Source organism: Perna viridis, chromosome 8 (genome assembly GCF_037379345.1).
Source record: "Perna viridis isolate PV_CMFRI_1.1 ecotype Kerala chromosome 8, ASM3737934v1, whole genome shotgun sequence".
NCBI lineage: Eukaryota > Metazoa > Mollusca > Bivalvia > Mytilida > Mytilidae > Perna > Perna viridis.
The window spans coordinates 20176198-20248286 of NC_142452.1; the positions used below are offsets into that span (position 1 = coordinate 20176198).

General features: G+C 32.8%; 4 protein-coding genes across 4 annotated transcripts; 3 read left to right on the forward strand and 1 right to left on the reverse strand.

Annotated features, from left to right (window-relative positions):
- Positions 1-2805: 2805 nt before the first annotated feature.
- On the forward strand, positions 2806-3964 carry LOC148609696 (interleukin 17-like protein). The gene is made up of 2 exons (XM_088543145.1): positions 2806-2826; positions 3303-3964. Exons 1-2 carry the CDS (start codon positions 2806-2808, stop codon positions 3855-3857), a joined length of 576 nt encoding a protein of 191 aa, XP_088399271.1. The 3' UTR covers positions 3858-3964.
- A 12080-nt stretch (positions 3965-16044) lies between these two features.
- Positions 16045-18295, forward strand: LOC148609697 (heavy metal-binding protein HIP-like). The gene is made up of 2 exons (XM_088540628.1): positions 16045-16529; positions 17587-18295. Exons 1-2 carry the CDS (start codon positions 16283-16285, stop codon positions 18018-18020), a joined length of 681 nt encoding a protein of 226 aa, XP_088396754.1. The 5' UTR covers positions 16045-16282; the 3' UTR covers positions 18021-18295.
- A 6874-nt stretch (positions 18296-25169) lies between these two features.
- Positions 25170-29083, forward strand: LOC148609698 (heavy metal-binding protein HIP-like). The gene is made up of 2 exons (XM_088540870.1): positions 25170-25511; positions 28322-29083. Exons 1-2 carry the CDS (start codon positions 25262-25264, stop codon positions 28759-28761), a joined length of 690 nt encoding a protein of 229 aa, XP_088396996.1. The 5' UTR covers positions 25170-25261; the 3' UTR covers positions 28762-29083.
- A 6161-nt stretch (positions 29084-35244) lies between these two features.
- On the reverse strand, positions 35245-37443 carry LOC148609699 (uncharacterized). The gene is made up of 3 exons (XM_088540871.1): positions 37349-37443; positions 37035-37095; positions 35245-36036 (listed from the first exon to the last, which is right to left on the reverse strand). The coding sequence occupies exons 1-3, from the start codon at positions 37383-37385 to the stop codon at positions 35802-35804; spliced, it is 333 nt and encodes a 110-aa protein (XP_088396997.1). The 5' UTR covers positions 37386-37443; the 3' UTR covers positions 35245-35801.
- Positions 37444-72089: the final 34646 nt, after the last annotated feature.

Genomic DNA, 72089 nt, shown 5'->3' on the forward strand with positions numbered 1-72089 from the left:
TAAATGAATATCCAAATGACTGTCCCATTTGTTTGCTTATTTTCCCGGACTGTCCTTGATTTTATATTTTGTTATCCAGCATAGGATTTTGATATACTGTCATTCTAATAATACGATTTTAATTGTACACGGACGAACAAAAAATGATAACAAAAAAAGATTTGATGAGGAAGTACATGTATGCTCATACTTTTCAATCTGATCTATTGATCACAGAGGTGCAGATCCAGAGCATTTGAAAATGTATTTGTGTGTGTGTTGGGCAAAGATATTAATTACTCATTCTTGCACAAAACTAGCACAACCTACCACATAAAAATTGAATGAAGGCAAATGTCGATTCAACATGCACTGCTCGGTAGATCTAGAAAATTAATTTTTGTTGGCTCCATTCTGTATGATGATCTTCTCTATTTCCTGTTTTCACATTTTGAACTTAGTACATATGAAAAAAAAAATAAAACAAAAATAGAAACATACATTGTCATTGGGTTTTAACAAAAACAGATTTCTTGAAAAACATGTTAATAAAAAATCATTCAGTAATCTGTGTACCGTACGTGTATTTCGTTTAAAATTCTTAAATATAGTTTTGAATAATACAATTCATGTGTATTTATAGGCCAAAAGTCGTGTCCATGTTCATGTATATTTCAATACATTTCTTTACAATATGTTTCCGTATAACTGTTGATATTATTATGCAAAAAGATGATGTTTTTTATGTAGCATTTTTTCCCACTGAAGAGAGCTACATGCATGTATAAATGTCTTGATTTCTCCCCAAAGCTTGGATAGAAATGTTCATTAAAGCGATTTTGAATTATACAGTTAATATATTTTCTGAATTCCTTATAGGACTTTGTGTTTGATCGGGAATTTTACTGCTGAAAGCATTCAAAACAAAAGAATCCTTTTAATGCAGTTTTCCCTTTTCGGGTACATCAAAATATAATGCACAGTCATAGAAATCTTCAGTCTTATTTTACCACAAAACTTGTTATAATACAGAATTAGACATTGCAATACATTTTTCTCATCGTCTTTTTGCAAGATAGATTTACGTTGATAACTCTTTAAATATTTACATCACATGCTTTAAATGGGAGCTGGTGACCGATTCTCATGAATTCACAGGATCATTCATGTCACGTGACTTACTAATAGCAAGCCCTTTTCCATTTTTATGCCGTCGTGCAAATAACTCAGTTTATTGTGAACACAAGGTATTTGCGAATAAATCAGTAAAGGACAAGCATTGTAAGGAGATTCCATTGACTCCAAATTTCGATCTTTGCATATATTGCGCTAATGCATAACTAAACAATGCCAAATCATAATTATTAGATTAATGTCGGATAACAAATTTAAAGTAAAACAGATATGTTTTTGCAGAGTTGTGAATACCTAAATTACAAACAAGTGAATTATTTTCAGTCCAATATCTTTAAATATTGCAGTAAATTTCTGTGAAAAACAACTTGCTTGGGTATGTGTGGTAGATAGTGTGTCATGAAAATTAAAGTATCTTCAAATATTGCAATAAATTACTGACAAAACAGCTGAGGCGGGTATTGATAGTAGTGTTTAATGCTATTTTATCTTTATAAACTGCGAATTAAAAGCTGCACACAAATGTTTAGTGCAACCTCGGCTGTTTGGTTTCAACCCTAAATAATCTGAGGCCTGATTATAAAAACAAAACAAAACAAAAACAAAACAAGACAAGACAAAAAAAAACAAAAAAACAAAAAAAAAAACAACAACAACAACAAAACAAAACAACCGGACTTTCTCTGGAAAGAGGTTATGACCATTTTGATGCACTTTGACTGACGATTATGAAAACAAATGCTGCAACTTTACCAACAATACATTCGGCTACAATGCACAAAGTCAATGTCTACATGTTAAACACATTAACTTTATTTCCTCACTTTTTCTTACAGGACAAACGATATACATTGTATCAGGGCCTCAGTCAATCGCAGTGTCATTTGATAGCTTCGTAATGGTGACGTTAAAGAAGTACGCAACACCTCATTGGCGGCAAAATATACAAATTGACACGTCATATAAGAGGTACATGTAACATCTACACTGCCTGTACGACAAGTATTTTCCCCATCACATTTGACCTCGGTCTCGCATTACAACAATGGGAAAGTTAAGCATTCAATTTAAGGGTGCAATAAAAGGCCATAAAATTTGATATACCATATTTTGTTGTAAATTGCCCCGTCATTTTATCACACATCAATGTATATTCAACACCCACTTATAGGTTTCATGCGGGTATTCTTACAAGATATCCGTATTTGATGACAGCATGCTCTTATGCTGTGAGAGCTGAAAGTGCTAACGGATGAAGTAATTAGACTGTGTGTTTTTTCTGAAATAAAAATGTATCAAAGAGGTAATTTTATCAAATCGTTTCGACTTGGTCGCTTTTAGAGTTTAGGTCCCTGCATGACTGCTGTAAGGGTTGTAAGTCTCTTCCTCCATAAGAAGAAGTTGTAAATTCTCGATTTCATATGTTTCCCTTGTCAGAAACACGGAAAGAACCATTTCTCAGTTTGATCTTTGATATACGATAACCAAACACAACCAATTGGCTTTTCGAATTAGTACCTAGTTCCGATTTTGGGAAAAAGGTGAAAATTTTTGCCTGACCAGGATGCTAGCCTGGTTTATTGGTATAAAATGCAAAGCAAAATAGATTACTTCCATTCAAAGGGTAAGCAACAGCAAGAAATGTACAAAGACATCAGTAAGAATAGCTACGATTAGAATCAAAATAGAAAAATGATCAGCAATTTTAGAACAGTAAGTTGAAAATATCAATTTTCTCCATTTTGTATCTAATGTTGATCAAATGCGTGTAAAACATGCATTTTGTCTTAATTCAACTGGAATAACTCGAGTCTGATGGCTGACCTTACGGAATCCATATAATTTAAGTACCATCTGCAAAATTATACATACATGTATATATTATCTAACAAACAAAAATTAAAATCGTCATGATTAGACAACAAAGTTTACTAACATTTAACTATACTAGTATATATACTTCCCTTCAGTATTGAGTAGTTTAAATTATTTCTCCACTGGAGCTTTAGTGAGTTTGTTAGAATCTTTATATTACCATAAGAATAGGCTGAAGGTGAATCAATCTAAAAACAAAAATGGCGGAAAGCTCTTACCTCCGGTGATTTAAAAAGATAAGTGCTTTTCTAATCTCTTAATTTTTACTTAGAATAGAAGAAAGAAGTATTAAGCTGGATGTGTATATTTTGCAGGTTTTAACGCATGCAGCAATTCTCTGCTGTCTCTTTATTTTCACCGAGAGTACCGCCATCAAATGTCAAGAGCCGAAAGATCTGCACAGACGCTGGTTAAGACTAAACAATGGAATATCTATTAAACAACTACTCATACCACATGGCTGGAACAACTTAGACGAAGAGTACAACTTTCTTTTTACGATCACAAACACTCATGCAATTAGAAATAAGTGTCCGGAAACGTTTGTCAAGGGGAATTATCCAGTAATGATTAGAACTTCCTGTCCTTGGTTTCTGGATGTCGATTTCAGCGATCAGAGATACCCCCAAACCATCGAATTTGCAAATTCTAGGTGTAAATACTGCGTCGGTTCCACAGGACACCAAGAATGCGAAAGATTTCATCAACAAATTATAATTTTGAAGAAAAAAAGATGTGTAAACGGCACATATAAGTACGAAGAGGGAAACTTTGCATTGCCTATTGCATATTCATGTGCACAAGCGAAAGAAATTGAGAGCAGCAATCCCGTTAACCCACCTCCCGCGGATTTGCCACCACCAGTGTAACTTTCCGCTGAACTATTTCCACATTTTCAGGGTAGAATGATGTTGTTTTATGTTGCATAATTGCCATTTGCGATATTGATGTATGTTGTTTTTATTGACATTGTTATGTTTACATGCTTCACATTTTAATTTTTTTAGGTATTTATAAATATTAAATATTTTAGATAGAAAAGGCACCATTCTTTATACATTCTTTTTGCCCAGGAAGACATTTTGCAATTGACTACAAGTACGCTTCCACTCACTGCTTGATTTTTAGACATGCTTATACTTCAACGTTCTATCATATAAAGAGGGATAACTCATTTTTAAACTAATTGCTTAAAAATTATATATTAAGACCTACCGGAAATAAATGAAAAATAAATGTAATTCCTATCATGGGTACATTGTAAAAATTACTTCCTTAACTCATTTGGGTTATTTTTAAAACGTATGTCTCGTAAATAAAAAAAATCAAGCAGACACGAGAATGCCAACGCTTATGTTATTGGTAAAACACATTTAACACTCCCCCAAAACACTCAAGTAACAAATACTATATAATGGTTGGAATAATGTGGAGAAAAGTAATGCGAATATGTAATCGTTATATTCGAATACAGAGACGGACTGAATTATTCGTGGAAGCTAGCATTAATTTTCTTGAAAAAAAAAATGCTATTTCTTCAAATTTAGATGAATTGGGATATTTTATGCCGTGATCCAACTAAATACCAACACCAAGAAACATCAAATATTAAAATTTTCATCCAAATCAGGTAATTTGTCACAAATTATTGCTAGCTTACACTGCACTGGATATTTAGATCACAGCATATTTGCATTTCCAAACAAAACCGTTCTGGTAAAAATACATTCATTTTAAAATTTGATGTTTACATTTATGGCTGTAGTAACATGTTTTGTGAAGGAAAGAAACATGTATATATACAGAGTACTGTATAAAGAAGCATTGAGCAAAGTTTTCAGTAACATAATTGCATACTTAATATCTTGACAATTCATGTCCTTGATTTTGACTTCCACATAACCGTAGCTCACTAATTCGTTAAGAACTTCTTTACTTGAGGCAGCTAGATGTGATTGGCTGCCCGAGAATTAAAATGAAAAATAAAATAATCCGCCTCTGGATCACGATGTTTCATGTTGAACTAATAATACTGGATACGTAGGATACATTTTGAATCATTATTCATTCCACTGAAGTGACTTACTGGATACACAATTTTAATATTTTTTATGTACTATATTTTTTTTCAGTCAATGATTAAACCAGGTTATATTCTAAACTGTCTGAGTACAATCTTTTAAAAAAAGTTAATTATAGCTGTCTTTCAGATGGGACGTATTATAGGGGCGATCCAGACACTTAGAGGTGTGCTAGCAGGGGTTCCTCAGAAAAAGGGGTGCTAGGACATTATTTACCATTTTTTGTCCATTTTATACATGAAAATCACAAAACTTCCTATAAAAAGCAGGGTGCCAATCCCCTGTAGCCCATCTAGATCCGCTACTGTATTACAATTAGTTGTTACATCGCCGTCTTTCGTTCACATTTAATACAGTAACTAAAACAAAGAATAAATTCCGGCCGTTTTCATGACTTTTATGATTTGTTTTTCCTTATATCATATATTTAGAATAGAATATACCTTTTCATCTATACATTAGAAGAGATCGTTTAAACCTTGTAACGTTTGCCCTATATATCACAACCCTAGACCTATATCTAATACTCTATATCACATCCCTAGACCTATATATAATACTCTATATCACACCGTAGACCTATATCTAATACTCTATATCACATCCCTAGACCTATATCTAATACTCTATATCACATCCCTAGACCTATATCACACCCCTAGACCTATATCTAATACTCTATATCACATCCCTAGACCTATATCACATCCCTAGACCTATATCTAATACTCTATATCACATCCCTAGACCTATATCTAATACTCTATATCACATCCCTAGACCTATATCACATCCCTAGACCTATATCTAATACTCTATATCACATCCCTAGACCTATATCTAATACTCTATATCACACCCTAAGACCTATATCTAATACTCTATATCACATCCCTAGACCTATATCTAATACACCGTAGACCTATATCTAATACTCTATAACACATCCCTAGACCTATATCTAATACACCGTAGACCTATATCTAATACACCGTAGACCTATATCGAATACTCTATATCACACCCCTAGACCTATATCTTATACTCTATATCACACCGTAGACCTATATCTAATACTCTATATCACACCGTAGACCTATATCTAATACTCTATATCACACCGTAGACCTATATCTAATACTCTATATCACATCCCGAGACCTATATCACACCCCTAGACCTATATCTAATACTCTATATCACACCTCTAGACCTATATCACATCCCTAGACCTATATCTAATACTATATATCACACCCCTAGACCTATATCTAATACTCTATATCACACCTCTAGACCTATATCACATCCCTAGACCTATATCTAATACTATATATCACACCCCTAGACCTATATCTAATACTCTATATCACACCCTTAGACCTATATCACGCCCCTAGACCTATATCTAATACTCTATATCACACCCCTAGACCTATATCTAATACTCTATATCACACCCCTAGACCTATATCTAATACTCTATATCACACCCCTAGACCTATATCTAATACTCTATATCACATCCCTAGACCTATATCACACCCCTAGACCTATATCTAATACTCTATATCACGCCCCTAGACCTATATCTAATACTCTATATCACACCCTAGACCTATATCACGCCCCTAGACCTATATCTAATACTCTATATCACATCCCTAGACCTATATCACACCCTAGACCTATATCACACCTCTAGACCTATATCTAATACTCTATATCACATCCCTAGACCTATATCTAATACTCTATATCACACCCCTAGACCTATATCTAATACTCTATATCACATCCCTAGACCTATATCTAATACTCTATATCACGCCCCTATACCTATATCTAATACTCTATATCACACCCTAGACCTATATCACACCCTAGACCTATATCTAATACTCTATATCACATCCCTAGACCTATATCACACCCTAGACCTATATCACACCCTAGACCCATATCACACCTCTAAACCTATATCTAATACTCTATATCACACCCCTAGACCTATATCTAATACTCTATATCACGCCCCCAGACCTATATCTAATACTCTATATCACATCTCTAGACCTATATCTAATACTCTATATCACACCCCTAGACCTACATCGCACCCCTACACTGAATACATTTTAAGTATGAATAATATATGCCTTGATATAATGAACATTTCCGGTGAAAATCTGTATCACATGCGGTAATAACCCTTGACCTATATAACCCTACGGCCGGTGGCCCTTGGGATGAAATAGGGGTCTCGTGTTAATACGGCATGTAATACATTTTTTTTTACGACCGCAAATATTGCGGTCGTATAATGTTATGGCATAGTCGTCATCGTCGTCGTAGTCTGGGGACACTTCGTTTCCATGTATGCGATTACTTAAGTTGTGAATGACAATTTGTTCTGATATTTTGATGCACCACTAAAGGAAGGTTCCTATTTAATTTGGACTGTGTGGCCCCTAGCTACGGTTGTAGAAAAAGGGGCCAAAAATGTAAAAAATAGGTGTTTTATTAAAACCCACGTAGAATGTTCTTTTTTTTCGATTTTGATTATTCTTTTTATTGTCTTCTTTATTTAATTTTGGTAATTATACACAAACGTATCAGCAGTTTTTTTTTTGTGTTTTGGACCGTTTTAAAGTTAAATGGGTTCAAAGTTGCACAACGTCGAAAAAATCAACCTTTTAATTTAGTCTGATTTCGATTTTTTTTCATTTCCTCATAAAATCCCTGCATGCATTTTTTAATCAGATTTCAGATATCTCTTTCGGTTGTCGAAGGGGTCAAAGGGGCTACACTAAAAAAGATCGACTTTTTATTTTTGGCCTGATTTTGAAAATTTTTAATTTAATTTTGTAAATTTTGTGCAAATAAAGGTAACAAAAAAATACCGAACGCTAATCCGTTTCATAACCAAGTCAAGTCAAACACAAATCTGACAAAATATATATTACACCACCGCTTATAGTATGCATGAAGGTGGACCAAGTTTAAGAAAAGCCCACAGAACAAACGATGCTTTTTTCATCTACATGCACCATATAGTCCTCTGTAGTTCATTTATCTCCCTCTTAAATCAACCAAAACAAGAACAATAACGCTTGCAAAGTACAAATTTCAAACAAAATATGGAGTCAGACTGGTTATGTGGTCTATACATAACTTTCTGAAATAAAAGTGAAGTTAGTGAGTTTTTGACTTAGAATTATAAATAACCTCCAGCAGAAAGACTGATTATTATCAATTAAGTTATGAAATGTTTGTAATTCCATTCATAAAGGCTAAGCATCTACCGTAAAATTAGGAGATCATCGAACAGTTTGCTTCCCGAAAGTTTCACTCAAATTTATGTAAAAATGATATATATCCCGAGTTAAGCACACCCATTTGTGATATACAAATTCATTATATGTGTAGAAAAATTGTAAATACACGGGAGGTATTTCATTTTTTCATAATTACAAATGTTCATTTACATGCGTAGTTTTCTAAGAAACAAAATGTAATTTCCAACTAAAAAGTTACCCAAAAGGATAATAATTTCACTTGGCAACGGGACTCGTTAACTGGCCTCTATTGAGAACTGAATAATCTGGCTAGAACCAACCTATTTAACACGTCGTGCTACAGGAAAGGCAGTACATTAATATACAAATAGGTCTTTTCATATTTTATAAAAAAAGTTTCGGTAAATCGATCTTAATAAAATTTTAGCGCTTGTCTTATCACTGAATTAATGAATTCAGGACAGAGTAAATTTGTTGTGCATGAAAATCATGGGTATAATTGTCTTATTTTATGGATTATTTTAAGCAGCAGATTATCCCATATCAGCTGTACATTGTTGAATCGTCATATTTCTTACAATTATATATAATAGCCACATATTTTCTCCCTCTTATATTTGTTAAATGTTTAACTTGACCTTAACCATCCATTGAATTACAGCGCAGCAGCGTGTCTTACTCTTGGATGTTAACAGAGATAGAAATAATGTTTAAACAATTTTTGTTAGCTGGAGAGTGTGAACTTAACCTACCAGTGAACTGTGAAAATCAGTGAGCGCTGTGTTCAAATATAACTAGCTGATTCGCCAAATAGTGAGACACATTTAATTTACCACATCATTCTTTACCCAAGACAGATGCAATATATTTTGCCAAGTTTAAACCACATAACATAATGAGCGAACCATACCGAAAAACTGTATGAAAAATGTGTGAAAACGGAAAATTGTAAATTGTATAATTCAATACTATACTCGAATTCACCTCAGCCTGTTTGCAGTTTTTTAGATTAATTTTTTTTTTACTCAAAAGTTCCTTTAAAAAACTTGCCATTTTATTTATGTCGTTCTGTACTACTATTCTCATACAATTATTTCTCGTTCTTACCTCCGAGATTGAAAAAATTCAAAATTTATTTTTCCTACGAGAATTTTGCACTGAACGTATTGTTTATCCGCCATCTTGTTCTATGGATATTTTGAAATGTTCCCTATTATCTCACAATTGAAGACCTGAAATACCATGATTTCCCGCCATTTAAAGAGTAACTGGAAAGATAATTTAAAAAACTGCAAACAGACTGAGGTGAATTTGAGTATAGAGAACTTGGACGAAGAAGAGAATTAAAATTATGTATAGAAAACCTATAGGTATGTTTTAATTTATTTGCCTGAGATTAGGTTGTTGTATCATTGAAACTTACTTTATTTCCATATGGGAAATGGGAGAAACGAAGACAAGAAATATGAGTATATCACTGTTACCCTGGTAATCAGTAAACCAAAATGACAACATGGTGTGTAGAACAAACAATGCCACTTGAATGAATGATAAAAAATGTGACAATACTACTTGATTTACTTAGCTGTGTATCAACTATAGCAAACTATATATCTAGTTATATAACATTTTCTTTTGGTTGGTCGGCCTGGGATTTTATGTTAGAATTTTTTATGGGGATATACATCTATTGATTTAATTTTTTTCAGTCTGAGTGTGGCTGAGTAAACAAAATGTTGCTCAAATTTAAAACAATTTTTTTGTCGAAATAATCCCAGCCCCACCCTAGTATAAAAATCGTCGGTGCCTAATCTCTTTTCAATTGCCAATCATTGCTCTTCAAAGACCATTTGAAAAAGAAGTATAGGCTAAATTGGTTACACCATGGCGTATTCAAGGTATATGCAAAAGATATTATCTGGGCTACACCTCGAGGATTCTTTCCATACACTATGATTAACCATAGTTTAATCTATACTTGAATGAGCCAATAAACGAATCTTACAGTAACAAATGTCGTTTTTCAGACTTGCTAAAATGTTTCTAGTGGAAATTTTTTTTAGACTCGCCTGACCAGTGCTAAATTATTTTTCGTAAAGTTTATACAAAACTATAACGATGCTTTTAATTTCACCAATAACATTTGTGAAATTAAAGTAGATTGATTGTTGGTGTTTAACGTCCGAGCAGCAATATTTCAGCTATATTCAGACGATGAGCATGAAATGGATGATAAAATGAACATGAAATGATGATGAAATGAAAAAAGGGATGGGACACAAGGACAGTAGGGTCCACAAATTTTGATTGCCACTAGAAAAAGGGAGGGATGGGTAAGGTCGGGCAATTTAGCCTCCTGTGGCGGAGCGCAGTGGTTCCTACTCCTACCGAATACCACAGGAGGGTTCTTTAACGTGCGAGGAACGTGGCATCTTTCCCAACACGGTGCACCACTATGGTTTGCGGTCCGGTTTTCCGTATTATAGCCTGACAACCCCACCATGTAACATGCCAGGGGTACCCCATTCCACCACCTGGGCACACATCCCAGTTGCTCTGTGGGCAGAGCGACTAGCCCCCGGCTAGGTTTCTGAGCACTATTTAGTCGCTTTTTACGACAAGCTTAGCGCTACTGCAGGCCTATTCTTTTGACACCCGGACCTGCACAGGGCGAAGTTAAAGTAGACAATAGTTTCATAAAGGTATTGTGTCATCAGCGGGCGAACCTGTTTACAACTGTTAAATATTGTAAAATAGACACGTCACTTTTAAAACCAGTGCTCGGTGACAAAAATAAACCGCGAAGACGGTAACTTGAGAAAACTTTACATAGGTTGCCATTTACAATGTTCTAGTGTTTCTAGAAAAGCAGAGGACGCTTACCTACCGGTGCATCTGGTCCATGCTCCCAGTTTTTAGTGGAGTCCGAGTCGCTCATTTGCTTTTGTTACTTGGTATGTATGATTTTACTTTATGTTCTTCGTTGTGTTTGTCTGTTTTCCATGTCTTGTCTTTGTCCCTTGATTACTTTTTTTTTGATTACCGCTAAAATCTTGGTTCCCTTGAATATTCTTTCAATTTGCTGATAATTATTCAATGTATTAAAATATGGATTATTAACGTTACAAATAATTTTAATTTTCGGACAAACGAACAAAGCTGTTTCTTGTTAACCCAGGAATGGCGTCTACGAAAATCATGGAACGGGAAAGTAATGAAAAATATTAATATACTTATCGAAATTATCGTCTGTCACAGAGCTACACTGCTTGCACTGAATCATTTCTCTTATTGAAATTTTAAAATGGGACAAGACGAAAAAGAAACCTTACATAACTAGAAAAATACGATTTTATTTAAGTACAAAACAAAAACGTTGTTATTATCGAGCAATGGTCAGGGAAGCCTAATTTATTTACACTTCACCTGCTGGAGTCTTTTGCCAGCAAGGGAAATACCACCCAAAACTGATGATATTAAGAATGACTCCTCTATCTATGGTAAAAGCGGCTTATTATTTTTTCAATGAAAAAAAAAAGAAATATAACTTGCTTAGTGTCAATTGCCTGCTCTATAAAAGTAGGTTTCTAAGTATGAACAATTTGCATCGCTATACTGAAATCTCTAAGTTAGATCTTATATATTGAATTTTTACAGACAAATGCAATAATAATATATTTATTCTTACCTTGTCAGTAGATAGTTTTTTCACCAAATCTTTGCTTTGCCAATTTCGTCGTTTCTAATTTTGATAACACGTGGTCGAGAATGGCCAGATATGTTGTTCAATTTCAAAGTTGTTGTTTTAATAGTTAAAAGTAAAAAATAAATATTGTATAAAACACCTTATTGAAGTGTGAACATTAATATGTACATTGTAAGTATGTATATATAAGGCAATATATGCTGTGAAAGTTTTCGATATTTTAGTATACCTCAATATATTATATAATTTCATAGGCAATGCTTTGTTTCATGAAAGCCAAAATATTTTTTAACAAGTTATATATGTTAATTTAAATGGCCATCTAGATCTTTAAAAAAGCTACAATTTTGAAATGTCTGCTGTCATTCTCGCAGATAGCTTAAAACTTTACTTTACTTTACCTGTTGGTGTAGGTCTGTAGCATTTGTCAAATGCATTTAGCATTTTGTTCAAAGTCAGTACAGCATTTTTTTTTTAGAAATATGAATTGAAAAGATTTAACAGTCACATAACGGCATTTGTGATTAGAGTTAGTAATGATCTGTATTCCTGAAGAATATTCAAATAGCATTGAAAATAAAATACACCTGTAAGACTGATGAATATATCTTAGGTTTTTTTACATGTATAACTATAAAGATATTTTAAAATACTTATTTGCCATTGAAATTTCTTCCCTGCAAAAAAAGGAAGGAAAATTACTATGTCTAAACCTAGACGAGCAGTCTACTGTAATACCTTGAAAACACGGGGTCGACATCCTCATGAGTATGACCCGCTACCACGAATGACAACTTTATTTTTTCAAACTCACCTAGTTCCAACAACATGCAAAGGAATCAAAATAGATATCTGAAAAACAAAATGTACCAATTATGGATACAGATACCCCAATAATTTGGATGTATATTGAAGGTCCTTATGGATTGAGTTTCAAAAACACAAAATTATGTTGGTCACATCTGATGACTTTAAAGAATAATCAAGGGAACCAAGATTCTAGCGGAAATCAACAGAATGTAATTCAGGGACAAAGAACAGACATGAAATACAGACAAACACAACAAAGAACATAAAATAACCAAAATAATACATACAAAATAACAAATGTAAATGAGCAACTCGGACTTCACTAAAAATTGGGAGCATGGAACAGATGCACCGGTAGGGTAACCGTCCTCTGTTTTTCTAGAAACATCCGTGGAATTGCACATAAAAAGTCAAGCCCAGGGTACACGAAAGAGGAACGGAAAACTAAGACACGTTGAACAATTTAGTTTTAATGGTGCAGATGGATACACTGTAACAATCCACGAGTTCATGATGACGACCTTAAAACTTCTGTAGTAATGACTTCAATCTTGAAGCCACATAACCCTAAGTTAAAGAAGCCTAATTGTAAGGAATCTAGCGCGATACGAAAATACTTAGTAAAATACGACAAGCTCAGGGGTAACATGAGTTGTGATATATAATCTCCATACACAGGCGCTGAAGGGATGCTGCCACAGATGAAACGAAAGTTGCACAAAGGAATGAAAAGTCATCGCGTTTGTCATATAGTTTTACCATCGAAATCAAAGTGCAGGTCAAGATATGAGGCTGACGCGACTGTGCTTGTAGTATCCTTCATCTCAAGTTCTTTGGGGTTGATACGATATATTAAATCCCCAAAACACGTAGAGGATCTGCTGTTCTAAAAGCAAATGAAAAAATCAGCAAAACAATAATACAAAAGCAGCGTTTGACATTACATTGTTACAAAATGTTTAAGATAACAAAAGAACTAATATGTTGAAACTCAACACATGTATCAGTATGTCACCTTAATTGATAGACAAATACTCCAGAACAGTACGTGCACAATTTTTTAACAACTTTAAAAATGGTTAAATGCATATATACCGTGGGCAGTTCCAGACCCCCCCCCCCAATGTAATTATTGTTGATTTCATTATGTCCTGAAATTAAATACATGGGTTTTTATTAACAATCGTACCACTTAAATCCCTATATTTGCATAATTATTCCTTAAGCTTTGGATTAAAACGATAAAAAAATATTATATTTATTTTTCACTTAATGTACTACAGTGGTCCAAAGTGGCTTTTTAAATCTATCACATATTATTCATCGAAAATGAACTAGAATTCAGCAAATTTAAGGAGCTTTTTTGTTAAGTGATTATAGAGTCAACTTTCGTCGGAAAAAAAGTTCTATTCTATATATTTGAATTTCTATGCACATGATCTTTACATGTTCCACGATTCCCGATCAATACAAAGTATGATTTCATTTATATCACTTATTAAAGTATATTTGGGTCGATTAATCTTTGAACCCTCCTCTAGTTTATGCAAAATAGCAACAAACTGTATCGTCTTATTGTTTTTCACAAGTATGATATTCAAAAACTACGATGATTTATCTTTTCATTGACATATGTTTTAGCTATATTATTTCTAGACCCATTAACGTTCTAACAAATGCTCAGCCGTCCTCTGCACCATGGTATCATAAAGACAAAATAAAATGTCCAATTATTGAACGGTCGTATTTACAGAAAGATAGCTACATGTAAGAACATATTAAAGAAATTCAATTCCATTAAAACTACCAGCATTAGAAACAATCGGTCACTACGATTCAAGTGGACTGGATTTGGATTAGTAACGTTAAGTATTTAATGGACATGATTTGAAGCAGTGCAATACTTAACAATGACTCAGTATTTACGTGGGGATTCAGTGAGGGATCAACTGTCTTTATTTGTAAACAGAAGGTCAAATAAAAGACAATGATTTAAAAAAGTCATTTGTTCAAGCAACTTGATAGCCTGCCCTGCATGATTTACCCAAGGACAAGAACATGTTAATATCCGACTTTTGACTTTTTGATTCATTTAAAAATATTGTTAACACGTTTGTTGTTTGTAACATCGATGGAAGTGATACGTGTACAGATATGTTCCCATTACTTGACATGTGCTTTTATTAAGATAATTCTAGCAAAAACAGTGGTGCTATATTCAATACGAGATATGTCAAAGAGACTACAACCTAATTGGGATGCAAAATGTCAGCTCAAAGCTAACCATTAGTCTTCTATGAACAACGAGGAAACAATCGCTGCACAGGTCCTCATCGTATGTGAAATTCTTCCCATTTGGGGTTGAGAAGTAGGGTACAACATAAGTCATACGATTAAATGTTAATACAAAAATAAATGCTACCTTTAACGATTTGACAACAATATCATAACTATGTCCCTTACGAATTAGCCTATCCAACGGTTCAGTCAAATTATTGGGCGAATATTGAGAATCCATGCTTTGTGAAGAATATTAACATATATTAATCGTTTACTAGTAAATCTGTATTTGAGAATTAGTTCTTTATATCGATTAAAACATTTTGTAAATGTTTTAACGAGCCTGTGATATCGAAAACCTTGTTGTAGTAATTTCCCGATTATATAAAGATTTCTTTCGTTACAATCCGAAACATTGTTACAAATACGAGTGAATCGAACTAATTGTGATATGTAAACGCCATTGGTGGCGACAAGGGACATCATCATCTAAAAATGGCTAGTTAACAATGCATGGGTAAAATTATGAAAGAAAACATCTCGACAAAAAATTTCTAGATTTTCACTTTAGTAGAACCTTCAAGTAAAACATTCAGCAAGAAAAGTTCAAGTGTATCTTGAAGTAAAGTAATTCTCAAGCGAATTGAAGTAATAGAATAGAACTGACATCACGCGCTGGCAAAATATTTTAACAATATATAAGCAAGCTATATACATTTAGGTTTTCACATCAAGTTATTCTCATCTTGTCCTCTCTCGAACTAATAAGAAATAATTGGGAGTAAATTGGTAATATCATGTTTTCAGTGACCTTCGATCGCATTCTAATCATTGAGTCACTAAGCTAGATAAGTGTTTCTTTGACAGTGATTAAATTCCGGCTTGTTTTTATTTGGAGTGTACGTAAAATCCTATTATAGAGTAATCATGATATATGCAAATTAATTCAGCGATTTTGACAGTTTAAGGGGAGGAGAACGATAAACTTGGATTTCCATCTAAGGCATTTGAATTTATCTTAAGCATTTCGGTCCATAAAGTTATAAATTGAGAGGTTCGTATATAACAAAATTTGTGTATGTTTACGTATTTTTAGGGATCTTACTCATACGGATTTGATGATGACCTCTGGTGTATTTTCCGCAATTTGTGTTGTTATATTTGCAACACATTGCCCTGTAACAGTTGTAACAAAAACTATTGATGTTCCTCTACTGGACAACATGGAAGCTCAATTAATGGCAAAACTAGACGTGTCGAGATTGACCAACCAAATTAGGGCTTTAATACAAGAAGAAGTGAAACTTGCTGTTGAAAATTCTTTTGGGATTGCTGTAAAGAATGTGACAGATGAATTGAAAGGAGGTAAAGATTAGTTATAATTCGTTTCTTTTTCTTAATTACTATTACGAATTGGTTTGCAAAGGAATTGAACGTGCGTAGCAAATATTTAATGAAGCGCACCCGTGTCCAACTGTGCGACCTATCAACGCTTCGCACGCTTTCACATGAAACATCCGATCTTCTTTATGATAATATTTGATGTATTTCATCTGTATCAAATCGTTTGTGATGGCGGACACCGTATCAGTAAATTAAAAGAAATCCGATATTTTTGGGCATGGCTTACATCTTAATATGGGCTTCATAATCGACTGTCAATATTGAGACATCATTTACAAAGTCGATTTTTAAATGCGAATACCGTTTTTAAGATGTACATAGTAACTAAAATTATATTTAATGATTGCATAAGCATTTCTCCTTTCTAAGGTTAATTTTATGCAATATCATTTATGTGACAGGAGTGTTAGTTTTCACGCCCTAAGTCACGACTTAAAACGACAGCTTTCTCATACACAATAACGGAATTATTGAATCCGTACATGTCAAACGAATTATAAAATCAAACTGTGCCACAAACTTGAAAAAATACTTAAATTTGATAATTTTGTTTGTGATGAAATCAAATCTCAAAGCTATGATTGGATTAACTATCGAGATATTACGAACTTAAAACTTTATTATTTTCAAGTTAAGTGGCGCTAGGACAGGAGCGTATACACCATTCAATTACTGTCCATCTGTATACTATTATCTTTACCAGTTCAGTGCTTTGTTTAGAAAAAAAGCTTTATTCCCACCTCTCTCTATAGCTCTATGGATTACTTCATCTTACAATTTTACGATGCCAGCTAAATATAGAAGTAATTTACAAATAACTTATTAAATGCTTTTTCATAAATACTTTTATTGACTAGGTTAGCAAATAGAAATACACATACTAAACGAATAAAAACAATTCAGATCTCACTGGTTTAAAACCTTCAAATGGAAAATAATTTGCAACATCTGCATGTATCCATGATTACCTTCAATTTTCCCTTCTTGCAGTGTCTTAAAAATATTCTTTACGTTTTAGAATACAGAGAAGAATGTAAATTGTCGATACCAAACGTTTCCTTTCATGCCCGGGTACAATCATCCATCCCTGATATAGACCCATGGGCTACAGTCATGTTTAAGCTTGTCCTCACTAACAACGGGAAAGGATACGATCGAAATTCCGGAATTTTTACCGCGCCAGTCAACGGAACTTACTTCTTCACCTCGACAATTCTAACAAAAACGCCATCTGTCGTAGAAATGGCTTTAATAGTAAATAAGGACGTAAAGATGCTTATGTACGCCTCTGCCAGGAATGAGACATACAACAATGCGGCCAATAGTGTGTTGTTAAACCTTAACCAACACGACAAAGTGAAGATTGTAAAACATGGAATCTATGGAGCACGTCCGTTTTACATTCATTCAACATGGTCAACGTTTACAGGAATTCTAATAAGTACCAACTGATGCTACTTTGTGTTTTGAAAACACTGTTAGTTGTTAATCAATCCACAAATGTTGAAGTGAGGGATTGGCAAAATCAGATGTATGCTTTAAGCAAGCCCACCATTTTTGCATACTAATTATATCACTGAAAAAATAAACAACAAAAAACAAAAACAAGAAAAAAAACATATGTTTTTAATCTTAATGTGAACATTTTTAGTTAATTAAAATTGTATATATTAGAAATGACATTTTCTTCTCTTAACTATAATAAAAAAAACAATAAACTTTATAAAGCTTGTTCACCGTTATCATTTAGGTAACTTAACTGGAAGTTGGTGTTGTAGGTCGTTTGAGCGTTTAGTCATTTGATTTACAAAATCATATATTTAATTATTGAAGGATTTGAGTATATTCACAACTTATAATATGATAGTCCATAAAACAATGTTTTGGGCGATAGATTTGGTTTTTACAGTTTGATTAGTATCTTACTACTAGTCTCCTATTGACAAGGAAGTTGTATATGCATACTTTGTAATTGGTTGAGAAGTGTTAGGCCAATCCTAGCTGTTGGATATTATACTTCATAGTTGCGGTAATGAACTTATAAACGAATGCACTGCTGTTGCACATCTTTTTTTTTTTATAGTTATCGTCTCTAATTTTATTTTTTCCATTTGAATGACTCAAGTATTTCTTACTGCAGAACAGTGAGGAGTGAGGACATCCTGTATTCCACTACTGCTATATAACCGCTAAATAGAATGTAATGAAACCTTTAATTTTTTTATCAAATAATACCGTTGTTCACTTTTTAAACTATCAAAATAACGTCTGTGCAAAACATGGAATTGGTCATTTGTTAAGGGGACAAACTTTAAAAACTCCTTTAAAAATACTGAATGGAATTTGATGAAGCTTTCATAAACTGTTCATCAAATGATGCCACTGTGACTACCTATCTTGCTATCATTTGATTCTTGACTCGTCGGGTTTTCTGGTACAAGACAGATTTTGTCGTTAGCCAACCGAGGACGCATCTTGTAATCCGCACTCCTCTAAAACCGCTGAATTGATAACAAATTCACAAATTCTTGATCACATAATGCCATTGGGCATCTCTTTATTTTATATTAAGGGTTATCAAAATGCCACTGAGTGAATTAAATAAACAAGTATCAACCATTTTTCTGAAAATTATTATACAATGTATGTAAACTAGCAATCCTTCCATCACTTCAATTGATTAATAAGAATATTAATAAGAACGGACGGGGAGCGTGATCACTATGAACCCCCGTATAAACCTTCTAGATTCACTATTTCATTAAATGTAGGCTACCACAAATATTACAAAAAAATTTTTGAAAGTGCATACACGTTTTTACATTTGATTCACACTGAAGTTCAACTCAAATTTCTAACAAATATTTTATTGGATGAAGCACAATCAATCAGTGTCATTAAAACAAATAAATATAATCTTAAAAGAAAATTATAAATTTATAAAAAGTGCCGATTTGACCAGATCCCGATTAACGTAGTCTTAATGCCGAAATAACTGTGAGTACAGGTGACTATTTTACAAAGTTACATTTTGGCTTGTTACAAAGGTGTCGATATAACCTGGTCCAATTTGAACTTAGTCTTCGTGTCGAAGTCTGTCTTAAGATCACTGGCTCGACGGTAACGAATCAGCTTTGAAATGTGTACTCCATAGGTTGGAGTGGGTTGGTATATTGCATTGACACCTAGAAAGGGAGAGCCAAAATCATCACAATTGTCATAAAGACTTGATCTCAAACGTCCTGTTTTATCTGTGTACAAGTTAATATTTAGGTATGAAACAAAAGAAAGTAAATTATTTGTGTTTTAAATTAAAGTTCATTTCGGTAGGTCAGATGTAAGTAATCAATCGAATAAAAATATTCAACCTTCTATAAATTGCTAAACAAACTTTGAAACGATTAAGGCAATTTCCAATAAAAATGTGTTTAATGAATTCATGTTATGTTAGATATAATTATCAAATAACCTTGATCAGTCGTTAATAGTCTTGAACACACAAATCGTATTCGAGACAATCGATGAAATTGTGCTCGTAAAGTAAACCTTTTCATCGGTTTTATAACCTGTCAAAGAATTCTTTCCGATATCAACATCGGCACGGAAATAAAATTTCAATAAAAATCAAATCTGTATACATATTTCATGGTATTCAGTAAAATGTGTACTTATTTTGCCAGCAAAACTTTTTTGCAGTTCATCTACAAAAATAATATTGCAAGATGTGTACACTCTGCCCAATTGGGGAAAACACTTGACATATTGACATTGTTTTCAAGATTTCGTCAACATACTTCGACAACTTAAATATTCCAATCACAAAAGTTTATTTCATCAAGACAACTATTGACAACATACTTAATTGATTAAAGCATGTGGCTCATATGCCCGTTTCGAAAGAATACCTACATAGTAATTTCTTAGGAAATTATGACACGATAATGTAGTAACAGCTCGTGCATCTGGGTAAAAGTGTAAGTTTGGGATTTTTTACATGTGGGATTCACCTCAATTATACACCATTAGTAATCGTGCAAATTTATTTTACTATACAACGAACAATAGGAGATAAATTGACATTTTTCATTTTCAAGTTTCCTGTCAATTTTTGGCTTGTAATATCACGTTTTAAACGAGTATGATATTATTACTCAACTTATTTGGTCAGAGCACCATTTCATATTGAAAAGACCATAGACCTATAACTGCAGGTCTGTGAAACCTTTTTTGACAATAAAATTTGTCACGGTCACAAAAAAAATCTGCAATAGTAATACTTGCGAACGGACATTTCTTAGTATGACCACGAGACAGAGTCATTTTGAAAATAATTTATCTGGTGGCACCTGCACCGTGACACAGTTAATTATACTGTATATTGGAGCTTCTCAGCCCAATCCAGTGTACCGTTAGTAAATTGAAGTCACGGACCGAGGCGTATGCCTTAAATTTAAATCAAACAATTAACAACAGATAAGTCAAAAAATGAGTGGTCACCCATTTTAGTTATGTTTTAATTTAGTTCTTTTTTTAGTAACTTGTCGATACACTATATGTTATCTTGTATTCTACTTGTGAGTTAACGACATAGCATAGGATATTGGAGTTTGCTCGACATGTTTAAAATAACTTATTGTGAAAGTTAAATAAAAAGACTATCGTGCATGTTTTACTTCAAACACTTTTTACGCGGTTGTAATAATGAATACAAAATCCTAAATGTTGCATGGGAAATCAATCTTATAACATTATGACTTTTTCATGACGATAGAAATTTAAAAAATCAAGTTCGTCCTTGATTAAACCTATATAATTTGTACAAGCTTATTTGTGTATTAGCTTGGTTATCAATTTAATTATTAAATTATCTAATTTAGTCATGTCCATCTATTGGGTAGTAAATCGAAATATACAGGATGTTATTGCGTAATAGCACGGTGACAATACACAGAAGAAAGCTGACACATCTGTGTATTGTAAATCATATACCTGAATACAAGGGTTTAGTGTAATACAATGAGGTATTTAAACTCGTCATTACATACATAATCAGAAAGCCTCCTATGACCAGTTTTAGACCAACAACAACAAAATAAAAAAAAACATGAAAATATCAGAATTAAGACTTACGTACCAAGATATACCAAAACAATGTGTTACAAATAAAAGTATGCAAAACATGCTTAAAACACAATTGTTGGATATAGAAATTCAAGGATTTATATGAAAAAGATATATAATAAAATTCATTTTTTGTAAAATATTATTTAAATCACTCATTTTAAATCATATAAAATTAAGTATTCACATATAATTTATTAATTCGTTTTTCGTTTTCATCATCATATCGTCACCCTAAGAAACTTAAATATTATCATAAATCGTTCCCGTTTGTCGGCGCAAAAAATATAAGACGAAGGTCGCAATTATAGGTCTTGGTAACTTACTGCGATATTTGTAGTGTGGTATTCAAACATATCGCATTTACGTGAAAATCATATGAGTTCTCAAGATCGAAGAAATGCTTTACAATCTTTGAAATTAATCTTATCTGTTTTGACTACTGATTTTACCAACTTTTTTCGGTTACAATGTTATGGTGCATGTTAAATGATTTGTTCAACGTGTCATAGTTTTCTTTCCGCTTTCGACTACCCCGGACTTGACTTTTTATGAGAAACTCGGCGGGGGTTTCTAGAAAAGCTGAGGAGGACGCTTACCTAACCGGTGGACTTGGTCTATGCCCCCAGTTTTGTATGTAGTCCGAGTTGCTCATTTTCTTTTGATACTTAATATACGTATTATTCTGGATATTTTATGTTCTTTGTTGTATTTGTCTGTTTTTATGTCTGATCTTTGTCCCTGGATTACATTTTTGTGATTCTGCTAGATTCTTGGTTTCCTTGATTACTCTTGGAACAATTCTATACGCGTCAATAAGGCTTTTTGTTTCGGCTAGCTATTGAAAATGTTCAACTTCAAAGAGAATTTTGAAAAGAAAACTTAGATAAGAAGATATGTGTCATATATTATTACATTGTTATATTAAATTTTATGCCTTAATTAAACATCAATCTTGATATGTGATGTACATTCATTTCAATAATACAGGACATATGTTGACATAATAGCAGAATGGGCTTGCTATATTTGTTCAACAGAAAGGTTCAAAGCTTGATAGACCTACAGATAAATTTACCCAAGTTACTCTGTTGTTTTACATTGTTTTTACATTGTTTTTACTTACAAGCTTAATACATTCATACATTGATGTTTTTTTCTAATTAAAGAGATTAATATACATTTTCCGAAAACCTTGAAAATGGATTTTGGAAAGCAATGGTATTCAGCTTCAACTTTATTTTTTGTTTCTATTACTTCTTTTTAAATCTTCCATTTTCTGTATCTGAGCTTTAGCTAATTTATCCCATTTCTGTTATACAAATGTGCATATTTTGTATACATTAGGAAGTGTTATATATCAACAAGATTGTCGAAAAAAATATAATCTATGATATATTTGTAATTAATCATTTTGTAGATGCATGCAATTGAAATTAAGATCTTAAATTAGACGTTACATAAACACTGTTTTAAAACAGAAAAAAATATACTTCAGACAGATCTGAAAAAAGTATTTGGTTATACAAAATATAACCAAAGTCAATGACAAACAATCTCATTCTCAATAAAATACAACCATTTGCGTTAATCATTTGGACAACACTCAAATTCGCCATTTTAGTTATCTCAATTAAATGTCAGTCTCTGGCATCAGAATCAAGCAGTGGATGAAACATGGTATGAATAAAAATAACCATTTTGAAAGTTTAATTTGACATTTTGCGTATAACCTAATCAGAAGCCTCCTTTTTCTAACATTCTATTTGGAAATTTCTGACCAAATCCAGTGATGCAGAGATCAAATAATGGTCTTTTCAAATAGTAAAGCATCTTTTAGTGAAATTATATTGTCAGGTTGGTTGGGTTTGACAGTATGTTTCTGATATTTCCCATTTTGCTTGATTCTTACAAAAAATTACACTTAAGTAGTTATAATAGTTTTTTAGTGTACAGTTAAAGGTATTTAGCAACTTAAACAAAACTTTAAAAATCTCACATTGTTCCTGAAAAAACCTCTTGTTTTTCATTTGCATAACCCAATGGAGAATTAATGTAAGTAATGAACAGTTATAACAAAGGGCATAATTTTTATATTTCCTCTAAAAGCAAATATTGCTTTTCTACCTTGTTCAGAAAGTTTATGTTGCAAAATATTTTTCTTGGCACGTTAATGCACGTCAATGTAAGTAAAATCATTACTGATTATAAGTTCTGCTTTATCATTATGCAATTTTTCTCTGCTTCGTGAACTCTACCAACCTTTCTGAATACCGCAATCACACACACACACACACACACACACACACACACACTTTAAAAAAAATCAATCAAGATTTTATCTTTGCAAACAAATACGAATGAATTGTAATAGATCATAAATTTGCATTTTTAAATTTCAAGCATTACTGAATGAAGCGCAAAGTTTGGCCAGCTGCAAAAATGTTAAGCAAATGTTTTACCCAAATGACTACATTTCAATAAATTAAAATGCACATGATGAATTATCAATTTACCATTCATTTCTTTGAATCACAAATGTCAATCAAATTGAGTTCTGGATATAATCCCTCTATTACTTTCATGTAACCAAGCTATTGCAATAGTGGGTTTCACCAGATTTATGACGCACTAGACCATCCACTTGTATCCCTATTAATGGTGGCGGTATATTATACTATAACCAGGAAACCTTATATTGACACTGGCTAAAGTTGGTAGTAAAATCAGTAGTCAAAAAATACAGTGGTTGGTTTCATAAAAAAATCTTTAAATTGAGATTTCAAGAAGAAATCTTTCTTCAAATCAAATTCCGACCAATTAGATCACTTGAAATTGAAGATTTGAGGAAAAACACACGGTTTGGGGAAATTCTAGACTTTTTATGAAACTCACGACCAGATGATACATTGATGATATATTGGAAGCCATCTCCTATAATTAGTTCACTTTAATACAAAAAACGATATGCTTTAAATGACAGAAAATAGATTTGTTGATATTATAAAATATATCGTCTATATATAATTTTCAAGTCAGAATTCAAATATTTCTAGAAAAGGAATTGATATTGGAAATAATTTTTCGAAACAGCTTATGAGACATATTTTGATAACCGTAGTCTAAAAAGCCTGTCTCTGAGACAAAATGGTGCATTTAGAAGTACGAAAAGCGGCTACTAAGTTAGTGAGAATAGTGTGTGGGGAACAAACATACTTTTGGTATGGGTCTGCAAAATATCCAAAATGCTCTATATCGGGTATTGTAATAGGGTCACAAAACTAGATACATTTTATGTGTTTTTCTATTCTTTACATTTTTTGCGTTTTATAATTTGAAACACCTGTTAATTCCGGATGACGTCCTTTTCGGATATCCATAACTTCATAAACATCCTTTATTAAACCAACGGATATGCTTATTCAGTGATTTTTAACATGTTGCTACAAAAAATAAAAATGTACTTTGTTTTTCTCCATTGACTTTCAGTCAATAAAGGCATGAACTAAGGTTTTACCGTGTCTCGCTTTAATACGTGGATTATAAGTGGGGGCATACGCACGGATTGCATAATGTGCTCCAACGTATGGTTTACACTTTATGTCGTTATATACACAACATGTTGCTCTGTTTTGCCAGTTGTAATGTCGACGAGTGATGATGGTCCTCTGCCAGACACTTTGCAAGCTACATTAAAGGCCGAAGTAGATGCATCAAGATTGAACAACCAGATCCGCGGTTTAATAAACAACAAAGTGAAGCATGCTGTCGAAAATTCTTTCGGTGTTGTAATGAAAAATGTGACAGATCAATTGAAAGAAGGTACACAAAGATATGTTTCAAACTTTAAAACTTTCATGAAAAAGGCTTTCATTTTCATTTTAAAAAAAAATACACGTATTTTTGTTTTACTTCAATAATCAAAATATTATGTCCGTGTGCATAAAACCATTGATGACATTTTGTTTACCGCAAACTTCGAGTCTTTAAAATGCTAAACAGGTATTTATGTAGAATCTTGTTGTTGTTTTTTTTTCTTTCTAAAAATTAACTATCTAAAATCGTTGTAAATATTTTGAGATTTTAAGAATTTGATAGACGACATTTATCTGACTGCTTAAATTTTCTTTAGATATTTAAAATCATTTCATTATTGTTTACAGTTTGAAGCGTGGTTTATAGCTATTTTGAAGTTAAATTGAAAATAATTGACTAGGTGATTTATTTATCCTTTGAGCGGGGGGGGGGGCTAATATTATCATCTAATTGTATTTTATCATTGTTTATTATATCATAGGTCACTATAATAAACAATTACTTACCTACTTTATAACTTAGAGAATTTGAAAAGCTTATTTACAAACATTTGTCCATCCCCAAGCAGGTCCGGGTGTTAAAAGAATAGGCCTGCAGCAGCGCTAAGCTTGTCGTAAAAGACCACTAATTAGTGCTCAAAACCCTAGCCGGGGGCTAGGGCGCTCTGCCCATAGAGCAACTGGAATGTGTGCCCCAGGTGGTGGAATGGGGTACCCCTGGCGTGTTACATGGTGGGGTTGTCAGGCTATAATACGGAAAACCTGACTGCAAACCATATTGGTGCACCGTGTTGGGAAAGATGCCACGTTCCTCGCACGTTAAAGAACCCTACTGTGGTATCCTCCCGGAGTATGAACCAGAGGGCTCCGCCACAGGAGGCTAAATTGCCCGACCCTACCCACCTCTCCCTATTTCCAGTGGCAATCAAAATTTGTCGACCCCATTGTCCTTGTGTCCCATCCATTTTTCATTTCATCATCATTTCATGTTCATTTTTATCATTGATTTCATGTTCATCGTCTGAATATAGCTGAAATATTGCTGCTCGGACGTTAAACCCCAAGAAAAGAACATTTGTCCAGTGTATCGCTTTGAAACAAATATAGCGGATTTTCTTTTAAGAAATTATGTTTGTAAAATGTTTGTAGTTTCTTCCAAATCTTCCAAATATACAGAAGAAAATGTTTTCAAAATGCTGTAATTTTTAATCGACAATATATTTATCCAGTGTACGTGGTGGAGACGTTTTTTAACAAACAGTTGGCATTTCAATGGGTACAAATTGTGCTCCTCTACTTGCTGTCCTATTCCTTCACTCTTATGAGACTGACGTTATAGCTGATCGATAGTTAGATTTGATACATCGTATCTACACCAAAGAACGTAAAGGATACTAAGGATACTGTGAAGTCATGTCCTTAGAGATCGATGAAAACTATTGACCAAACTTTACGAAAAAACGTGATGTCTTTTCAATCAGAATTGTGGACTTTCCTTTCAACTGTGGCAACATCCCTTCAGTACCTGCGTATGGGGTTTTCATATCACAACTCATACGTTATGCCAGAGCTTATCGTAACTACGCAGACTATTCGTATCGCGCTAGACTTCTTACATTTAGACTTCTGGAACAGGGTTATGTTGCTACAAGATTGAACTCATCAGAAGAATGTAATCCAGGGACAAAGACCAGACATGGAAAACAGACATACACAACAAAGAACATAAAGTAACTAAAGTCATACATACAACGTAACAAAAGCAAATGAGCAACTCGGACTCCACTAAAAGCTGGGAGCATGGACCAGGTGCACCGGTAGTGTAACTCTACAAACTGATTTCGTTCATCTTTACTTGCTACCTTCATTCATTAAAGACACTACTGTGTATCTAAACAATACAGACCTTGAATCTTTATATTTTTATTTAAATGAATGCCTTCTCTTTGGACTAAAAGAATACACTTGTACTATTCATTGAAGCTCTAAGATTGCACCAGTTAAAAAGACTTGATAAACAATTTGATTAATGAAAAAGATCTTTCATTCACATGCAATTTTCAGAAGAAGGAAGAATTTGAAGGAACACCTTTTCTCGTACATACAATAAACGCGTTAAATGGAGTTGCAATACATTTCGTAGGTGTTTCAAATATAGAACATTCGTATTGTTAAAGGTACTTTACGAAAACAAATGAATGTTTGAGACATTCAGACAGTTTACAAAAACGGTAGAAATGCTTAATTTAAAACAAAACAATAGGATTTTTATGTATGCAGTTTCTTCTCATGACAATGCCCATATATTTGCATATATATTTTGCACAAAGATGTAATATTTGCGTTCATAGCCTCAAAAGGGTAAATATAAACCATTATCTGGTTTAAGTATTAATTACATTCCATTTTAAATGAGCTTAAATTATCATTTGGCTGATAAACATTAGTTCTACACTCGCAAGATATTGCAGGTGGTCATTGTTGATTTGGTTATGAGAACGAAGCATTAAATATTAAAATAGTGGTAAAAGCAAAACAATCCGTATACTAATATATTTATGTTAAATTTGTTAGATATTTATTTTACGTCAATAAATGATTATGGTCCAATATGTGGAATAAACGGACATTGATCTATAAGAATAAAGACAAGATATCTCACCAAAAACATATGAATCTGTAGATCAGATGTTTTAGAAGTATACTCTAAGGCGCAATTAGACAATATAATATTAAATACGAAATTATACAAATACCTGATCTACCAGTTGAATTAGTTTATCAAAAAATAACGATAATTGTATTTCATTGTTTTAGATTTAAAAGCAGAATGGCGTAAATGGTTGGTACCAAACGTTTCCTTCCATGCCCGGATTAGTCAATCCATCCCAAATATAGACCCATGGGCTACAGCTATATTCAAGCATGTTATCAACAACAACGGGGGAGGATACGATAAAGATTCCGGAATTTTTACTGCACCAGTAAAAGGGACATACTTCTTTGCGTCGACAATCTTAACAAAGACGCCGTCTGTTCTAGAAATGTGTTTGAAAGTAAATGGAAATATTAGAATGCTCTTGTACGCCTCTGCTAAAAATGAGACATACAACAATGCAGCCAATAGCGTGGTGTTAAATCTGAATCAAAACGACCAGGTGATGATTGTTAAACATGGAGTCTGGGGATCACGGCCGTTTTATATCCATGCATCGTGGTCAACGTTTACAGGAATGCTAATAAATTATACCAATTAGTTTAAATGTATGCCTTGCTTCTAGACTGTGTACGCTGTTTATAAATCAATGAAAAGTTATTGTAGAGGTGAAGAAATCGTTAAGTATGATTTACCGTTTAAATAAGCCGGTAATGTTTGTACACATATTACTTCATTAATTACAACTTATGCCTTCAATCTTATGATGAATCTTTCCCTGACAAAAATTACATTGTAAATCTCCGCATGTTGTCCTAACACTAAAGAAAATATAGAGTTCGAAAGGTTTCATTCGCTTTAATTCTGGCATATTTTGTGTTTACGATTTATGAACTGGTGATAAATAAAGATTTTTTGACTTACTAGTATTACAAGACTTATCAAGCATTGTATTTACTTTTGAAATGTGAGTTTATATGATAAAATCACGAGCTTCCGATGGTTTTGAAAAACAAAGGCTTGTTAAAGTTGAAACCATAGTCTTGCTGAGCGTGCTTAGCCGACTATGTAAGTTGTTTTATAAAATATACTGTGCAATTGTAAAAGCATCTATCTTTTATATCATGACGTGATTGTATTATTTGCCATCAGTATAGAAAAAAAAATGTAATAAGGTGGTTTCAAGTGAAGAGGAAATCACAACATTACAAAGGACTATTATGAGTTATGAAGGACCATTATGCGAGGCGAATTTAACATTTTAATACCAAACGAACTATATAAAAGGCAAGCATAAACTGCCATGTGAACTAACGCATATTATAGATTTTTAGAAAAAAAAGAAAAAGAAAAGAAAAAAAAAAAAACGATGTATAGACTGCAATTGTCACTGTTTCATCCAGACACATTCATTCAAGTTCAAATGAAAAAGCGTGATACAGGCATGTATAATTTACATGTCATCCTTCGTAATAGATGTTTGTCATCTACTAAGGTTTAGTATGTGTAAAACTCTTTTGTAGAGTTTTTGATCATGAGTTATGTCCTGGTTTCCAAACTCGAAAAATGAGTTCATTCTATTCCGAGGAAGCTGAAACATTTCTTCAATCTAAGCCAATGAAGAATAACTTGGTGGCAGGCTCTCGTTTCTGTTCATTAAAACGTTGTTTTTGTAAACACTGTACAGTTGTACGTCTCCATAGGATGGTGGTGAGTTTGATAAACAACCATCTACAAAATAAAAGTGTATAAAGACAGCAAGACTAGTTTTACCAAAGTGCATTGCTGAATGGTATGACACGCCAGTCTCGTCACATGTATGGGAACAAAATGTGATATTAAATTACAAACCAAAACTTTCATAAGCCTTCAAAAATAAATTTATTTTAATTCCACAGTAGGATTATGAGTGTGTAATTTAACATCACATTTTAATTCGAAATATATTCTTTAAGAAAACGGCGTGGCATGTTTTGGTACAATAAAAAAATGCAGCAGTGTAATTGTGATTGTAGTTGATAGTGTATATTATATATTTTGTAGAGTAAATATTAATACAGACTTTGAGCAAGTCTACAAATACTATAAAAAATGAAACATTATCATCTGTTCATCACTGTTTTTTTTTCTTCAAATGCATCCTAAGTTCTTTGAATGATATAACGAAGTTTTGCTGAAATACAAAAAATCCACTGATATCAATTTGCAAATGTCAGTATGCTGTACACGTGTGCAGAATAAAACTTCTCATCAGCAGCAGTATAATCAATTGCGAAGGAAGATCTAAATCCAACACAAAAAAGGCCACTAAATAGTGCTCAGAACCCTAGCCGGGGGCTAGGGCGCTCTGCCCACAGAGCAACTGGGATGTGTGCCCCAGGTGGTGGAATGGGGTACCCCTGGCGTGTTACATGGTGGGGTTGTCAGGCTATAATACGGAAAACCTGACCGCAAACCATAGTGGTGCACCGTGTTGGGAAAGATGCCACGTTCCTCACACGTTAAAGAACCCTACTGTGGTATCCTCCCGGAGTAGGAACCATAGGGCTCCGCCACAGGAGGCTAAATTGCCCGACCCTACCCACCTCTCCCTATTTCCAGTGGCAATCAAAATTTGTCGACCCCATTGTCCTTGTGTCCCATCCCTTTTTCATTTCATCATCATTTCATGTTCATTTTTATCATCGATTTCATGTTTATCGTCTGAATATAGCTGAAATATTGCTGCTCGGACGTTAAACCCCAACAAACAAACATTTGTCCAGTGTATCGCTTTGAAACAAATATAGTGGATTTTTTTTTAAGAAATTATAAAATGTTTGTAGTTTCTTCCAAATCTTCCAAATATACGGAAGAAAATGTTTTCAAAATGCTGTAATTTTTAATCGACAATATATTTATCCAGTGTACTTGGTGGACACATTTTTTTAACAAACAGTTGGCATTTCAATGGGTACAAATTGGGCTCCTCTACTTGCTGTCCTATTCCTTCACTCTTATGAGACTGACGTTATAGCTGATCTGATCCGTAAGAAAGAATATTGTTTAGCTAGATCCTTTAATCTCAGTTTCCGGAAAATAGATGACGTATTATCTTTAAACAATCCTAGTTTCGATAGTTAGATTTGGTACATCGTATCTACACCAAAGAACGTAAAGGATACTAAGGATACTGTGAAGTCATGTCCTTAGAGATCGATGGTAAATGAAAACTACTGACCAAACTTTACGAAAAAACGTGATGACTTTTCAATCAGAATTGTGGATTTTCCTTTCAACTGTGGCAACATCCCTTCAGTACCTGCGTATGGGGTTTTCATATCACAACTCATACGTTATGCCGGAGCTTATCGTAACTACGCAGACTATTCGTATCGCGCTGATTTCGTTCACCTTTACTTGCTACCTTCATTCATTAAAGACACTACTGTGTATCTAAACAATACAGACCTTGAATCTTTATATTTTTATTTAAATGAATGCCTTCTCTTTGGACTAAAAGAATACACTTGTACTATTCATTGAAGCTCTAAGATTGCACCAGTTAAAAAGACTTGATAAACGATTTGATTAATGAAAAAGATCTTTCATTCACATGCAATTTTCAGAAGAAGGAAGAATTTGAAGGAACACCTTTTCTCGTACATACAATAAACGTGTTAAATGGAGTTGCAATAAAATTCGTAGGCATTTTGTTTCAAATATAGAACATTCGTATTGTTAAAAGTACTTTACGAACACAAATGAATGTTTGAGACATTCAGACAGTTTACAAAAACGGTAGAAATGCTTAATTTAAAACAAAACAATAGGATTTTTATGTATGCAGTTTCTTCTCATGACAATGCCCATATATTTGTGTTATTTTGCACAAAGATGTAATGTTTGCGTTCATAGCCTCAAAAGGGTAAATGTAAACCATTATCTGGTTTAAGTGTTAAATACATTCCATTTTAAATGAGCTTAAATTATCATTTGGCTGATAAACATTAGTTCTACACTCGCAAGATATTGCAGGTGGTCATTGTTGATTTGGTTATTAGAACGAAGCATCAAATATTAAAATAGTGGTAAAAGCAAAACAATCCGTATACTAATATATTTATGTTAAATTTGTTAGATATTTATTTTACGTCAATAAATTATTATGGTCCAATATGTGGAATAAACGGACATAGATCTATAAGAATAAAGTGATCTGACAAGATATCTCACCAAAAACATATGAAGCTGTAGATCAGATGTTTTAGAAGTATACTCTAAGGCGCAATTAGACAATATAATATTAAATACGAAATTATACAAATACCTGATCCACCAGTTGAATTAGTTTATCAAAAAATAACGATAGTTGTATTTCATTGTTTTAGATTTAAAAGCAGAATGGCGTAAATGGTTGGTACCAAACGTTTCCTTCCATGCCCGGATTAGTCAATCCATCCCAAATATAGACCCATGGGCTACAGCTATATTCAAGCATGTTATCAACAACAACGGGGGAGGATACGATAAAGATTCCGGAATTTTTACTGTACCAGTAAAAGGGACATACTTCTTTGCGTCGACAATCTTAACAAAGACGCCGTCTGTTCTAGAAATGTGTTTGAAAGTAAATGGAAATATTAGAATGCTCTTGTACGCCTCTGCTAAAAATGAGACATACAACAATGCAGCCAATAGCGTGGTGTTAAATCTGAATCAAAACGACCAGGTGATGATTGTTAAACATGGAGTCTGGGGATCACGGCCGTTTTATATCCATGCATCGTGGTCAACGTTTACAGGAATGCTAATAAATTATACCAATTAGTTTAAATGTATGCCTTGCTTCTAGACTGTGTACGCTGTTTATAAATCAATGAAAAGTTATTGTAGAGGTGAAGAAATCGTTAAGTATGATTTACCGTTTAAATAAGCCGGTCATGTTTGTACACATATTACTTCATTAATTACAACTTATGCCTTCAATCTTATGATGAATCTTTCCCTGACAAAAATTACATTGTAAATCTCCGCATGTTGTTCTAACACTAAAGAAAATATAGAGTTCGAAAGGTTTCATTCGCTTTAATTCTGGCATATTTTGTGTTTACGATTTATGAACTGGTGATAAATAAAGATTTTTTGACTTACTAGTATTACAAAACTTATCAAGCATTGTATTTACTTTTGAAATGGGAGTTTATATGATAAAATCACGAGCTTCCGATGGTTTTGAAAAACAAAGGCTTGTTAAAGTTGAAACCATAGTCTTGCTGAGCGTGCTTAGCCGACTATGTAAGTTGTTTTATAAAATATACTGTGCAATTGTAAAATCATCTATCTTTTATATCATGACGTGATTGTATTATTTGCCATCAGTATAGAAATAAAATGTAATAAGGTGGTTTCATGTGAAGAGGAAATCACAACATTACAAAGGACTATTATGAGTTATGAAGGACCATTATGCGAGGCGAATTTAACATTTTAAAACCAAACGAACTATATAAAAGGCAAGCATAAACTGCCATGTGAACTAACGCATATTATAGATTTTTATAAGAAAAATAAAAAAAAAGAAAAAAAAACGATGTATAGACTGCAATTGTCACTGTTTCATCCAGACACATTCATTCAAGTTCAAATGAAAAAGCGTGATACAGGCATGTATAATTTACATGTCATCCTTCGTAATAGATGTTTGTCATCTATTAAGGTTTAGTATGTAGAGTTTTTGATCATGAGTTATGTACTGGTTTCCAAACTCGAAAAATGAGTTCATTCTATTCAGAGGAAGCTGAAACATTTCTTCAATCTAAGCCAATGAAGAATAACTTGGTGGCGGGCTCTCGTTTCTGTTCATTAAAACGTTGTTTTTGTAAACACTGTACAGTTGTACATCTCCATAGGATGGTGGTGAGTTTGATAAACAACCATCTACAAAATGAAAGTGTATAAAGACAGCAAGACTGGTTTTACCAAAGTGCATGGCTGAATGGTATGACACGCCAGTCTCGTCACATGTATGGGAACAAAATATGATGTTAAATTACAAACTAAAACTTTCATAAACCTTCAAAAATAAATTTATTTTAATTCCACAGTAGGATTATGAGTGTGTAATTTAACATCACATTTTAATTCGAAATATATTCTTTAAGAAAACGGCGTGGCATGTTTTGATACAATAAAAAAAATGCAGCAGTGTAATTGTGATTGTAGTTGATAGTGTATATTATATATTTTGTAGAGTAAATATTAATACAGACTTTGAGCAAGTCTACAAATACTATAAAAAATGAAACATTATCATCTGTTCATCGCTGTTTTTTTTTCTTCAAATGCATCCTTAGTTCCTTTAATGATGTAACGAAGTTTAGCTGAAATACAAAAAATCCACTGATATCAATTTGCAAATGTCAGTATGCTGTACACGTGTTCAGAATAAAACTTCTCATCAGCAGCAGTATAATCAATTGCGAAGGAAGATCTAAATCCAAAAACAACTTGTAAAAATGAAATATCAACACACACACATTTTGCAATGCAATAGGAAGCCAGTTCCAGCACGGGGACGTTCTACCAAATGCCATACAACAAATGATGCCTCAGTATTTAAGGGATTCTTATAATATTGTAACACTGCAATTTTGAAAATTGTTTCAATCAGTTGGCTGAATAACGTTAAGGAGGTTCAATTTTTTCTATTACGAATGAAGTGAGGACTCGGAAGAGATCGTGTGAAATCAAACGTGCATCTGTGAAAAAAGGGAGATTGTGTAAGAGTAATCAAGGGAACCAAGGTTATAGCAGTAATCAAAAGAATGTAATCCAGGGACAAAGACCAGACATGGAAAACAGACACACACAACAAAGAACATAAAGTAACTAAAATCATACATACAAAGTAACAAAAGTAAATGAGCAACTCGGACTGGGAGCATGGACCAGGTGCACCGGTAGGGTAAGCGTACTGTTTTGTGAAATAAGAATGTAAACTAAAACGGGAATTTTGTAGAATAAGAATGTAAACTAAAACGTACGGGCTTGGTCAAAATGACTATGATGTTAATGATGCTATGCTAAAAATGACATAGACTAATTTACGAAAATTGATGTTGAAAAAACATACACAAAGTATTGGATTAAACATGAACGTTTTATGCTAACCATCTTTGTATGATTCTACGGTGGATGCATGGAATCGCACCAGAGTATGTTCAATATTGATTCTCTAGATACGAATTTTTATTTAAATTGAATTTTAGTTATTGTATCTGGTCTTCCATAATCGATATGAGTTTTATTTATAAACGAAAGATAAAATGTTCGCTACCAGTCCGTGTTTTTTTCTGCTTATATTTATATGTATAAATGATAATTGTTTATTTTATTTACAATACAATATTCGTCGTCATTCATTCTTCATCTCGTTTTAAATTGTGTGCGATCTTGTCGTTGACAGAAATACATCGAAAAATAACAAAGCTGATTATACTTGGATGTGGCAAACGGTTATTATCCATAGCAAATAATTTAGCCATTTTGTCCAGTAGTGAGGACTGCACTTAGTCGAAAAAATGACATATTCAGTGGATGCAGCCTTAGGTACATTGAAACTTTCAAAGGTATACGCAAGCGTTCACAAACAAAATATCCTTATAATTTATAATACGAGGATTTTGTTTTATTTGTACCATTTGCGGCTGGGCTAGTGCTGTTAATTGGAATGTTAGACACTGGCTGAACCTGTCGTCTTCTTGGTGGTGCCTCTGTTGTTTTACAACATTTCAGTGGATATCCACACAAGGCACAAAGTCCGAATATAAGGCTAATAATAACAGCTGTTACGATACATACGGCTATTAAAATGCCAAATGCTCCTGGAAACCATCTGAAAAAGTATAAATATATGTCTCATTTTATTTCTTTCTTTGTACATGTAAGTACAAGGCATGGTTATGTATGTAATTAGGACAAGCTTCAGACGAGTGTGATTTGATTATCAAACCGTTCATTTTCTTACTTGAAAATCATCATAAATGAATATTTTAAAATAAATTAATTTGATATAAATACTGTAATCTGATTGGTTAAAATAAGTTTGTTATATTTCAAAGGATAAAACATATTGACACGCCCCTATTCAGTTAAATTCAGAGCTACTTTTTTCATTTTTAAAGATAAAAATATGTTTTAAAATTAATTTGTAAGAATTGGCTATGATAAAAATTTTGTCTATTGAAAAATAACACCAATTTTCCATGTGCATATTTTGTTTATTGCACTTCGCACAATAAACAATATGCACATGGAAAATTTATGTTATTTTTCAATAGACAAAATTTTTATCATAGCCAATTCTTAAATAACGTGGTTAAAAATTTTACCATTATTATATCAGGCACATTATTTACATATGTTAACTATAGTCATCATGTAATTTGCACATCAATATTGGGATCGAGCAATATGTGACAACACATAAACGTCTTCTTTAATATATATTGTTAGTATATATTTTGTGACAATGTTTATCATACGCGCTACCGAGTTTAGAAACATATTCTTCGAGGATAATTTTTATTAACAAAACTATCATAATACAATACTTCATATTTGAACTAGTGCAATGTGTACCTCACTTTCATTTTTCATTCCGTTAATTATTTAATACTACAGTTCAATTTAACGACAGAAAATAACACTAACGTTTTACATCCATTCAATAGTTTTGGGAACTTACCGGAATCACATATATCATGCAATATCGTACGAATTAGTCGTCAATATGCATTTTTATGCATTATATAATGTGTTTCGTGTAAGCATTTTCCATTTCTAGAGAAACCTACTTTGGTACTGTTTCAGTGTGAGCTAACAAAATCATACCTTGCAAACAGACACAATCTATCACAAACTTCTTCCTCATAATTCTTATCTTCTGTTGCGACTAAACATAGGAACAAGAGTTCAATGTAACATTGTTTCTTGTTGAAATGAACTAGATATTTCGTATAAAAAGAGTGTACATGTATTGACATATTTTGCCGACAGATACGGCCCCCAACTTCCATAAAATATTTTCCTTTATAATAAGAACAAATATACAATATTTTTTTTTTCGGAATTAGGAAAATCAAATAGACATGCACATTAAAAATACTGCTGTTTTTCAACTACATCTTTAGTCACAAACTACTTACAAAGGTAAATAAAAAAGATAACGGCCACAAATATCATCTTCTACTATATAACGGAGTATAAACGTTTGTTTATATATTTTATGTACAGTGACTCCATTTAACACATTAGTACTAGGTTTAAATTCAAATTTAATACCCCCAATTCAAATTCAAATTTTATATCCGCAATTCAATAGCATATACTACACACTTTATTATGGAAATATACTACCGTATTATATATAACGATTACAAAATACATCAACCGCATCGAATTCATGTAAATCACGATCCGAACTGCTTTGATGCATTTGTAACTATTAGTAAAAATTATTTTGGTTGTCTCTCTTTTGCCGCTTTCTGAATTTAATCTCATTCCCCAAAATATTGTTATCATGAAAACGAATTTCTACTGTTATTTGGTCTGTCTGTACCAATAAAAATACTTTACTCGGCTTTTCGAAATGTTTGAAAGCACAATTACATGTAAAGATAAGCATCATACTAACATCATTCCTACATATTTCATGAGAAAATACTTGTCATTTTGCATTACGATGAATAAAATCCTACCATAAAACACGATTATTTTATACCATTATCATCTTGCTAATATAGCAGACAAATCAAACAGCATACTTCAGACTTATCACTTGTAGTGACAGTTCATCTTGGGTGTAAATTTCCCACTCTCATATAGTACATTGTCTCCATGCCCACTTAACCCATATAATTCATTAAATGGTCATAGAATGTTTACTCCATTCAAGAACGGCCATATGATATTTTCAGTGCTTTTAAGTGAAGTCTGTAGTATTGGTGGTGAAAATGGTGAATGTGTAGTGTAAAAATATTATCTTTAGTAGACGATCTGTGTTTTTCTTGCATAGATCGTGCTAACGTGACCACTCAGTTAAAATAAATAATATGCCTAATATTTTTTGTGCTTCAGGACGTGTAGAACTATGATAACTTTATCAATTATTGATTTTACAATTTGAAACATAAAGGAGTTATTGGTGTTGACACGAAGACATGAATGCTTGTGTGATTAACATAACATAAGAAAAAAAATGTATTGTGATCCGCCTTATTCCTATAACACGTTTTAGTATTTTGTGTATATATACCCATTAAACAAAATTTGGATGTATTTACATGCAGGAAAAAAAACTATTATTCCGTTGATGAAAACAATTACGAATTTCCAGCGTTGGTGTATGAAACATATCAAATACACAAAATAACTGTAAAACAAAGTATTGAATGCAACAGGTTAGGACACAGTTAATTGAAAGCTAAGATTTGGTTTTTTTTTTTATTTTTTTGTTTTTTTTTTTTGTTTTGTTTTGTTTTGTTTTTGTTTTTGTTTGTTACTTTATCAATTTATTTCTGTACATTAAACGACGCGATTGTGAAGTCGCTTAACCAGAAGTAAGAAAAGCTAAGACTGTGTTGGGCGGTTAACATGTCGATTTCATTCCTTTAGAATATACATGTGTTTTATGACATTAATATATTAGTGGGATCTCTACAAGTCTTGTTAATGTTGTGAAATAATTCGCCCTAATTGGTCTATACCTACAAAAATGTATTAACTGCTTGGTTGAATCGGTTTACCTAAGAAAGTTCGACATAAGTGATTAAAAAGTTTACGCCAACGATAATACAAGGACGAATGATTAGACACACAACGTCTGGGCGGTAATGTGATTGTTTTGACCTAAACGTTCTTAAACGAATCTTTTCCTAATGTCATCGACATTGGATCAGTAATATTCCCATCTATTGCAATTATAATTGATTCATGGTCATCAGGTCAAAACAATTTCGCACAGACGCATGTGTTTCTTGACAGAACTAATATAAAACAAAAGATAATTTTCATAACCATCTATAATTTCTTGTGGTCACATTGCGATGTAAATTATATGGTTGCTTCAGTTTCCTTCTGTCAAATAACTACGTATTAAATAATCATATTCTCATAGCAGGAAGCATATGTTATAGCTTTTGAAGAGTGATATGTGAACGTATTGTATGTCTTTACCATATATCCGGTGAAGTACGTTTCTAATTGTATTTTGCACCACGTATTGTCTCATATAAGATTAAATCATTTCCTAAACAATTGACAACCAATATAATTGTTATCTTTACATTACAGCTTGAGAAAAGCGAGTAAATCCAAAACGGTTCCAATATTATAGTGACAAACGACACAAATATTCAAATTAAAATTGCTATCTATGTCTGGCAGACTGTTTCATTATACACATACTATAAATTTATACGTTATAAACGTTTGTTACTTGTATTAGAACTACCTGAGACCTGTAACTGTTAATCGGTTTTCAACTAAATTTTTATCTGTTTGATTAAAAAAATATATTTCTTAGTGATCATATTTGTTTGGATGGATTAAATTGTATGTTGATAATAGGGCAACTGGAATGTATAGCAAAAATATCTTTTTTTTAAATTGTAATGAATTTTTCAAATTTTTAAAAATTAAAAAAAAAAAAAAAGTTTTTTTTTCATTTTCATTATATATCTGTTGTACAACAATATACATAATGTAATTGAATGAACATTTCAGCAGAATTGTTTTGCCTACAATTTGTCTCCCGAAGTATTGCCATAAAATTTGAATTTCAATTTTTTACATTCATTTTCTCAAAATTTCCACAGCCATCCATACCGACCTTAAAATAAAACAAGCGATATCTTCTTGTATTTGGAGATGTCAGTGACATTGATTTGGTAATAAATACATACTTGTGTCAAATAACTGGTACGATATAGTTTTATGTCTAATCTTTATTCAATCTAGACAAGTGATTTTTTACATGTCTATCTTTCACTATAGGATATACCAACAGAAAACTTCAAATCAAGGTAGATCTTCTAGATCAATAGAAACAGTGAAGGCTATAGACATAATCACCTAGACCCTGTTTATCTTAATTTTTCATAACGAATTATAAGACGCCTTCCGGCATTGTTGGTCATGACGGAAATTCAGGCTTTATGGCGTCAACAGTTGTTACGAGAGAATAACGTTAGAAACGTCACAACGTCACTTTCGACCAATAAGATTGTATAGACAATGCGACACAATCTCACAGCAACCAATCGGTCCTTTGTATTTCGACCAATCAGCTCCTGAGAACTGAAATGTCTTAAGAGACGAGAAACATTTATCTCACACCGGCCAAGAAGTGTGAAAATCGATTAAAAATTATTCCAAATCTGTATCAATCTAGACAAGTGACTAATATATGTGTCTACTTTTCACAATATGATATACCAACAGAAAACTTCAAATCAGGAAAGATCGTCTTAGATCAATAGAAAGAGTGAAGGTCGTAGATGCCAACATCACAGTAGTAGTAAAGTTATAAGGCTCCATCAGTGACTGAATAAGAAAGGCCAACCTTGTTCTGTTAACTTGGTGTAAGTGTTAAATTATCACGGATGTTTGTTTTAGTAATTCTACGCAATATACTTTTATGATTAAAAAAATGTTACACGTTCTACAAAACACATCCGTGGACCTTTTAGCTGTAAAAAAAATTACAATTTAACGTAGAAAGTAGAAACTCAGAAGTCGCTCAAAGTAAAAGTCTTGTAAGTTACCGGCCGATTTGTTATTTTTAGAACAAGTGGATTGTACTGCTGCGGATCGGATTAGAACTGCTTGCACTTTTGTGTACAACTAGGAATTGATTATAAAAATCAATTAATTTTAAGTTTCACAATGTGTATTACTAATAGTGTAAATGCATGTTTTAAGTTATTAGTAAAGATTGCATTGAGTTATTAGAAATAGAACAAAATTTATTAATCAAACTTTGGTCCTATTCAGTCCATTAATGTGAATGATTCTTAACTTCTTGTGCCTTTTATTTACAAATTAAATCAGTTGAAGACAAACTTCATTAAAAGAAATAGATGTTTAAACCTTACCCCGCCTACCATTATATCGTTTCACCTAACATAATCATGGCACCATGGTAAAGGATTATAACGTTGATGTTTTAGAATAAATATTTTATCACGGAATTCAACAGACATAAATATTTTTAATACTAAATGTATCTGTAAAAGCGCTCTTATCTTGTCATTTTTTTTGTAACCATCAGTCTTCTGAGAATATTGATGAACTTGAAGCCGTTTGTTGTTGATGCCATACCGGTTTGTAAATTATATTTTGTGCAATTGATTACTACATTACATCTAATATCACATAGCCATGACATCTGGTATTGCACTGAAAATTGTGAAGCATATTAAATGTAGGGCAATTGACAGGATGCAGGAATAATCATAGTATGTTGAAAAGGAGGTGTCAATTTCAACCGTCACAATACAAAACACTAATAAATTAATATATTAATAAATATAAATATTTTCCAAATACTGGATAATTTGAGTTTACACAAAATGTAATAAAAATTTTAACATCAATTTAGCAGGAACTGCTCATGCATATTCGAATATAGGGCATATTTAAGGAACATTTTATTTAATAAAGGTTAGAAACAAAAGGCTTTTTGAAAATGCAAACCCTTGGCATTGTTATCTGAGCAAAGTCATTAACTGATGAAGTGTGCTATGATTAGGAATAGAAAAAAAATATAGAAAAAAATCAATATCAAAAACATCTACTTCCGGTAGAGAATAAATTGACTCTTATTTCTGTAGACATAGGCATGTAAACTTTGGAAATTTCAACGCACTTTCAGGAAAGCGGTATGATTTATGATTGTAATGCAGAACCGTAGTGAATCCCATGACACTTTGACTTGTGTCAATGGAACTACTTTATTAGGGCCATAACGCGTCAAGTTATGTGGTCTTGTAAGAAGTCGAAACTAATTGAAGATCTCGTATTATCTGTAAGATTGAAACTTCATAACGGTCGATCAGATTGTGATATGAACCTAAAACTTATGTAGTGATGATATTAAAAAGGATTAATATACCCCTGATTCAGAAGTTTATTTAACAATACCCGCGTTCCACAGAGAAAGTCCGTGTCCAGATCACATACTCGACAGTAACGGAATATGGTCATGCATAAAATACTTTTAAAACATTTTACAATGTTTACAACACCATTGCTTTTTCGCATTTTGAATCTCGAAAGGATAATATAACGTCACTTAACTGATTATAAGTTAAATTGGATAAATCTGTATTTACGCAAAACTTTCATATATTTTACTGTACAAAAATCATACCTAAACAAATTATCTGCATTAAACTTGATGTTTCAAAACATCATTGGCGTCAGTTTAGTCGGCTCATGCGTTCGACATCTCAAACTTTCAGAGATTCTCTTAAAGGATGGGTTTCCCTAATTGATGCTGACTTTTTGGCTGGTTGGATCCAAGATAGGAACATCGTTTAGCCAGATCTTTTGATCTCAGTTTCAAATATATATATGACATATTTTCGTTCAACGATTCCCGCTTTGGGATTTCATAAATCGTATCTACCCCAAAGAACTTGAGATAAAAGATATAACATACACTGTGAAGACAGCCTCATATCTTGGCCTACATTTAATGATCGATTATGAAGGAATACTATAGACCAAACTATACGACAAACTCGATGACTTTTCATTCCGTATTTCCTTTTATCTGTAGCAACAACCCTTCAGCACCTGCGTGTGGAATATTTATATCACAACTTATGCGTTATCTCCCTCCTTGATGAACTTTCCAGACCACATTGTTTTACTTTTTTATTATCTATAGAATTCGAATTAACATGTTTTTTTTCTGGCAATTACTGCAAAGTACGAATTGTTTTTATTCTAAATATACCACTTCTATCAATAAAGATTTTTGAAACTATTTATTTTTTAACAAGTGTGGACACAGACTGGTATTGCCCGAAGAGCAAATTTGAACACTCATACGATTTTTCGTGAACGTGTTTGCATTATCTAGAAACTTCTCAATTTATTGATATCAATAACTGAATTATGCACATGTTGATAAATATCCATTAAGATGTGGTACTAAACATCTAAATGGGGAACAAATCCACTATGGATTACCATAAGACAAGTCATATACATATAACACCTTGAAGGTGTACTTGCATGGATGTGCTGAACTTGCTATATCATATTAAGGATTGGCCATTTCACTTTATACAGGTTAACATGATAAAATTCTGGACTCTCAGTTTGTTTTTTTTTTTTTAGATCAACAGAAACCTAAAGTGTGGTATCTGTCAGTTACATGGGTGGCCTTTATTTTAAAATGGTTGGGGCCATAAACTCAATATCAAATAAGAGCATTTATGTAGTAGGTAATAAAATCATGTCAAAATTTCATAACAATTGATCAACCGTAACTATAAAGTCCTCGCACGAAAACCAAGTGGATACGGACGCCGCCGACGGTGACGCCGCTGTCAGCACTATACCAATATACAATGTTTTGCAGTGATACTAATTTATTAAATATATACATATATATAGGCTTATTCAGTGTTTGGGAATGCTCCATTTTCAATTCCCTAAAAAAGCCTGTTCATTTCTAGTCTGCCATAGAACCAACTTGGTATTGTGTGATTTGCTAAGAATTTACGTCTGTAAGGTCTTTGTTTTTACATTAGTCTTAATTAGTATTAATTCAATGTGCATCCTGAAAAATTCGAAAGATCTTTTGAAGTCAATCAGTTCAACACTATTATCAGAATGTAATAGCATTACAACCTATGATTTTTCAACACTGTATACTTCTATTCCCCATACGTAGTTAATATCCCGACTTAAAAACATTAGACATTGTTGTTTTCCCAGAAAAGATGGTACACCTAGATATAAATATATAGTTCTTGGTAGAGATTCCTAATACTTTGTAAGAAATAATTCCAAATCATCTTCCAAATATACAGAAGAAGATGTTTACAAAATTCTGGAATTTTTAATCGACAACATATTTGTCCAGTGTGGTGGACGCGTTTTTCAACAAGCGGTCGGCATTTCAATGGGAACAAATTGTGCTCCTTTACTAGCTGACCTTTTCCTTCACTCATATGAGGCCGACTCTAAAGCTGATCTGATCCGAAAGAAAGAACATCGTTTAGCTAGATCCTTTAATCTCAGTTTCCGATATATATAGACGACGTATTACCTTTAAACAATCTTAATTTTGGGAATTTGATACCTCGCATCTACCCCAAAGAACTTGAGATAAAGGATACTACAGACATTGTGAAGTCAGCCTCATATCTTGACCTACACTTAAAAATCGACGGTAAAGAAAAAAACTGTTGACCAAACTTTACAACCAACGTGATGACATTTCATTCAGAATTGTCAACTTTCCTTTTCCTCTGTGGCAACATTCCTTCAGCACTTGCGTATGGAGTGTTCATATCACAACTCTTACGTTATGCCAGAGCTTCCCAAAACTACGCAGACTTTATATCGCACTAGAATTCTAACAAATAGGATTCTGGAACAGGGTTATATTGCTACAAGATTGAAGTCATCACTACAGAAGTTTTATGGTCGTCATCATGAACTCGTGGATCGTTATGGTGTATCCATCAACGCTATAAAAACTGATTTGTTCAATGTGTCATAGTTTCCTTTTCTCTTTCGACTACCCCGGACTTGAATTTTTATGGTTGGTGTTTCTAGAAAAGCAGAGGACGCTTACCCTACCGGTGCTCCTGTTTCATGCTCCCAGTTTTAATGGAGTCAGAGTTGCTCATTTGCTTTTGCTACTTTGTATGTATGATTTTAGTTACTTTATGTTCTTTGTTCTGTATGTCCGTTTTCCATGTCTGGTCTTTGTCCCTGGATTACATTCATTTGATTACCGCTATAATCTTGGTTCCCTTGATTACTCTTATATACATTTGTAGCCTGAAAAATGCTTCCTTGGACAAAAACTGTATACTATAGTACTTGTTTCGCAGCTGTATAAAATACATCCAGAGGCAGTGCAAGTATCGTTTGGTTTCAGAACCAACGTAACATGTACGTACATTCAGCATTTCAAATCACTGTCATTGACTTTTCGTTAGAATCTCTATTTAATTTACCCCGTGCAGGTCCGGGTGTTAAAAGAATAGGCCTGCAGCAGCGCTAAGCTTGTCGTAAAAGGCGACTAAATAGTGCTCAGAAATCTAGCCGGGGGCTAGGCGCTCTGCCCACAGAGCAACTGGGATGTGTGCCCCAGGTGGTGGAATGGGGTACCCCTGGCGTGTTACATGCTGGGGTTGTCAGGCTATAATACGGAAAACCTAACCGCAAACCATAGTGGTGCACCGTGTTGGGAAAGATGCCACGTTCCTCGCACGTTAAAGAACCCTGCTGTGGTATTCGATAGGAGTAGGAACCTTTGCGCTCCGCCACAGGAGGCTAAATTGCCCGACCTTACCCATCCCTCCCTTTTGCTAGTGGTAATCAAAATTTGTCGACTCTACTGTCCTTGTGTCCCATCCCGTTTTTCATTTCATCATCATTTCATGTTCATTTTATCATCCGTTTCATGTTCATTGTCTGAATATAGCTGAAATATTGCTGCTCGGACGTTAAACCCCAACAACCAATCAATCAATCTATTTAATTAAATCCTGTAAATCTTCACAATTTAATAAAACGTTATTTTTACGTGTGTAGTATTAATGTCTTAATACCAAAAAACCTTCATCCTTTTAACAGAAAAGCGATTCATCCATAGTTGTCTATCTGCAAATATAAGAAAAGAAAAAGAGTAGACATTTATTTTAACCTGGCAGCCCGGGTTATATTTTTGTTCCACAAGTTTCTCTCAAATATATTTTTAGCAATCCTAGGGTCGCTTATGATATTGACCAGGAAATCAGATTAACGTTTATTTTTAATACTATATAAAACTAATCAAAAGTGTTTTTTTAAATACATATAGTTGTATATCAATGCCTGCATTTGTTGATTTAGTTTATGGTGTTACTCTACTCTACATCTATAATCATATACAGTAAATCTAGCTGCAATTCAAAATCAATGTCTATTGAATATTCTAAGAAAAACATCATCTGACATCACTATGGCTATAAAATATTTTTAAAGAACATTACATGTGCCATGTATTTGATATTGCATGCACATATGTGTACAATATCATAATAAAATGAGCTCAGCCCACCGCCATCAAAACAAAAAAAAACATCTCAGGCGCCGAATCCCAAACATGAAAAGAGATATGACCGTGGACTAAGTCTAAAATTATTACAATGTAGTGGTTTAGTCTTTACTTGGTTTTCATTGTATTCTGGGTTTGGTGTCACTTTAATGTCTTATTTCATTTCAAAATGTTTAAATAAAAATAAATCCTTACCTACCGACCCTGCAAAATTTCAGAACGGTAATCGGAAACATAACTTTTTTTCGGCCTTGGAGATTTCCCATCCATTAGTTGGCATGCACCGGAAGTTGACGTACATATCTGTCTTACATGCATTTGAAACTGTTGATTTTATGCGCAAAAGTATTTTGCTGGGTCAAATATTCAGCAAATGCTGTAGGCTGTATAATATAAGTGCAGATCACAAATTGGATCAGTAGGTCATGGATCGACATCAAATCTTTAATGAATTGAATGAATGAACATGGTCACATGACTACTATAATTTCCCCGAATACACCATGACCTACATTCACGGGTATGACGTTGCTCGGTGACTGTGTAAATGCTTCGATGCTTTACACCGTCCGTAAGAGACCCCAAATGATAGCCAAGGGTGTTAAGAAACCCCTCAGCATGAATTCCAAATACCACATACGAGTGCAAACCTGGTCTAACAGTATTGAGTATATACGTTAGCATGAAAACAAAAATTAAAGTATAGGAATAGTCAGCTGATGGTCAGTGTTTCTCATATCGTGCAAATGATTGGCTAAAACTGTGTTACGAAAGATTTTTGGGGATTTTAATGGTATATATACACAAAGACAGTCCAATTATCAACTCAATTATCTGCTAGCAGCAACAATGTCCTCGCTTTATAATGCACGAAATGAAGGGTATAACGGATATACGGAAAGTGCTATCATTTTCAACTTTATTGTTATAGTGTTATTTAATAACATTCTCGAACTTATTAATTTCAAAAATTGCAGTTTCTTTGTCCTAACCTATCATTCAGCTCTGCTTTACGATGAGTTGACACATTGTATTATTCATTAATGTAGGCAGTCCTACACCTCCAAAACAAAATATTGATTTTATTAAGAAAATTTTGTACCTTTTTATTGTATGACTCCAATTAATTGAGAAATGATCAAGTGGTTCAAAAATCTATTGTTCACTGATTTTATTGGAAATTGCAAAAATATTTTTATAATTTATAAAAGCTACATTGTTTTTTTTAAATCAAGAAGAGATTTTATAATATCATATTAAATATACAGTTTACTCAACACTATAATACTACAATGGGCATGTTTCAAGTTACAGTTATGAAGATAAGTGACCGATTCGTAACATTGTGTATATGGATTGTCTTTGTTCCTGTTTTTACGATCAGGCAATGATTTTGGATAATGACGCTTTTTATTTTTTGGGCGTACCTTTAATCTTCTTGAAATTTTTTTAAGACGTCGTCACGCACAGGTTGTGATCAAGACACCCTTTATAAATATGAAGGAAGACGATCTTTACTCATATGAAAAGACAATCTAAAACTTATAATTTTCATCAATCTGTCGTCATCAAGGTCGATATCAAGGTTATTCACGAACAAATTAGTCAGACTTGATCAACTACAAACTACGTATCATATATAATTTTTGAACCATTCCACAGCACGAAACTCTAAATCTCTCACGGAGGCTTCATTCCTTGTAATAAACATAAGGCTTTATTAATGCAACTTCTTTGACATTTTCTGGTAGAATGGTAGTTTTTGCTTCCTATTTCAAAATTTTGGTTTCGAGTTGTTCTTGTATACAACTTAATTTTGAACAGTGAATTTTCCTCATTATGTGGTTTCCAGACTATTGATAAAACATTACTTTTTTCCAACTTGAGTATAGCATACAGACATTTGCGATATCAATTTTATCGTCACATATGCGTTTTCACATACAAATAAACATGCAAAAACTGCATGTATAATTATTATCAAAGTAGTTAAAATATGTATTCCATACATTCCGCAAGGGGGGGGGGGAGTAATCAAGGGAACATGGTTTCTGGTAGAAATCAACGAAATGTAATCTAGTGATAAAAACTAGACAGGGGACACACACAAACACACACAATAACAATATAATACGTACAAAATAACAAAAACAATTTAGCAACTCGGACTCCACTAAAAACTGTATGGACTTGTTGCACCGGTAGGGTAAGCGTCCCCTGTTTTTTCTCGAAACGCACACCGGCAGGGGATTCGTGCAACTTATATATCATCTCTATAACCAATAGATATTATTTGTAATGCTTTAAACTACATTACAACAATATCATGCTACATACTGAGTCCGATCTTAGGACGGAGGGTAACTACCTACAGCTTTTTTACGGATTAATGGCAGTTCCTTATAATACATAGAAATGTATATACGTATCTATCAAATGATAGCATACTTCTAAGATTGTCAATGTACAATAAACAGACTTTGTTCTCTTGCCAATTATTTTTTGTTTATTTGAAATAACTTCAATGCCCGTGTCGCACACTTGAATATACCTACTATCCAGGTTATTTAGTGCTCACCACGTAATTGAGGTTATTTCAAACATTTAAATTTTAGTATAAAAATAAACAAGTAAATCATTCTGAAAGGTTGATGACGTCATATTCTCATTACACAATTTGGACTTTGAGATGATGGACAAATATTTTCTCCGATCAGAAAGCGTGTTACTTCTAAAATTAAATTTAAAAAAAAAATAAAGTGGGACCATGAAACCCTCAATTGATGAAATGGACTCAGAAGTACCAAATATTATAATACATGTAAAATACAATAAAAATATCATAAGTAGGTCATAATTTTGAAATCCTCTGTTGAATTTATTAACTTTTGTTGGATCGCGGTATATAATAATCCAAAAGCCAATAGTCGTATGCTAATTAAAAGCCAAGATATGTGGCTATTCCAGATAACCAAATTTTTATTATTATTTTTATAGTCATATAGAAGATTGACTAAGGACTTTGGAAGAGTAATCAAGGGAACCAAGGTTATTGCGGTAATCAAACGAATGCAATCCAGGGACAAAGACCAGACATGGAAAACAGATATACACAACAAAGAACATAAAGTAACATAAATCATACATACAAAGTAACAAAAGTAAAAGAGCAACTTGGGCTCCACTAAAAACTTGCAGCATGGAAAAAAAATGTGTTGCAAGACAAAATACCGTTTTTACCTTCGGGATTCAGAATTCGGTTTATATCGTAAAATAATTCAAACGTTTTGTATTCTAACAAAACGATTCATTAATAACAATAACTGAAGAATCTTCAAATCATCTGAAAATGTATTCATGAAGAGTTTATAACGGGTTAACTGTCTGCACTCTTGGAATACTGATATCAATGATCGAAGCATGGGGTGGGTCATAAAAGGATGAGGGTACATAAGGCGCTGTATCTCCCTTTAATTAACTCAAAATTGTTCCATTTTTTAATTTAAAACAATTTTTTTCATCTTTGTTTCCAACAAAATCAAAAATAAAAAAAATATTTTGACTTATAAAAGAAATAAACAAAGTTATATGCATATTAAATAAGTATTTGTTGAATAAAGTAAAAAAACAAATACACCTTAGTGCTATGTTTTACACTAACATGTAATATTAATATTTTATGGTTATGCGTCCAGAACCGTCCAGAGGAATGTTTTATGTAGCGTTTATATCTGCGCATGAATTAAGCATTTAATTAAGAGGCATATATATAAATTTATCTTCGGCGCCCTCGATGTAATAATTCGTTGGGTAGTTTCGAACTGGTGCAATCGCAAACTTAGTCCTGTAAAGAATGTCTGCATTCGTAACTTTACTTCTACACTTTATATAGCTTTAGGCAATTAATCATTTTTCTCTCCCGTTCCCTTAACTAGTGTTTTACTCGAGTCAAACTTGTATAAAATGTGGTGATCATCGAGTCTAAGAGTATGTTCCGCTAGAAATAGAATCAACAGATATGAGGCAAATATACAAATCATGTGTTACCGTTTTCTCCTCAACTACATGATAACACTCCAAAACCATACAAAAGTCACAAATATTTCTCGCGCTTAACTACAGACAGACAGACAGACAGACACACAGACAGATTCCTGAGCAATGTGTTAAATATTTTCTGAGTACGATAGCTGAAACATGATAAGCACGTACATGCACAAATCATTGTTGATAACCTTATCATTACTTTTGGTTAAATCAACAATCCCTATAAGTTTTGCTAAGGTTTAAAAAAAGGAAACTTTTTCATTCTAATTTATGATTACGAATAGTAGTAAATTAATGTGGAGAAAGTTTGAAATAAATGCATCTCTATTAGGTATTAAGTCTTCCACTTTCGGCTGCTTTCGGCTGTAGCCTCCTGACATTTCATCATGCATTCTTTAATCTCTTGTCCGTCTCCCGGTGGTAGCTTAGAACCTGCCGCTATCGAAATAATCGCTATTCATCAGTCATAATGATGGGGATGAAATGGAAAGTTAACCAGCCCAGAAGTGACATACTTCAGTTTTGGATCAAAATAACAGGGGGTCTCCTTTTTTAGAGTTTCCGAAGATTAACATCAATGCAAACCGTATCTCCGCTAAACTGCATGAAAGCTTGGCATATCTTAAATTCAGGTTCGAAAACTAATTTCAATAAATGTCATGTGGATATTCATACCACTAAACATCTGATGGTTCATGGTCAGGCCATGCTTATATTACCTGACAACCTAAAAGGCATTGTCGCACCCTATCAAATCCACCACCCGGGACGCTCAACTTTTTAAAAAAAAATTGTAGAGCGGATAACAAACGTTTGGAGACATGAAATGATTACAAACGTAATACAGGATGCAGTTGACTGAAATAAAAGGCAGCTTCGTTCACAGAAAATAAAGACGCTAAATTTTGCATTATAATATTCGAAAAGACGACAAAAAGCTGAACTGCAGATAACATTTAGCACGACAGGACTGCTTGGCACAAACATTTTATTAGACATATCATAACAAATACTAAAACTACATGTAGACTATTATACACAGAAGTTTACACATGAAAGTGATGAATTTAAATGTACATCCATGCTCCTCTTGGGCGGTACATCAAACTACTTCATCAGCTAAAAATTTTGATATAAAGGCGGGTATTTTAAGTGTCTACATAATTTGGGCGTAAGTGTAGGAGTACACTAAATACGAAAGAAATGTTGAAATATTAACTTTATATACAAGAAACTTAAGCAACAGGATTTTATACACACAAAATGCGTAAAACTGAACAAACATTTTGCATATATTAACTTTGTAATATCGAAAACGTTGAGGGATAGGTTTGTTATGTGCACAATGTAAATTTAAATGTATTGATGATTTTTGCCTGGATATAGAAAGCAGTCTTTAAAGAACTTTGTTATATAGAACTGTGCTTAATCATGGCAATAGTAAATGCCTAGAGCCTGGATTTGTTGTTTACAGGCAAACAAAGCAAATGGCTCTTAATTTTCCTACTTTCAAAATGAAAAAAACAGGAGCGAGTAAAAAGCTTTATTCGCGCTTGATATTATAACAGCGTTTCCAACTTTGCCGGACTGCATAAGGGAATGAAATGCGTTGCGACATTCATTACACACAAAATTGTCATTAGACAGCGTGCTACAAGTGTCTATACACTAATGCTTATACGAGCTTATTCAAAAACCTCTCATTTTTGTACTATACATGTACATTCAACACAAAATTAAATAATGTAGAACAATCTTATATCGAGTAGATTTATATAGATCTAACAGCAATCAAATATTGAAAACTATTAGATTCAAATGTTAAATCCATAGAAAAAATCCCACGTAAAGGACAGTAACGCGGTCTAAAGTAAGTGCATTCACTTACATGCATGCTTGTTCATAGCAGTGGCTATATCAAAATCGACATCAGATCAACGATTATCTCAGACTTTATTTAATTCTTTGGCATAAAGTTGAGAGAAAATCTCTTTAATTAATATATCTACTCCACTTGCTACAGTGAAATTAGGGTTTCAGTGTATTTTTAACGGTGGCCAGGTGCTTAATCATGTGATAAGTAGCTAGGTCACATGATACATGTATAGGTAAAGTTAGACTTTGAAGCGATTTTAAGCGTAATTTTTGAGGTTTTTAGGGATCCAGAGTTAACCAAAAATCCTTTTTCCTGTAGAAAGAATGAATAAATGCACATTTTCAGTTTCACTATAAAATAAGTGGCAAAAGAGAGAAAAAATGCTATTTTATTTACAGAATAGCCTTCCTGACAGTTTTTGGGCAATCGTTTCTCAATCGTTACTTTTTAAATTTCGAACTTAATTGCTTGAAAATTTACAATATGAATTACATTGTTATTTAGTTTTTTACCAATTATTTCCGCAGGCAGAACAAGGTCTTATGGACCCTCATCTTTTAGTTTTTCAACAAGGAATATTCAGTTCATATTGAATTGGAGAATACTATCCATAATGACTTGTAAAGCACAGATACATACATTAATACCACAATCCCACTTTGTCCAAAAAAGATATAAACTTTATAACAAACAAAATCAAGAAAATATCCAAAATTGTCCATTTTTTTCCTTCTTTCTCTCTGTATTGGCACTTTTTACATACTGCACCATGAATTGAATAAGTTAAATGTGCATAAGCTTTTGTCACTTTAGTTCACAGTTGCAGTTTTTTTCTTAAAATATTTCCTTATTTGGAGGAGGAGTGGGGTAGTGTTGCAAGCGTCTTTTGAAATAATAAAAACTGAAATACTAAAATTTATGCACTTCACTGTTTTTTTTTCAAAATTGTTTACTTTGCAGTTATTTTCAAATTGCAAACACTTAAATTATAAAAGTCGACATATTTTAGTAGCTAAAATCATAGTCCTATAAATTCCTTAAGGGGTCAGTGTTTCCCTATACGGCCCATATATCACTAGGAGCACGTAGCTGTAAATCCTTTTATAAACGGTTGTCGAATTTAGTTAAACGGAGAATTTTATTTCTATGCAAATGTTGTTTTACAGCGTCGACTTTGAGCTGACATTTTTCAACCCGGTTAGGTTGTTGTCTGTCTGACATATTCACCTTGTCCATTCACGTTATATTCAAAAGCGGTAGCTACAGCAGACATGTTTGTCAACCAAATTAACTGTAAAAGGTTTACAGCAATACATGATAAACCGTATGTTATTGTCTGATATAGTTTTTATTACATTTAAGTCAATATCTTGTCCATATTGCACCAACTCAACTCTCTTCGGGAACTGTATTACGGTACACTATATATGGTTTATATCTCAGTTATTTTGATATACTCTCGCGCAAATAACCGGAGATTATTATTTCTTATTTTAAAAAAAATATGGAAAAATGCCACTTGTGAAATTATTCGTCACAGATTAAAATTTGCAGTTGATTTTAAACACAAAAAGTACCAGCTCGTAAACGAGAATATGTTCCACAATAAAGATGTATGCGAAAAATATAATGCAAATATCAAGCACATACACAACAAAAGCCTTTGCATGAGTAATAGTCAAATACAGATGATAGATAAAGTTGATTGGTCCTACATGTACTATACCAAATTGATCTATCATTACTCAATGGTATTCTAAAACCTATCTTAACGCGACATGTATGTTTTCAGGAATTATGATGTTAACATGAACTAATGAATCAATTAAAACAATAGCATTTATTAAGAGCAGGAAACAAGTTTAGTTAAACCTATTGTAATGTTTCAAAATGATTTTGTTTAACATTTTTTTCAGTACTAATTCATAAAAAAAACACTTACTGACAACTGTAGAAATGGATTATGTTGAAGAAAATCTACCGGAAAACTTATGCTTTTTCGATCAAAATACGCCACTTTTTACGTTACTATTGTCCTTTCCGAATATATATCTAAACTGTGGAGACAACCATATGCATGCGTCCATCAATTACTTATATCAAATATCAAGCAAGATAACTTTCTCAAAATACAAATTATATTTACATTATATACTAAAAAAGTTGTATTCAAAAGAGCAACAACCGAAAGAAAAACTTTAACTGGTTATGTGGTAAATGATCGTTTCTGAATCAGAAATATAGGTGAATTTCATGTTTTTGTCTTACATGCATGAATCAACGTCTGTCTGACAAAAACAATATTTGAGCAGTTGTAAAGTCAAATTGCAAAGAATATCACGTTACATCTAAATGTTTTACCAAAACTTTTCTCTGATTCATGGATATGGAGAAACTCAGTTCAATGACATAGAGAAAGATTGTCAGTTTACCAATATTCAGGGATATCTTTTAGTAATAAAAGACAAATTAAAGCACCGATACCAATATTCAGAGAAAAAATATCTCAGTTTATAGAAACTTCTTATTAATAACTTTCCTGGAGAGACAATTTGGAGATTTTATGTCATTCCAATTAGACAGTTTTATTAAATTTCCTTTTTTCTCACAAATAAGAAACATTTTTATACTTTTAGTCATATGTTGAAAATAATACTAAAATTAAGTGAAATCTAATGGTGTTTTTTTTTCTTGCAATATTCATAAAATGATTTCGAGTGAAGTATATCAATTACTAAAATGTATAGAAAGAGATTTTGACAAGAAAACAAATTAAATAACACATGAAAAAACAATGATACATCAAGTCCATTCCTTCAAATGTGAACGAGCCTATAAATGTTATCGTTCTTAATGGAGTATCCGAAACTGAACAAATTTATATATGGTTTTTATGATGTTGTGGTTCTGTTCACTTTGTCCAGAAAGCGAAAGAAAATATAGTACAAACAAGTGAAATCAGTGGGCAGCAACTGCGTCGAAAAAGAAAAACAAACGGAGAACAAATCCTACAACACAAATAAGTGAAACATACACACATAAACCAGATATCACCAAGCCCGTAACAAATAGGTACCACCAGAAAATTGAGTAGTTCCTGCTTCATGACAAGTACACAGCGAGGTGTTTGTTTAAAGCTCCCCTAAAAACTAATATCTATGAACAGATTAAGTCCTATATCATATTGAAAATTGACTTCCATTTTGGCCAATCAGGTCATGGTATTGACCTTAGCACTTTTGGATAGTAACTTTATATGTGCACAATATATTCTTGTCCCAGTAGTATATTAGGTAATGAATTAATTCGATATCATGCATGTCAAAACATATTAAAAAATTAATATGTCCGATCTTCATAATGCTTTGTATGATTCTCAATCAATTCGATTTTCCATCATATAGTGCAGTAATTCCAAAGTTATGGTTTACATGAGATTACGTTTGTAGATGTGTACATATATTCAGTACGTCAGTGAATGTAATCCTGCCGTTATGGATCAAAAATAATACTGTCCGTTCCAGGGACAGTGATTTTAGATCTGTTGTCTACTGTTATTTTCTGATAAATGGCTGTGAGAAAACGATGATATACTGCCATTAATTAAGACATCTAATGACAGGAGTTCACAGTAGCTACTCTACACCTGACATGTACTGTCATCTCCTGTCCAAGATCGTGATTGGTGATAACAGAAATTTGTCCGGTTGTTATAGCATGTCACTGTTACAGTGGTAGGTGATGACAATTTTCAGTGGACTCTCATGGACTGCCGTTGATTGTCATAGGAGTTGACAGGTGATAAGAATATTTTGGTTGCTGTTTATAACTGCGTTGGATTGTCACAGTTCATGATAAACATGAACAATATTTTATCGCATGTTATGGACTGTCCTGAACTGTTATGGATAACCATAGGTGATAGCAATACAACTCGGCCTTTTACAAAGTAACCTGTCTTATTGCAGTTAATAATAGACCATTAGTAGATTCGAACCTACTAGTAATATCTTCTGTCGTGGCTTGTTACAGAAATCAAAGTACTGAGGCACTGAGTCAAGGAAGACCGCAATGCATTCAAAAATATTCATATAACCCAATTGTAAGCTAAATAAACCGATCTAAACTTAGTCCTTTTAAAGAATAACCATATGTTTTAACGCAGTGTATACTTATACAGTCCGTTTATCAATATATATTTTTGGATCTTCTTTTGTATTATTGCTTTTAGTATTCCTGACTGTACATGTACGTTGATGTCCTCAAATTTCCTAATAGTTAAATCAGCATTTCTTACAGAAAATGAATTCCACTGAGAATCACTGACTATCAATATTCGATGAATTTTCAAAGAATGGACTCACACCTTGAAATTTCGGTTTGGAGATGCATGAATAAGAAATGAATTCTGCAGACTGGAGGAAGTTGAACAAAGGCCCAATCTCAAAAGAGAAATGAGCCAAAAAATTTCCTTGCTTGTGCTCATTTTGACGTCGAATTGTTTTTTAATAAATTAAAACTAAAATTTGTCCTTGTCATTGTTGATTACCTTTCTCTAGGAATTTTTCAGTTCGAACAAGGATAAAACGTCTTGTTGCAAAAGTACTATGCAGTTTAAAGATCATTAAACTAAAAAGAACTTTGTAGCTCATAGATTTGAGCAATTTAAGATTCCAATTAAGTTGGAAGGGCAATGGTATGTGGTGAATACAGGGAATATGATGTCTTAATACATGCACTTTGAGTATAAATCCATCTTTTTTTCTCTCCAAAACAAAAAGTTACTAGTGAACCCATACCACATGAGTACCACTTTTTTTTATGATGAATCACTATTTGCTTAATGTTTTATACTTGTCTGTTGACATATACATTTAATGCTGCTTCATGCTACACAAACATGTACCAGACTTGAGAATCATGAACTTTGTTTCATGCTTAAACAATGTCCCAGCACAGAAATGGTCTGTTGTACTTTTGCATTCTTCTCACTTCATGTAGTGAAACTTCTAAGTAATAACCACTGAAAAGAAATCAAGGAAAAAATCATGACAGTATATGATATACGCAAAATGTTACAATGTAAATTCATGAAAAGAGATATGCATTTTAACCATATAATATGGAGAAACATCCTCTTATTGGGAAATATTGTTACATGTACATATAATTTCATGCAAATCATTCATAAATTCTGGCAAAAATAAAGGTTGCGTTGTTATAACAGTACCAGGTTTTTACTGGTTTTTAAACCACCTGGTCAGTATTCCCACAGTGATAAATACTGGTTGATTGAAATATGCAAACAATATTTCTGTCATTATTCATAGTTTTTGTCCTACATTAAAAATGTTAATATAGTATATATCTACTATATTTCAGTGTTCTTAGGTTTTTTTCTTTTAATATCTCTATCAGCTGTATTAATTAAGAAAAAATAAACATTTCTTTCTCTAAAATAATTCAAATTTATCTGAAATAACATAACAAACTTTACAAAAATGTACAGCGTATTTCATGAGCAAATCTTTGTGTCAAAAACTATTAATAACAGGTAACATACATGTAAGTAAGAGTAGAACAGGTTACTTTTCACCTGTCATTGTTAAAACAACATCTCCTCATAACCAGATAGATCATAAAATGTGGTTTGAAGTGATGAGTTTAAAAGTCATTTCATTTATCAGACAAAAAACTTCTAAATACAGAAAATGGAAAGCTTGCTAAGGATAATGCTTTAAGGCTTCCTCCATGTATGATTTTATCTACCTGCTGATTTATAATGATGCATGGACCCCATTTGAAAATCTCTGGATCAATACCTGAATTTATCTATGAGCAACTAATGTCACATTGTAAAGTAGAAAACAAATTAGATACATGTATTACTATATTACAAATATCATAATTTCATGCATGAAATCTTTAATTGATACTGTACTGCATATGCCAGTAACATAGTTAGAGTACATACAGATGTATTTTTGTAGTTTTCATTGTAAATTTCTTGTTCACAGACATACAAATGTAAACTGCAAATTTTGCTAAGAAAAATGACTACACTGTTCTACACTAACAATAAAAACAGTATACCTATCACCAGTTTTGAAAATTTTAAATACCTGTGTACATACAAAGTATAGGAATAAATAATGTATACCGTCGACGCTTACCTAGTACATTGTACATGTAAGAATGTCCATGAAAATCAGCTCTTAGAAAAATCTACTTTTGGTAGATTTGATATCCAACACATTTTCAATGCACTTTCATGTCCACAGAATTTCTAACATAACTGTGTCTTTCTTTTGTCTTGAAAATCTTGTTTCTTACTTTATGATCTGCATTCTAAATAAATGTATCTGGTATATCTTGAAAATGTACTAAAAACAACCATATTGATAATCAGTTATGACTTACATGGATATCATACACATGTACATTGTATTACTATTTCTTTAAATTCCATACTGAATAGTACATGCCAAAATCTGTATCATATGCAGTATCAACAAGAGACTTCTATATTAACTCAAGGGCCACTGGCCCGCAGGGTGATATAGGTCGAGGGTTGATACTGCATATCAAACAGATTTTTGCATGTCATGTTCATTCTTTCTAATATTTTATCTATACAAAATGTACTTCAATTGTGTTCTGTGCAAGGTGTGATATATGATATGCAATATATGTCTAGGGGTGTGATATAGGGTAAGCCATATAGGTCTAAGGGTGTGATTTAGAGAATGCAACATAGGTCCATGCGTGTGATATACAGTATGAGACATAGGTCTAAGTGTGTGATATAAGGTATGCAATATATGTCTGTGGATACTTGAAATGGGTTTAGGGGGTGTGATATATACGGTATGTGATATAGGTCTAGGGGTGTGCGATATAAGGCTAGGCGTGTGATATGCAGAAGGCAATAAAGGTGAAGGGGTGTGATAGAATGCAATATAGGTCTAGGGGTGTGATATACCGTATGCAATATAGGTCTAGGGGTGTGATGCACAATATGAGATATGTCTAGGAGTGATATACGGTATGCGATACAGGTCTAGGCGCAAGGACATTGCATTATTTCACTGGATACCCCTCCTTTTTGATAGTTCAAGATTACCTACTGAATGTGATGAATATGCCGCATGACTTCCTTTCATCCTTACCGTGGAAACAGAGACATTGTTTATGTTAACAATTCTGTGTTTATTTTCTATTTTAAATACTTCGTTGTTTGCTACATGTATGTACATGTGTGTTTACCATTTTATATTATTTATGTACATGTACATGTAGTAATTAACATATATGTACACAGTGCTTGCATTTTATGTACAGAAGTTAAATTCCTGGGATCAAATTAATCGCACATGAAATTTTCCAATAGAAAGGAGGGGTGCCAACCCCATGCACCATCCCCTGGATCCGCCACTGTAATATATACTTACTACACAAAAAGTGTACACTACAGCTCCGAAAATCCATCATTAGAAGCTCCCGACATCTTCATTAAAAGGGCCAGATTGAGAGAAATAAATTGGAAAATCTCGATTGAGCTTTCGTCCCTGCGAATGTTCGGGTCAAATTGACAAAATAGTCCAGCTCTCTGCGTCAAAATTTAAATAGTTAATATAATATAATCATTGAAATCTTGCAGTTCTACACATATATATAGCCTTAATATCGTTACACGCCCATGTCGTACGCAAAGTAAACATCACATTTTTGACATGGAGTATGATCGGCGGCGGAGCGATATCTTAATGCAAACTTTGCAAGAAGAATAACCCGCGGAGTGTTATTTTTGTAGTTATATGTTGAAATGTCTACCCTGGTTACGTAAGGTGGTTGCCGACGATCTCTATGTCAAGTTCAGTCTATAAATAGACTTAAAACTTGTCCTTAGTAAATCAATGCAAAATTCATCATCGATACAACATAGAAAGAATAAAATACCATGCTGAATAAAACGACACATTTTGTGCATGCGAAAGCAAGAATATGCACGTGCTACCAAATGAAGAAAAAATAATACTCATGACAGAGATGATGACTGTTCCCCCTCCCTCCTCCACGGTTATAATCTGACTGTCAAAATACGGCGGTGCATCGCATCTTTGAATTTCAAACCCCTACCTGAAAATATCCAATCGATGTGGTATCCGAGTCCAAAATTACGTAAGGCACAGACCATTTTCTTCTCGAAAGGGGGAGGCTGGGATTTTTCAGTTACATATATTTTCTAAAAAAAACTCCACCGTGCCTTTCAGTATTAAAATGGTCGGTACCTAAGGAGATGAAAAATCTGACCCGAAATTATCCAATTACATTTAACAGATTATTGTTTTTTCGTCCATCTCTATGATATGTTTGACATTTATTCAAAAAGTATCTCTAATCTTAAAATGATTTCAATCTGCCGGACAAAATTTCTGAAAGACCCGAAAGTCCATGAGAAACATGCTATTACTAACCCTAAATTAAAAAAAAATAGACCCAAAAACTTGTCTCCCGAAAAAATGATAATCCACTCCTAATATGATATTAGTATCAGGACCCATATCTTCAGTTAATCCGAGATCTTATATACATCTCACTAAACTAAACCAAACTAAAACTAAATTTATTGGATTAGAAAAAATTACTTCGCTTTATGAACACCTTTTTATAGCTCCGTTTTGTATGATAAACGGTGTAATTCATGGACCTGTATTTACATCCAGTTACTATCTCACTCTTGGAGAGATATTGTTTAAAAGATGAAAGACACACACAGAGTTGAGTGGATCAACTTTTAATTTCACTGCATTTATAAACCCGTCAGCATGCATAGCGAACAGCGTGTACTGAATGACAATAAACATAAATTATAGTATTACATGATGAAGATTGAAGTGTGACGACTACATTCAAGCCTTCTTCGGTTCACAATATGCGTAATAAGTCAGTATTTAATTTGTTGATTACCCTTCGTTCTTCAGTTTGAAAAACTCTTCAACCCAACAGAAGATATGCAAATCATTTTGAATTTTGAGTGGCAAATACAGGCAGGGTCAAGGGTTCTAACCCCTCTTTTTGGAAAATTTAGTTCATTTTGTGCAAAAACTGGTACAAAATAGGCAAATGATACAACTTCCTTTCTTTATTGTCTTGTATGTTAGCATATCCCCGCTGTCATAAAGACAGAATGCGTCTAGAGATTCGACAATCGTTGCTCAAGGGCTAACCACATATGTTCACACAATACTTGTAATTATATGGAAAGAACCTTTGTAAGTTGGTATAACGTATGTCCTATCCAATTGCCTGTAAATTTAGCAGTAAAATATGTTTAAATTAAATATGTTTAAACTATTTTTGAAGAATTTTAAATTAAATGAATGGGGACACATTTATACCAATAATTGTGTTCATTGTGGCCACGAGAGAGTCAAACTGACTTAAATGCAAACAATTAGATAGCGTTGAAACGTGACATCAATGAAAAAAATTGTTGCTAGCGTATGAAATTTGGAAATAAGTTTCCATCAAATTTTGTGGGATATGTATTGCATTCCTTTATTAAATCTGGTAAATATAAACAAATAAAAAAACATAATGAATGAATACATACTTAAATAAATCAATAAATAAATCAATAATGATTGGTACCAGTACATGTATTATATTGGTGAACATAATGTCAACATTTCTTTTAATTGATGCGTCAATAAAAAAAAAACATAAAAAGGTGCAGAAAGTTAATTAAATTTTATGAAAATCTATGGTTTCTCCAAAAGATTTCGCCTGATTGATTAAGGAATACATGTACATGTACATGCAATTAAACAACGCTATTCCTATTACACTCGTGTCAACGACATCTTGTTTATTGTATCCATTACATAGGTGGATGTATACCACGTTTAAACTAGCCATACATGTACCATGCAATACAGGTCAGACAAACTTAACACCGTATAAATACCTGTCTTTGTACACTAAAAACCCGTCCATGCGAGACTCGTAAGAGTAGTCAAGGATGTTAAAAAATCCGTTAGTACTAAGACAAAAAGATGTCAGTTTGTCTCAAATTGAAGGCTAAACACTACAATTGTAAAGGACGTAGTAAATGCATATACAATGTATATATAGGCGCAATATAAATTATACATATAGACATTGCATTTGACACGTACTATAAAGTGTAATAGCGCAAAATATGAGAATTTTACATGCTACAAAACGATTTTAAGCGAAAAATACTTCAGACTAATTACTGAACCAATGCATAGTATTTGATGATAATAATTGCCTTTTTTCATAATCAAACATTTCTTTAACATGAATTAAATGATGAAATTTTGAACGTTTTTAAGAAACTTTGCTTTAACCTAAATATCTGATAAACAGAAAAGATTGTAATGTGCAGTGTTTGTTTTCACTGTCGGATCGAAAATCCAATATGTTATGATACTTTATTATAAGACAGAAATTACAACGAGCCTTCCAGAATGCATACATGTAGTACTGCATGTACTGGCATTACGTATCAGTTTGGTGGACGTTTCGGCCTAGGATGTTTCGGTCTAAGACATTTCGTCTAAGGATGTTTAAACCTAGAGCATTTTGGTGGAACGACTGAAAGTATATAAATTTAGTGCTCATTTATTATCCTTTGTCACAAAAAGTTTATTTAGTATTGAGGGAGTGGACACGGGGTTACAACATCCCTGTTTCCCGACCTCTGATATTTTATCCCCGTTCCCAACCATAATCCCCGCTTCCGTTTATTGTACTCCCCGTTCACGATTTCAACCCACTTAACCACTGTATCCCTATCTTTGCCGTCCACACTCCCAGTATTTGATTAAGTAAGATATCAAACAAAGCAGATGTATTTGGTTAGTCACTTAAAAACTGCACAAATTTACTTCAGAGTAAACTACTATTAATGGCGATAACCACTCTAGAACTAGATTCATTATTCTACTACGACTTAAACACTTGCATGGGAAATAAATATATTTTGGTGGAAACGTCAATCCGAAATGTCTTGGGTTAAAATGTGATACTTCAAAAGCCGAAACGTTCTGCACTCCATGTATCAACATACATGTAATTAACTAAATAGCTTTCATTTAGAGAACTGCATGCTGCAGTGCAGGGATGTTATTTACTATTATTTACTATCAGAGAATTTTTCTATATATTCAGCATGTTGGGTGTGTAGAAATGTGTCTACTAAAGTGAACACATAGTTTGTAGTTTTCAGTTCCAAACAATGATGATTTCGGGTCTACAAAATGAACTCTTACGATGTCGTATGGTCATCGTACAAATGATTTCACCTTAAGCACTTAATTTATGCCTTTTCAACCATACCCCAAGCTTCGGGTATTGCATTGTTAATGTTTAATTTTAAAATTTCTGTTTGTGGGGACAAAGACAACGGGTACGTATTGACTTCATCTCTAGAACTTACTTCTGTTCGAAAACACAGAGACGACAGACACAAATTGATGTCAATGTATTCATGATATAGATGGCAATGAACTATCGAATGTTCCCTGTATAATAAATTTCGTACTTACTTTCACGTGTAAAATAAAGCCCTTTATTTCGCTCTCGGACTTTCGTCGGCCAAAATACTGATGAATTCAAAATTTACTCGAAAATTGCTATAAACTGTTGAGAAAATCTAAATGATAAATAGGTAATCAATTGATTATCGTAAATGACCAAAATATGATAACACTTTGAGATTTAACAGTTAATTCTATCGGTTCTTCGGCAATCGTGATCATGTTTCGGTTTTTAATCATCATATCTATCTGTTTTGGAAGAAATATAAAACTAAAAGTAAAATCAGACTAAACCAACTATTTTCCATGACCTTAACCTCGTTCTAATGCATTTAAATAACATGAACATGTCATTTCTTCAAGTAAAAGCATGTATTAAAATCTCTTGTTGTCAAGGCGAAAAAAAAAAGAAAACGATACTCTTTAACGATTTTAAATGGAAATCAAAAAATTATCTGCGGTTGTCTCATAAGTTTTAATACTAAATGAAAACAAAAACACTACCGGATGTCCACAAGGCTGATTTTAGATAGGAACGAGCGAATTCCCTTATAAATTTACGTTTTTTTTTTTCAAATCGACGAAAATAGATGCATTTACTTTTATTGCTCAAGTTGAATAAATTTTCAAGAGTTTGCATTTTTCATATCATTTCCCTCGTATCCGCGTTTTAATTTCAAATATTCTTTTACGATTTTAAATTACATGAAATCTTTAACGAATAATTATCTACAGTTGAATACTAAATGAAAACCTTGGCACTTTCGGATGTCTAAATGGCTGATTGTAAATGTTTTAAACAAATGTTCCACTAATTAAATAAAAGAGTTCAGGTCAAGGTCTGTTACTCATGTAACTGCTGACACGCCGGGAAAACTTTGCACAAGACTAAATTTCTGACGATTTTATGACTTTTTTTAACTTAGAGCATTAATTAACTTAGTGCATTGCATGCAGTTTTGCATGCCTTCTCCATTGGTAGTACTTTGTATTTGCTTGTGAAAGTGTCCTCCTATTGGTCTTAGTGCACTAAGACCGGTCTTTGCGATGTTTAGATGGACCCGTATGTTTCAAACACATTCACTTAATTTAACAGATTTTTTTTACACAGTCACGATAGTTATGAATTATACTATACGTTTAGATAGGATAAAATTGTTTTAAATCACATTTTATATTTGATTTTGACCAGTCCCCATCCGTTACAAACCATAGCAGTACATAACTGGACGAACACATCTTGTCATTCTCTGTTACAAGATAATACCTGTTCATAATCGGGCGATTTAGGCTGTTTTCACCTACTGTTACCGATAACAGTTCAGGACAGTCTATGAGACAGGCAGTGAAAGTATTGACTATTCCTTTCATGAACTGTGACAATTCAACAAAGTTATAGACAACAACTAAATTATTGTAGCCATCTGTCAACACATGTGACAATCTACGACAGTCCCTGACAGTCCACTGAAAATTGTCAACACCTATCAAAAACTGTTATGGTTCAGGACAGGCTATGACAACCGGACAAATTTCTATTACCACCAATCACGATTTTGGACAGGAGATGACAGTTTATGTTATGTGTAAAGTAGTTACTGTGAACTCATGTCATCACCTTTCTTAATAATTCGTGACAGAATTTCATCCCTTTACCACAGTCATTTATCAGAAACTTGCAGTACACAATAGGTCAATAATCAGTGTTCCTGGAACAGACAGTACTGTTTTTGGTTCACGTGTTTGTTCATGGATAAATGAGATTTACAATACTGTTCAATATCATTTATGATTGTTGTTCATGAAATTCATGATATAATTTGAATAGATACAATTCAGTAGATTACGTCTTTTTATTGATTTCAATAATGTTGCTTCATTGGAAAAAAAAAAACAGAACAAATCTGGACATTCTTCGATATGACTTCATGTCACATATAATGGAAAATACATATTTTGTTCTCAATTTGCGAACAAAGATGGCAAAATTATACGACGTTAAAAAAGTACTTTGTCCTTACTTCTAAGAAAAACAGAAAACAAAAAAAGATGTTAAATAACACACTTTACATGTAGATGATGTAAATATCGATACTTTCGTGTAATTAAGATCGCGCTTTATTAAACATGAAAAAGGCATTTGTCACAAACAAATCGAATACACTACAATTCTCGATGACTAGGACCGCCTACAATTCTTTTGAAAAGTAAGAGACATTTCGTTCTAGTATTTGTACCATTCATGCCGATGAGGAGTGTTTAAAATGTCATGCGTCTATGAAACAACATTTACAGTGGCGATCAATAATGAAACAAGTTCGTTAAAATGCATACACAGGCAAATAAACTAAACATGAGAATCATATGGTTTGCATCATATGATTATCATATGAATTGAATACCATATGATAATCATATGTTTCAGTTAACATATGATAATCGCATGGTGATCATGATTATCACATGTTTTTCACAAACATATGATTATCATATGTTTTCAAGCCCATATTATCATATGAGAATCATATGATTATCATATAACTACCATATGATTATCATATGAATCGAGCACCATATGATTATCATATGTGGCACATTTGGCTGTGTAGACTGACGAATTTCAGAACTTGATTTAACGAATGCCTATATCAACAAAGTAAAGGTATGGGACACAATTATACTAGGAAGAAACATTGATAAAATATAAGCTTTTGCACACTTTAAAATAATAACAAAGAAATAAAACACCAAAATATGTATATGAATAAATTGGCAAAACAAATTGTTGAAACACCATGTATCGTAGTTTTTCCATCCATCGTTCTTTTAATTGCTTGGTACATCGTCATACTCTTCTATTTTGGTGTGTTGAAAAATTCTAATTAATTTATCAACTTGAAAATATAAATATGGAAAATGTATTTACATTAACAACATATCATTTTCTATTTATCATAAGTTGACAAAAGCGTGTTGTAAAGGCGACTATATCTTGAGGTTGTGGACATAAATGATTAAATTCCATTGAATCATATGTTTATTAAGTAAAGCATTTCATATTCTCTAGTGGGTTGAGGGGTTCTGATTTTTGTTCATAGTTTAAGAGGGTTTTTCATAAATTTCGATGAATACCACAGATCGAGGGAAAAGGTTTTGTAGATTTGTCACTTATCTTTGATTTTATAGTTAATGTCTTAAACTATTCCTTTTTAGTTCTATTTGACTTGTCAAATAAGATAGAAATAAGTTGTAAATTCTATTCACTGGATGGAAACAGTAAATGCATATTGCTATTACAAGACAACCGTAAATAATTTAAATATTATACATATTGATTAAAATATACCTTTTTACACATCTGGCCATAACTTGGCGTCTGTAGTCGTCGAAATAGATGACTTTTGGAAAGCTAATGCATCATAGACGGAATGAAATTGAAAGAAGTAAAAACACAATATAAAAATTCACAAATATACTCTATATAATTTTAACAGATGATTTAAAATTATATCAATTTGTATCAATCTCATTACGGACCGAATGGATCACCATCCGAGATGTCCATACAAATTTTGACATAAAGTACTGTCGGTATAAAGCATTTCATTAACTGTTATGGTCTCAGTCTTTTATTCTTTGCTCCATAGGCTTCTATAGTATACCTTAAATTTTCATGATTGTTTTTAAAAATAGACAAGGAGTTTCAATCTACCTTTTGACCATGTTTTTTTCAATTTAGGAAAAAAAGGCACGAACTTTGGTACAACAGGACAGGTCAAACTAAAAATAGACTTTTTCTACTTTCACTTTTATTTTGAGTTAATAAAGTAGACCCCTTTTCTGAAGCATTATTTTTCATGAAAATACTGTTTTTCCTGTTTTTCAAGTTTTTTGTGTCATGGCTTGATATTTACCCTGTAATTTTGATGAAAAATGATAGTCATTTGCTAAGAAACAAAAACAGGAAAAGGCAAAAAGGAAGCGCACTATATTTTTTAGCCTGCATGTTTTGACGTACACCCGCTCAGGAATATGTAATACAATACTGATACCTTATAGGCATCGCGCCACGAGTCGTATAATAATCAGAAATTTTTATAGTAGATCTTACTTCAACGTATAAACTGAATATAGGTTGTTGTTGTTGTTGTTGAGATAAGGTATAACATTTATTTTAAAGAAGAAACAAGTCTAGAACTTGTTTACAAAATTAAAACAAGTCTAGAACAATTTTTTTATATAGGAGCTAAAGCAAAGAAGATATCAAGAATCAATTTCACATTTAATCTGAACTAATATACTATGATTAAACTAACAAACACAAATCAAAATAATACACTGTCGTGACATATTGATTCTGGCACATGAATCACAATACATCAATGGAACACGTCAATTTATTGAAGAAAACTTTTCAGGAAAGACAGCTGTCTATAAGAAGATAAATGCAGCTCAATGAAATTATGTAATTCTTTAGTACATGCAATGGTTTTACTTAAAGTTTTGAAAACGAAAAGAAATAATATTTAAGGCATATTTGCGTGAATATTCCTCCAGATAATATATCATACTGTAATTAATTACATGCTCACAATTATAACACGATATACCGTACAGGGTTGGGTTTCTATGATTATGTGAGAACTGATTAACCGAATGTCAACTGAAAAACATATTTAACGGTCTGAATTCCCTTTAATATTTGCCTCACCGAACTTTGTTATGAGAATCTTTCTACACCACAGGGCACGTATAGCTATATATTCACAGATGGTGTTTTTGAAATTCCTATCCTTTCACTTGAAATATAATTGTCGTACGTGATGTTATTGGTGTTATGTTTGCCGCAAAGGAAGAGTTGTGTAAATAATGAGAAAATGGTACACAATTGAACTTTCATTTTCATAGCTACAAATTAAAATATATCGTATATAAACAATATTAGTCTTTTTTCCACTGTTTGTTTTTATTTTCAGGTTTGTTTATACATTCATGTTAAATCAAGATACCAAAGCAAAATTCACTAATTAAAATAAAGGACACATTAAAAATACCGCAAAAGCGAAGTTGTGTGTTTATTGACATAACTTATACATCTATTACTTTTTTTGGTGAAAATGGAAATCCCCATAACCATTTATTTAATGTAATTATATACATGAATCTCTTTCTTTCATATCAATAAGTCAAATCAAAATAAAGACGTAACTCATTCTGGTTGCTAAAAAGAATCTAATCTTAATTGCTTGAACATATCGGAAATGTCCTTCAAACTCCAAACTCCAAACGGGACAAAATTTCATCCACACACTTGCATTTTTTATTGAATTAGTAAAGTAATAGTTTCAGTTATTTTCTGTCCTTGTTTAACAAATATCGTATGCGGCTTCAAATGATTTAGTATGATAAAACAGTATATATTGTTTTCTTCGATGCAAATAAAACATTTGTAATGTCATTCAATTGACAAATGTAATATAGAAACAGCTAAAGATATGCTAAAATAAGTAATTGTATATGAAAAAAAAATAAAAAGAAAATGATCATTACTTTCTATTTTACCAATAATTTTATGATATTTTGTTTAATTGAATGGTATCATTTATGTAAGTCTTGCTCCCTTGTTTTTGGTTGGCCCTTTGTGACTGTCTTTTGTTGGGCAGCAGCATTATTTATTGTTGTTGATAGGCTATTACCGTATTTTACATGCAATGAGACGGTTGCCACTTGCAAAGCAGTACATGCTTATCACTCCGGAGTACCTGATTTCACTTACGTTTTTTTTGTTTGTTTGTTTTGTTTTATTTTTGTGAGAGTTCATATTGTCATCCTTAAATTGTTTTGTATTACGCCTTGCTTCGATATCTTTAGTTTTTTTATGTAATCTATGTTTTTGGTTCGCTATTATTTATGTATACCTCTCTAACAAATAGACTTCTGGAACTGGGTTATGTTGCTACAAGATTGAAATCACTACAGAAGCTTTATGGTCGCCATCATGAACTCGTGGATCGTTATGGTGTATCCATCTGCACCATGATAACTGATTAATTCAACGGGTCATAGTTTTCCTTTCCTCGTTTGTCTACCCCGGACTTGACTTTTTATGAGCAACTCGGCGTTTCTAGAAAAGCAGAGGACGCTTACCCTACCGGTGCACCTGGTCCATGCTTTCAGTTTTATGTGGAGTCCGAGTTGCTCATTTGCTTTTGCCCACTGTATGTATGATTTTAGTTACTTCATGTTCTTTGTTGTGTATTTCTGTTTTGTAGATTTGTCACTTATCTTAGATTTTATAGTTAATGTCTTAAACTATTCCTTTTTAGTTCTATTTGACTTGTCAAATAAGATAGAAATAAGTTGTAAATTCTATTCACTGGATGGAAACAGTAAATGCATATTGCTATTACAAGACAACCGTAAATAATTTAAATATTATACATATTGATTAAAATATACCTTTTTACACATCTGGCCATAACTTGGCGTCTGTAGTCGTCGAAATAGATGACTTTTGGAAAGCTAATGCATCATAGACGGAATGAAATTGAAAGAAGTAAAAACACAATATAAAACTTCACAAATATACTCCATAGAATTTTAACAGATGCTTTAAAATTGTATCAATTTGTATCAATATCATTTGACATAAAGTACTGCCGGTATAAAGCATTTCATTAACTGTTATGGTCTCAGTCTTTTATTCGTTGCCCCATAGGCTTCTATAGTATACCTTAAATGTTCATGATTTGTTATAAAAATAGACAATGTGGGTTGCTTATACACATACTTTACAGTATGGTCCTGGTATTCCTTATGACAGTTAAGTATTATAGGTACATGCTTCTACATATGAGGTAAATCTATCATTGAATTATCTACGCAGACGCAAAAAAAAAATGAAATTGACTTATATTGTTAAATACAATTGGCAGAGTTATAAACCACCACAAGATTTAATTTTCTAGTAATAATCCGTCAAGTACTGATGTCAATATTTAAGTAGTAATGTTTAATGCAATATTTCCTAACAGAAATGTTCCAACACATCAAGTTTGCTATGCTAACATTTTAGGTCTCAATGACTAGAAAATGATGTTGGTCAGACTCAATAAGTGTGAAATGTCCTTTCGCTCGGGTATAGGGACAGTTGTAAAAAACTAGATTGAGCTAAGGAAAGAAAACATATATTTTAGCTTAGAATATTACGGGCGCGTCAACCAACATAAATAACACCTAAAAGGAGCATGCATATTCTGCCTATATTGATAGATAAACCAAACGCAATAAAAGATAGACGACATAGGTCCTGACTTAACGGAAATCTATACAAATTTCATCTATCACTTAGAACCATTCCGGATCTGATTTCAGCCTGACAAAAAGTTATATACCTTACCAAGCTCCACTCAGTCGCAGTCTTCCACTTCTTCTCTTACAAACCTCTGCAGACAAGCCTTTCGAAATTCGCGGACATTATTCCAATCAAACGTCGTTTAACAATCGGATAACATCGCGTAAAATTATTTAATTTGTCTTGACTTTGCAAGATTCCTGCATTTTCTGAGAGGACTGGCTGCAGAGTGTAGAGTGAATTTCGAACGTCAGACGCTGTTCGGAGCTTGATAACTTAGAATCACTCCGGATCTAATTTCAGCCTAACAAGAAGTTATATACCATAATTTCAAGTGGTACAAGTACGGAAATTGAAAAAAAAAACAAACACAAACAAATCTAGGGTAATTGACATGTCTATCAATGACCCATCTCCATATGCCCCATATGCAAACGTCAGGTCTAAAGACGGAAAGCTCTTATTTCATAATCTTATACTTTTAGCTCGATTTATTTTTTGTACTGGTATGAACTATTTTCATAAACTGTTTACTGCACCTGCTCAAACAATTATGCAATAGAGATATATCTACTTGAAACTCAATGTATATGGTAATTTAAAGTATTTAATTAATTTCCCTTGTTATTTAATGTATCAATGATATAAATCAGTCGCATAGTTGCATGTGAAAATTACGTAAAACATCTAAACTAGACACTCCTCCAAATGCTACACACACCATATGAAAACAAAACCAAATATTCAGACCAAC

Excerpts from the sequence above, each read along its gene's own strand:
- LOC148609698 (XM_088540870.1), top strand. The coding sequence starts at position 25,262 with ATGTGCTCCAACGTATGGTTTACACTTTATGTCGTTATATACACAACA. Across the intron at positions 25,512-28,321 it reads GACAGATCAATTGAAAGAAG|ATTTAAAAGCAGAATGGCGT; the intron begins GTACACAAAGAT and ends TCATTGTTTTAG.
- LOC148609699 (XM_088540871.1), bottom strand. The coding sequence starts at position 37,385 with ATGATATTTGTGGCCGTTATCTTTTTTATTTACCTTT. Across the intron at positions 37,096-37,348 it reads TATCTTTTTTATTTACCTTT|TCGCAACAGAAGATAAGAAT; the intron begins GTAAGTAGTTTG and ends TCCTATGTTTAG. Across the intron at positions 36,037-37,034 it reads AGATTGTGTCTGTTTGCAAG|ATGGTTTCCAGGAGCATTTG; the intron begins GTATGATTTTGT and ends ATACTTTTTCAG.
- LOC148609697 (XM_088540628.1), top strand. The coding sequence starts at position 16,283 with ATGATGACCTCTGGTGTATTTTCCGCAATTTGTGTTGTTATATTTGCA. Across the intron at positions 16,530-17,586 it reads GACAGATGAATTGAAAGGAG|AATACAGAGAAGAATGTAAA; the intron begins GTAAAGATTAGT and ends TTTACGTTTTAG.
- LOC148609696 (XM_088543145.1), top strand. The coding sequence starts at position 2,806 with ATGATCAGCAATTTTAGAACA. Across the intron at positions 2,827-3,302 it reads TGATCAGCAATTTTAGAACA|GTTTTAACGCATGCAGCAAT; the intron begins GTAAGTTGAAAA and ends TATATTTTGCAG.